Here is a 72,089-nt window from a genome sequence, read left to right as displayed (position 1 = left end):
GGGGGTGTCTGGATAGCCGAACTATCATCATCGGCCGGACTCCAAGACTATGAAGATACAAGATTGAAGACTTCGTCCCGTGTCCAGATGGGACTTTCCTTGGCGTGGAAGGCAAGCTTGGCAATACGGATATGTAGATCTCCTACCATTGTAACCGACTCTGTGTAACCCTAGCCCTCTCCGGTGTCTATATAAACCGGATGGCTTTAGTCCATAGGACGAACAACAATCATACCATAGGCTAGCTTCTAGGGTTTAGCCTCCTTGATCTCGTGGTAGATCTGCTCTTGTAATACCCACATCATCAATATCAATCAAGCAGGACGTAGGGTTTTACCTCCATCAAGAGGGCCCGAACCTGGGTAAAACATCGTGTCCCTTGTCTCCTGTTACCATCCGCCTAGACGCACAGTTCGAGACCCCCTACCCGAGATCTGCTGGTTTTGACACCGACATTGGTGCTTTCATTGAGAGTTCCTCTGTGCCGTCGCAATCAGGAGGGATGCCTTTTCCCATCTTTAAAGACGGCGCCGTCGTCAAGGGAGCTTTGGCCACCGGCCAAACTATCCGGCTAGGCGGTTTTCTTATGACCGCCTGTTCGGCCACTGCTCCAATAATGACCTCTCAGGTCATCAAAAGCGATCTTCACGTCAACTCGGAATTTGCCGAGCAGCTAGACCCGATGGAGCTCTTCTCCGTAAATGAGCTCTTGGATCGCATCGCCGCCCTGGGAGTCGCCACAGACTACGATCAGATTGGGCTTAAAACCGATCAGAGAGAAATTAACTCTCCCCAGGCTACCCACCACGTTGTTGTGGTAGAAGAACAACGCGGCGACTCTTCTTCTATGTTAAAAACCAGTTATGTCCGGATTCCCGCGGAGGGACGGACGTTAATCAAGTACTAAACCTAAAGTCAGGCATCGGACCAGATTTGTTGGACAACATCCAGCAATCCATGCTTCCAAATCCGGAAACTTCTCAGCCTTTGAGCCTTAGAGGGGGCGAGGTTCCGAATTTAATTCCGCCCGCCCACCCAAACATAAGCGATCTGTCTCAAATACGGCAAGAGCCCGATGAAACAGTACATCATTACTGGGCCAGATTCCTCCTGGTTATGGACAGGATAAAGGACTGCCGTGAGGAAAGCGCAATCTCAATTTTCTGCAACAATTGCACGGACAAGGGAATAATGAACGCCATAAGTCGTCGTGAAGTTACATGCTTCGCCGACCTAGCGACCATAGTACAAAAATACTATGCGATGGAGAGTGCCTGGAAAACCGAAACCAGGTTTTGGGACAATCCGGCCCTGAACACAACCCTAGTTCGAAATAAAAGGGTGCGTCATACTCAAGCACCTGGGTTAAAAACCAAAAAGCAAAAACCCCCTAAAGGGCACGAAACCGTACTGGAGGGATGGCTCAACGGACCCTGTAAAATCCATAGTACAGAAGGCCCCACTCCAACACATAGCCTTCGAGCATGTTGGATACTACGGCAGGTGGCCAAAAGTGGCGAAGGCTTTCTAGCCCCGGGTAACCAGCCCAACAGTACCAGTACGGTATTAACAGTCTTCGAGACTTTCGCATCAAATAACATGCGGAAACGAACAATTCGCAGCCTCGCCGAAGTCTACCAAGTAGCAACAACAAATCCATGGAGCGACACGGCTATCACCTTCAATGCCAGCAACGAACCTAAATTCCGAACAGCCCGAGCACCAGCCGCATTGGTCCTCAGTCTGATAGTGGACGGCTTTCGTCTTACCAAGGTACTCATGGATGGCGGCAGCGGATTAAACCTCATCTACGAGGAAACCCTCCAAAAAATGGAAATTGACTGGAGCCGCATTGAGCGAAGCAGCACAACCTTTAGAGGAATAATCCCTAGTCGGGAAGTACGCTGCACAGGAAAAATCACACTAGATGTAGTGTTCGGCTCGCCAGACAATTACAGGTCCGAGGAAGTCACGTTCCAAGTGGCCCCATTCGGTAGCGGATATCACGCCTTGTTAGGGCGAGAGGCATTCACAATCTTCCAAGCTATACCCCATTACGGGTACATGAAGCTTAAAATGCCCGGGCCCAATGGAATCATCACTCTTGTCAGTGATCCAGATATAGCACTCCGCGCTGAAAATAAGACAGCCGCACTGGCCCTAGAGGCATTATCCGAAGCCCTAGCGGCAGAGGAACTCACTGCGCTGCGCTCCACGGTGGATAGGGACGATGTGATACTCGATAAGAGGTCTAAATCCACCTCTTTTAAACCAGTAGACGAAATAGTCAAATTCCAGGTCCATCCAACGGACCCCACAAAGACGACCTCCATTAGGGCACAATTAAACCCTGATGTAGAAGCCACACTATGAGAATTCCTTCGGGAAAATTGGGACATTTTTGCCTGGCACCCTTCAGATATGCCAGGAATCCCACGCAGGCTGGCAGAACACAGCCTAAATATCCTAAAAGGATTCAAGCTAGTCAAACAGGCTCTTCGGCGATTTTTTGAACCCAAAAGACAGGCAATGGGAGAGGAGCTAGCCAAACTCCTAGAAGCCGGATTCATCAGAGATATAAAACATCCGGACTGGTTAGCAAACCTGGTAATGGTACCAAAAAAGGACAAATCCTAGCGCCTTTGTGTCGATTTCAAAGACCTTAACAAGGCCTGTCCAAAGGATCCTTTCCCCCTCCCCCGCATCGACCAAATCATCGATGCTACCACAGGGCACGATTCATTGTGCTTCCTCGACGCATACTCCGGATACCATCAAATCAAGATGGCGGAAAAAGACCAGGCCGCAATGACATTCATTACTCCATACAGACCATTCTGCTTCAACACAATGCCCTTCGGACTCAAAAACACCGGCGCAACATATCAGCGCATGATTCAGACATGTCTGGCTACCCAGATAGGTAAAACAGTGGAGGCATATGTAGACGATGTGGTCGTTAAGACCAAACACATCAAAACTCTAGTAGACAATTTGAGGCTTACATTCGACAACCTCCGAGCATACGATATTAAGCTCAACCCGGAAAAATGTGTTTTTGGCGTACCAGCCGGAAAGCTCTTGGGCTTCATTGTATCCGGTAGAGGAATTGAAGCAAACCCAGCCAAGATCCGAGCTCTGTCACAATTGGATATCCCAAAAGACCTCAAACAAATACAAAAAACTAACTGGATGCGTGGCGGCTCTAAGCCGCTTCATCTCCCGTTTGGGAGAAAAGGCGATGCCCCTCTATCGCCTCCTGCGGCTCACCAAACACTTTGAATGGACGGATGCTGCCACGGCCGGACTCGAAGAAATTAAGGCCATATTGGCAACAAATCCGGTCCTGGCCGCACCCAACCTGGGCGAACCTATGTTATTATATATCGCGGCAACACATCAAGTTGTCAGCGCCGTACTCGTCGTCGAACGAGAAACGGAAGGGCACAAATTCCCTCTTCAAAAACCTGTGTACTATGTATCCACTGTCTTAACTCCATGCAAGTCCCGGTACCCACATTATCAAAAGATAGCGTATGCGGTGTTCATGGCATCCCGGAAGCTGCGACACTACTTTCAAGAGTGTTCCATAACGGTGGCCTCTGAAGTACCTCTCAACGATATTATAAACAATCGCGATGCGACGGGCAGGATTGCAAAATGGGACATCGAGCTCTTACCATTTGACATAACCTACAAACCACGACGAGCTATAAAGTCACAAGTTTTGGCTGACTTCATCGCCGAATAGACCGAAGCCGAACTCCCTAAAGAGTACGGTGCATACTCCAATTGAATCATGCATTTCGACGGCTCCAAAATGTTGGCTGGCTTGCGTGCTGGCGTCGTCTTGACGTCCCCAACTGGAGACACAGTCCAATACGTACTTCAAATAATGTACACGGACTCCAACAACGCAGCCGAATACGAGGCCCTTCTACATGGTCTCCAGATGGCAATCTCCATGGGTATTCAACGCCTAGAGGTGCGCGGGGATTCAAACCTCGCAATATCCCAAGTAAATGGAGACTTTGACGCCAAGGATCCGAAAATGGCAGCCTACCTTAATGCCGTCCTAAAAATGTTAGCTCAGTTCGAAGGACTCGAATTCCACCATGTAGCCCGGGATAATAACCAGGCAGCAGACGTGTTGGCACGCATCGGCGCAAAACGCGATGCCGTCCCTCCAAACATCTTCCTGGAGCGGTTCTTTAAGCCATCCGTATTATGGGAAGAGGAGTCCGGAAATAACAACCCGGAACCAACTGCACCACCCAACACGGAACATGCTGACATAATCGGTGGCTCAGTCAATGAAATAGCACCTTCAGCCCACGAAATAATGGCAGTAATTGCCCCGTGGACGGAACCATTCCTAGCCTACTTAATCAGGCAGGAACTTCCCGAAGACCAAAATGAGGCCCGCTGCATAGTTCGGCGATCTAAAGCCTACAAGGTCCATGAGGGAGAACTTTATAAGAAAAGCACAACCGGAGTCCTTCAAAGGTGTATCTCCGAAGAGGAAGGGCGAAATCTCCTGGCTGAAATTCACGCCGGACTCGGCGGGCACCACGCCGCAGCCCGGGCCCTTGTAGGCAAGTCCTTCCGTACAGGATTTTATTGGCCGACAGCCCGGGCAGATGCTCAGGACTTAGTCCAACGATGCGTCGGCTGCTAGCTCTTTGCTAATCAAAGCCACATGCCACCCACCGCCCTCAAAACTATACCCATCACTTGGCCGTTCGCGGTCTGGGGGCTTGACATGGTTGGACCCCTTAAAGGGGGAACCCACAAGCAAAAATACTTATTGGTCATGGTGGACAAATTCACCAAATGGATAGAGGCCAAGCCGGTTAAAAAGGCAGAATCCGGACCTGTGATAGACTTCATATCCGGGGTAGTACACCGCTTTGGCGTCCCCCACAGCATCATCACTGATAACGGCACAAATTTCACGGCCAACGAGGTTAAACTCTAGTGCAAAAACATGGGCATCAAGCTCGACTACGCTTCAGTCTATCACCCTCAAACTAACGATCAAGTGGAACGAGCAAATGGTCTAATCATGAGCGGCATTAAACCCAGATTAGTGCGGTCCCTCACGGAATCTAACATGCACTGGGTAGAGGAGCTCGACTCTGTACTTTGGGGGCTGCGGACCACGCCAAACCGCACTACCGGATTCACACCATTTTTTATGGTATACGGCGCTGAGGCAGTTTTGCCCTGCGATATAATTCATGACTCACCTCGCGTGCGCATGTACGAAGAAAGAGAAGCCGAGTTGGATCGGCAGGACAGTTTGGACGCCTTAGAGGAGGAGCGCGACGTGGCAAAATCCCGTTCCGCATTCTATCAGCAGCAGGCTCGAAGATATCGAAGCAGAGAAGTACGGGCCAAAACTTACAATGTTGGCGAGCTAGTTCTACGCCTGCCGGACAAGAAAAAGGACAAACTTAAGCCCAAATGGGAAGGTCTCTTCATCATCGACCAAGTCCTTACTGGCGGTGCATACCGTCTACGCAACACATCTAACAACCGACTCGAGCCAAACCCATGGAACGCAGCCCGTCTCCGAAGATTCTACGCCTAGCGCCGGACTCAGAGTTCGTTTCCTTCCTCCGTCCACCTTTCATATTTTTTCGCTGTCTTTGTTTTCCCTCCTTTTTCCTCCCTCTTTCAGTACAAGCCTCTTGAGGGCCAATCTGCGCTTTGTTCGCACTCACTTGATGTGCTACTCGCACTCATTATACCTGGGGGCTTCTTTAACAGAAGCTTATTTATATGGGCTTCATGCCCAACACATGTGTAATACTTCCGCATGTACCTTTTACTCACCATTATATGCATCGATATGACTTAAGTTTTGGCCAAGCTGGGTTGCCTGGCTCCTGTGCTTACCCCTACGTTCTCGATTGTTCGGCTAGGAGGTAAAGGGAGCACCTCTGCGATTGTTACTGCCGGGTCAGCAGGATGTGTACCTCAGACTGGGTGAAGCCGAAGGCTAGCGTTCTTAAGGGAATATTCGGTCGGTGACCTGAAAGATGATTTATTACTTATTTATTTATCTTCTCCTAGATGCTTTTTCTGCTCTTTTCGCAGTCTGGACATGCACTTTAGGGCATGCCTCCCAGGGAAAGGAACCCCTAACGGAACTATTCTCCCTGGAAGATGTTTCTTACTAACCATGTAATATAACATAGCTAGTTGGGCACTTGTCTGATAAAGCACTTATGACCCCTACGCCTTGTCTTCATGCATGCCCCGGTTTTTGTATAACCGTAAGGGTATTCGGACACACTCCGGACTGTTGGGTCCCGAGGTTGAAGCGAAAAGGTCCGCAAAGACAAACGATCTACAATCTGGCTAGAAGGCATTTTACATGTCATTTTAAATTACATCGTCAAACTGACTGATTGTACTCCTCTTCAATCCCATCTAACAGGCTATCTAATTTACAGTCCCGTTGGGAATATTTCGTGGCCAACTCTACTTGGCCGTACATCAGGCTCATAGGTATCTCCTTCCCATCGGGCCCCACAGGTCCGACCTCGGCCATGTGGTTTGGATCAGCCTTCGTGTATCGCGTCTTCACCATGGCCCAGGCCTCCCTGGTGCCTTGACGGCAGGCCGATATCTTCCACAGACGGAAACGCTGCCGTACTCCATGAAGCTTCTCAGCAAGCCCTCCAAGACCCTCGGGTAGGGAGACGGAAGGCCATAAGGCCTGAACAACGCCGCTCATCGCCTGCCGAACACATTTGTGTAGTTGCAGCAGCTCGGGAAGAGGGTCTCCCATGGAACCAGGCATCTCCTGTTGGAAATATGCCCTAGAGGCAATAATAAAAGCATTATTATTATATTTCCTTGTTCATGATAATTGTCTTTTATTCATGCTATAATTGTATTATCCGGAAATCGTAATACACGTGTGAATACATAGACCACAATACGTCCCTAGTAAGCCTCTAGTTGACTAGCTCGTTGGTCAACAGATAGTCGTGGTTTCCTGACTATGGACATTAGATGTCGTTGACAACGGGATCACATCATTAGGAGAATGATGTGATGGACAAGACCCATTCCTAAGCATATCACAAGATCGTGTAGTTCGTTTTGCTAGAGCTTTTCCAATGTCAAGTATCTCTTCCTTAGACCATGAGATCGTGTAACCCCCGGATACCGTAGGAGTGCTTTGGGTGTACCAAACGTCACAACGTAACTGGGTGACTATAAAGGTGCACTACATGTATCTCCGAAAGTGTCTGTTGGGTTGACATGGATCGAGACTGGGATTTGTCACTCCGTATGACGGAGAGGTATCACTGGGCCCACTCGGTAGTGCATCATCATAATGAGCTCAAGGTGACCAAGTGTCTGGTCACGGGATCATGCATTACGGTGCGAGTAAAGTGACTTGCCAGTAACAAGATTGAACGAGGTATTGGGATACCAACGATCGAGTCTCGGGCAAGTAACATACCGTGTGACAAAGGGAATTGCATACGGGGTTGATTGAATCCTCGACATCGTGGTTCATCCGATGACATCATCGAGGAGCATGTGGGAGCCAACATGGGTATCCAGATCCCGCTGTTGCTTATTGACCGGAGAGCCGTCTCGGTCATGTCTGCATGTCTCCTGAACCCGTAGGGTCTACACACTTAAGGTTTGGTGACGCTAGGGTTATTAGGAAGACTTGTATGTGATTACCGAATGTTGTTCGGAGTCCCGGATGAGATCCCGGACGTCACGAGGAGTTCCAGAATGGTCCAGAGGTAAAGATTTATATATGGGAAGTTGTCATGCGGACACCGGAAAGTTTCGGGGGCATATCGGTATTGTACCGGGGCCACCGGAAGGGTTCCGGGGGTCCACCGGGAGGGGCCACCCCTCTCGGAGGGCCTCATGGGCCACATGGGGCAGGGAACCAGCCCCTGGAGGGCTGGGCGCACCCCCCCTTGGGCCCATGCGCCTAGGGTTGGGGGGGGGGAACCCTAAAGGGGGCGCACCCCCTTTGCTTGGGGGGCAAGCCCCCTCCCTGGCCGCCCCCCTCTAGATCTCATCTAAAGGGGGCCAGCCCCCTTCCCCCTTCCCCTATAAATAGAGGGGCGAGGGGAGGGCTTAACACCTGATCCAAGGCGCAGCCCCTCCCCTCCCCAACACCTCTCCTCCTCTGTTGAGCGCTTGGCGAAGCCCTGTCGGAGCACTGCCTCTCCACCAGCATCACGCCGTCGTGCTACTGCTGGAGCCTTCTTCCTCAACCTCTCTTTCCCCCTTCCTGGATCAAGAAGGAGGAGACGTCGTCCGTACCGTACATGTGTTGAACACGGAGGTGCTGTCCGTTCAGCACTTGGTCATCGGTGATTTGAATCACGGCGAGTACGACTCCATCATCACCGTTCCCTTGAACGCTTCCGCACGCGATCTACAAGTGGTATGTAGATGCAATCTCTCTCCCATGACTCGTTGCTTAGATGAACTCATAGATGGATCTTGGTGAAACCGTAGGAAAAATTTTATTTTCTGCAACGTTCCCCAACAGTGGCATCATGAGCTAGGTCTATGCGTAGTTCTCTATTGCACGAGTAGAACACAATTTTGTTGTGGGCGTAGATCTTGTCAACTTGCTTGCCGCTACTAGTCTTTTCTTTCTTCAGCGGTATTGTGGGATGAAGCGGCCCGGACCGACCTTACACGTACGCTTACGTGAGACAGGTTCCACCGACTGACATGCACTAGTTGCATAAGGTGGCTAGCGGGTGTCTGTCTCTCCTACTTTAGTTGGAGCGAATTCAATGAAAAGGGTCCTTATGAAGGGTAAATAGAAGTTGACAAAATCACGTTGTGGTTATTCGTAGGTAAGAAAACATTCTTGCTAGAACCCAATTGCAGCCACGTAAAAGATGCAACAACAATTAGAGGACGTCTAACTTGTTTTTGCAGCAATTGACATGTGATGTGATATGGCCAGAAGTTGTGATGAATGATGAATGATATATTGTGATGTATGAGATCATTTTCTTGTAATAGGAATCACGACTTGCATGTCGATGAGTATGACAACCGGCAGGAGCCATAGGAGTTGTCTTTATTTTTTGTATGACCTGCGTGTCATTGAAGAACGCCATGTAAATTACTTTACTTTAGTGCTAAACGCGTTAGCCATAGAAGTAGAAGTAGTCGTTGGCGTGACAACTTCATGAAGACACGATGATGGAGATCATGATGATGGAGATCATGGTGTCATGTCGGTGACGAAGATGATCATGGAGCTCCGAAGATGGAGATCGAAGGAGCTATATGATATTGGCCATATCATGTCACTACTTTATATAATTGCATGTGATGTTTATTATGTTTATGCATCTTGTTTACTTAGAACGGCGGTAGTAAATAAGATGATCCCTTATAATAATTTCAAGAAGGTGTTCCCCCTAACTGTGCACCGTTGCTAAAGTTCGTCGTTTCGAAGCACCACGTGATGATCGGGTGTGATAGATCCTTACGTTCACATACAACGGGTGTAAGACAGATTTACACATGCAGAACACTTAGGGTTAACTTGACGAGCCTAGCATGTACAGACATGGCCTCGGAACACAGAGACCGAAAGGTCGAACATGAGTCGTATAGAAGATACGATCAACATGGAGATGTTCACCGATGATGACTAGTCCGTCTCACGTGATGATCGGACACGGCCTAGTCGACTCGGATCGTGTAACTCTTAGATGACTAGAGGGATGTCTAATCTAAGTGGGAGTTCATTAAATAATTTGATTAGATGAACTTAATTATCATGAACTTAGTCTAAAACTTTTGCAAAATATGTCTTGTAGATCAAATGGCCAACGCTCATGTCAACATGAACTTCAACGCGTTCCTAGAGAAAACCAAGCTGAAAGATGATGGCAGCAACTATTCAGACTGGGTCCCGAACCTGAGGATCATCCTCATAGCAGCCAAGAAAGATTATGTCCTAGATCCACCGCTAGGTGAAGCACCCATCCCAGAGAACCAAGACGTTATGAACACTTGGCAATCACGTGCTGATGATTACTCCCTTGTTCAGTGCGGCATGCTTTACAGCTTGAACCGGGGCTCCAAAAACGTTTTGAGAAGCACGGAGCATATGAGATGTTCGAGGAGCTGAAAATGGTTTTCCAAGCTCATGCCCGGGTCGAGAGATATGAAGTCTCCGACAAGTTCTATAGTTGTAAGATGGAGGAAAACTGTTCTGTCAGTGAGCACATACTCAAAATGTCTGGGTTGCACAACCGCCTGTCCCAGTTGGAGATCAACCTCCCGGAAGAGGTGGTCATTGACAGAATCCTTCAGTCGCTCTCACCGAGCTACAAGAGCTTTGTGTTGAACTACAATATGCAGGGGATGGTGAAGACCATTCCTGAAGTATTCTCAATGCTGAAGTCAGCAGAGGTTGAAATCAAGAAAGAACATCAAGTGTTGATGGTCAATAAGACCACTAAGTTCAAGAAGGGCAAGGGTAAGAAGAACTTCAAGAAGGACGGCAAGATGTTGCCGCGCCCGGTAAGCCAGTTGCCGGGAAGAAGTCAAAGAATGGACCCAAGCCTAAGACTGAGTGCTTTTATTGCAAGGGGAAGGGTCACTGGAAGCGGAACTGCCCCAAATACTTAGCGGACAAGAAGGCCGGCAACACTAAAGGTATATTTTATATACATGTAATTGATGTGTACCTTACCAGTACTCGTAGTAACTCCTGGGTATTTGATACCGGTGCCGTTGCTCACATTTGTAACTCACAGCAGGAGCTGCGGAATAAGCGGAGACTGGCGAAGGACGAGGTGACGATGCGCGTCGGGAATGGTTCCAAGGTCGATGTGATTGCCGTCGGCACGCTACCTCTACATTTACCTACGGGATTAGTTTTAAACCTCAATAATTGTTATTTAGTGCCAAGTTTGAGCATGAACATTGTATCTGGATCTCGTTTGATACGAGATGGCTACTCATTTAAATCCGAGAATAATGGTTGTTCTATTTATATGAGAGATATGTTTTATGGTCATGCCCTGATGGTCAATGGTTTATTCTTAATGAATCTCGAACATAATGTTACACATATTCATAGCGTGAATACCAAAAGATGTAAAGTTGATAACGATAGTCCCACATACTTGTGGCACTGTCGCCTTGGTCACATTGGTGTCAAGCGCATGAAGAAGCTCCATGCTGATGGACTTTTAGAGTCTCTCGATTATGAATCATTTGACACATGCAAACCATGCCTCATGGGTAAAATGACCAAGGCTCCGTTCTCCGGAACAATGGAGCGAGCAACCAACTTTTTGGAAATCATACATACCGATGTGTGCGGGCCAATGAGCGTTGAGGCTCACGGAGGATATCGTTATGTTCTCACTCTCACTGATGACTTGAGTAGATATGGGTATGTCTACTTGATGAAACACAAGTCAGAGACCTTTGAAAAGTTCAAGGAATTTCAGAATGAAGTAGAGAATCAACGTGACCGAAAGATAAAATTCTTATGATCGGATCGTGGAGGAGAATATTTAAGTCACGAATTTGGTACACACTTAAGAAAATGTGGAATCGTTTCACAACTCATGCCGCCTGGAACACCTCAGCGTAACGGTGTGTCCAAACATCGTAATCGCACTCTATTGGATATGGTGCGATCTATGATGTCTCTTACCGATTTACCGCTATCATTTTGGGGATACCCTCTAGAGACAGCTACATTCACTTTAAATAGGGCACCGTCTAAATCCGTTGAGACGACATCGTATGAATTATGGTTTGGGAAGAAACCTAAGCTGTCGTTTCTAAAAGTTTGGGGATGCGATGCTTATGTCAAGAAACTTCAACCTGAAAAGCTCGAACCCAAGTCGGAAAAATGCGTCTTCATAGGATACCCTAAGGAAACCATTGGGTATACCTTCTACTTAAGATCCGAGGGCAAGATCTTTGTTGCCAAGAACGGATCCTTTCTGGAAAAAGAGTTTCTCTCGAAAGGAGTAAGTGGGAGGAAAGTAGAACTCGATGAAGTACTACCTCTTGAACCGGAAAGTAGTGCAGCTTAGGAAAACGTTCCTGTGGTGCCTACACCAACTGGAGAGGAAATTAATGATGATGATCAAGGAACTTCTGATCAAGTTGCTACTGAACTTCGTAGGTCCACAAGGACATGTTCCACACTAGAGTGGTATGGCAACCCTGTCCTGGAAATCATGTTGTTAGACAACGGTGAACCTTCGAACTATGAAGAAGCGATGGCGGGCCTAGATTCCAACAAATGGCTAGAAGCCATGAAATCCGAGATAGAATCCATGTATGAAAACAAAGTATGGACTTTGACTGACTTGCCCGATGATCGGCGAGCGATAGAAAACAAATGGATCTTTAAGAAGAAGACAGACGCAGATGGTAATGTCACCATCTATAAAGCTCGACTTGTCGCTAAGGGTTATCGGCAAGTTCAAGGGATTGACTACGATGAGACTTTCTCTCCTGTAGCAAAGCTTAAGTCCGTCCGAATCATGTTAGCAATAGCCGCATACTATGATTATGAGATATGGCAGATGGACGTCAAAACGGCATTCCTTAACGGGCATCTTAAGGAAGAACTGTATATGATGCAGCCGGAGGGTTTTGTCGATCCTAAGAATGCTAACAAAGTGTGCAAGCTCCAGCGATCCATTTATGGGCTGGTGCAAGCATCTCGGAGTTGGAACATTCGCTTTGATGAGATGATCAAAGCGTTTGGGTTTATGCAGACTTATAGAGAAGCCTGCGTTTACAAGAAAGTGAGTGGGAGCTCTGTAGCATTTCTCATATTATATGTAGATGACATACTTTTGATGGGAAATGATATAGAATTCTTGGACAACATTAAAGGCCTACTTGAATAAGTGTTTTTCAATGAAGGACCTTGGAGAAGCTGCATATATATTAGGCATCAAGATCTATAGGGATAGATCGAGACGCCTCATAGGTCTTTCACAAAGCACATACCTTGACAAGATTTTGAAGAAGTTCAAAATGGATCAGTCCAAGAAAGGGTTCTTGCCTGTACTGCAAGGTGTGAGATTGAGCTCGGCTCAATGCCCGACCACGGCAAAAGATAAAGAAGAGATGAGCGTCATCCCCTATGTCTCAGCCATAGGATCTATTATGTATGCCATGCTGTGTACCAGACCTAATGTAAACCTTGCCGTAAGTTTGGTAGGAAGGTACCAAAGTAATCTCGGCAAGGAACACTGGACAACGGTCAAGAATATCCTAGAGTACCTAAAAAGGACAAAGGACATGTTTCTCGTTTATGGAGGTGACGAAGAGCTCGTCGTAAAGGGTTACGTCGACGCTAGCTTCGACACAGATCTGGATGACTCTAAGTCACAAACCGGATACGTGTATATGTTGAATGGTGGAGCAGTAAGCTTGTGCAGCTGCAAGCAGAGCGTCGTGGCGGGATCTACATGTGAAGCGGAGTACATGGCAGCCTCGGAGGCAGCGCATGAAGCAATTTGGGTGAAGGAGTTCATCACCGACCTAGGAGTCATACCCAATGCGTCGGGGCCGATCAAACTCTTCTGTGACAACACTAGAGCTATTGCCCTTGCCAAGGAGCCCATGTTTCACAAGAAGACCAGGCACATCAAGTGTCGCTTCAACTCCATCCGTGAAAATGTTCAAGATGGAGACATAGATATTTGCAAAGTACATACGGATCTGAATGTCGCAGATCCGTTGACTAAACCTCTCTCGCGAGCAAAACATGATCAACACCAAAACTCTATGGGTGTTCGATTCATCACAATGTAACTAGATTATTAACACTAGTGCAAGTGGGAGACTGTTGGAAATATGCCCTAGAGGCAATAATAAAAGCATTATTATTATATTTCCTTGTTCATGATAATTGTCTTTTATTCATGCTATAATTGTATTATCCGGAAATCGTAATACACGTGTGAATACATAGACCACAATACGTCCCTAGTAAGCCTCTAGTTGACTAGCTCGTTGGTCAACAGATAGTCATGGTTTCCTGACTATGGAAATTAGATGTCGTTGACAACGGGATCACATCATTAGGAGAATGATGTGATGGACAAGACCCATTCCTAAGCATAGCACAAGATCGTGTAGTTTGTTTTGCTAGAGCTTTTCCAATGTCAAGTATCTCTTCCTTAGACCATGAGATCGTGTAACTCCCGGATACCGTAGGAGTGCTTTGGGTGTACCAAACGTCACAACGTAACTGGGTGACTATAAAGGTGCACTACAGGTATCTCCAAAAGTGTCTGTTGGGTTGACACGGATCGAGACTGGGATTTGTCACTCCGTATGACGGAGAGGTATCAGTGGGCCCACTCGGTAGTGCATCATCATAATGAGCTCAAGGTGACCAAGTGTCTGGTCACGGGATCATGCATTACGGTACGAGTAAAGTGACTTGCCGGTAACGAGAGTGAACGAGGTATTGGGATACCGACGATCGAGTCTCGGGCAAGTAACATACCGTCTGACAACGGGAATTGCATACGGGGTTGATTGAATCCTCGACATCGTGGTTCATCCGATGACATCATCGAGGAGCATGTGGGAGCCAACATGGGTATCCAGATCCCGCTGTTGGTTATTGACCGGAGAGCCGTCTCGGTCATGTGTGCGTGTCTCCCGAACCCGTATGGTCTACACACTTAAGGTTCGGTGACGCTAGGGTTATTAGGAAGACTTGTATGTGATTACCGAATGTTGTTCGGAGTCCCGGATGAGATCCCGGACGTCACGAGGAGTTCCGGAATGGTCCGGAGGTAAAGATTTATATATGGGAAGTTGTCATGCGGACACCGAAAAGTTTCGGGGGCATATCGGTATTGTACCGGGGCCACCGGAAGGGTTCCGGGGGTCCACCGGGAGGGGCCACCCCTCTCGGAGGGCCTCATGGGCCGCATGGGGCAGGGAACCAGCCCCTAGAGGGCTGGGCGCCCCCCCCTTGGGCCCATGCGCCTAGGGTTGGGTGGGAACCCTAAAGGGGGCGCACCCCCTTTGCTTGGGGGGCAAGCCCCCTACCTGGCTGCCGCCCCCCCCCCTCTAGATCTCATCTAGAGGGGGCCGGCCCCATTCCCCCTTCCCCTATAAATAGAGGGGCGAGGGGAGGGCTGAACACCTGATCCAAGGCGCAGCCCCTCCCCTCCCCAACACCTCTCCTCCTCCGTTGAGCGCTTGGCGAAGCCCTGTCGGAGTACTGCCTCTCCACCATCATCACGCCGTCATGCTGCTGCTGGAGCCTTCTTCCTCAACCTCTCTTCCCCCCTTGCTAGATCAAGAAGGAGGAGACGTTGTCCGTATCATACGTGTGTTGAACGCGGAGGTGCTGTCCGTTCAGCACTTGGTCATCGGTGATTTGAATCACGGCGAGTACGACTCCATCATCACCGTTCCCTTGAACGCTTCCGCGCGCGATCTACAAGTGGTATGTAGATGCAATCTCTCTCCCATGACTCGTTGCTTAGATGAACTCATAAATGGATCTTGGTGAAACCGTAGGAATTTTTTTATTTTCTGCAACGTTCCCCAACATCTCCTCCGCCGGACGACCCGTGAGCACACCTACAGACACATTTCTGTCAATCGACTTCCTCGCCGAACTCTTCTTTTCAAAAGAGTTTGCTCAAGCACTTACTATAAATGCCGCGACGAAGCCACCGATTCTCCTTTACGGATTTAGACAGCTGGACCCGAACATCTTTTAGTTCTTCGGCCAGCTGGGTGTTGGCATCTTGGAGTTTGTTCCTCTCCTGCTGCACCCTCATAAGCACCTTCTCGCCGGCCTTCAGCTGGCGCAGCAGATGTTGCTTGTCCGGATCTAGTCCGGCACCCTCTGCAATATTATTGTCAGACTATACACACACGCCGCACTTCATAAACTACTTCTCCTTTCGAAATATGAATTACCAGAGGGGGTCTCTGTGGCTCCCCCAGCAGCGGCTAGTGCGGCCTCAAGTTGGGCCTTGCATTCTTGAAGCTCCTGGGACAGGTGGGTATTCTTCTCCGTAAGATCCTGCATAACAAATGATCCTTAAATCAGTTAGTTTAACTATTTTAAGTCTCGGGGGCTACTGGCATATATAACTATTAAAATTCCTCACTCGTATGTCTTTCACATACTTCTCTGTGGCGCTGGTTAAACCATCTTGAGCAGCACGGAGGTGCGCGTCTCCCGCATTAAAGGCATTCAATGCCTCTGGGGAGAAACACGCGTCACGAAGAACTGTCCGACGGCGCCTGTGATTCATGGCGCTCTCCACCTCAGACCTGGTGGCGGACAACCTGTCGGCATCCTCCATTGAAGGAGCATCCGGCTCGCGCCTTGCGCTCGCCTCTCCCTCCGGACCAGGCGTTGGAGCTTGGCTGGCGGAGGCTTGGTTGGCAACCTCTCCGGGCTCAGTCCGGCGAGCGCCCTTTCTCCTGGAAGAATCATGAGCATTAATATACCTCCTAGGAGTGTTTCCCTTAAAAGACAAAGTGCGCCATACCTTTGCGGCGAAGTTTCGATTCGCGCCGCACTCCTCTTCCGCCTGCTGGGCTGCACTGACCCTGGTTGGACAGTCGCCGCGGGCTCGGCTTCCCGCCGTAAAGGCACCTCCTGCGAAGCACCGTTGGTACACGGTGGTCAGAAATAAGCATTAAAAAGTAACGGTGTCAGGACTTCGATCGTACTCACCTGGGAAGCCGGAGATAAACCGGGGTAGTCAGCCGTAATGGCGACTAGAGCATTGTCTATGCTGAGCTGGTGGAACACCCCGTCAATCAGTTCCACCATTATGTCCGAATCCTCTCCAGAGGCCGGATCAAGGGATCTTCCCGGATCCTCGGATTGCGGAGTCGGGCTTTCTATGCCCTCCACATCCCGGCGCAGTTCCTGCGTCGAAATCATAAAGTAAGACACTTATCTTTGAAAGCACGGATCGGATATATAAACATCCGCTTACCCAGCTCCGAGGGTTATTCATGGAGAATCCATTCAATGGACTCGTGTGGTGGAAGTCCTCCTTCTCCCCCTTGTACAAGCCGGACAGGATCTTCACCAGATCGGCGGCCGATCCCGGCCCTTTGCGGCCATGACGGGTGGCGTCATTCTCCCCGTTGAAATCCCACATGGGGTGGCCCCTATATTGGAGCGGCTGCACCCCTCGCATAATGCATGTGGCCATTACTCCAATCATGGTTAATCCGGAATGGGCCAGTAACCGTATCCGGCCCATCAGATATTGGACGCTCCTATCATCTTCCCGTTGAGGGCTCCGCGGGCGCCAACTTAGGCGTTTCTTCAAGGGAGCGTTGCTAAACTCCTAGAGGCCGATCCGAACTGGATCCGGCAGCGGGGCGTCTTCCATATAGAACCACTCCGAAGGCTAGTCTTCAGACGCCTTCTTCGGGGTTCCGGATAGATATCCGGTCCCGGCGATGCGCCATATTTCGGCTCCGCCCACTTGATATATCGACCCCTCGTGAGAACGGGGTACGAGGCAAAACAGTCTCTTCCACAATGCAAAATGGGGCTCGATGCCCAAGAATAGCTCGCAAAGAGCTACAAAGCTCGCGATGTGTAAAATGGAGGCAGGTGTAAGATGGTGAAGTTGGAGTCCATAGAACTCCAGGAGCCCCCGGAGAAACGGATGTATGGGAAATCCGAGTCCCCTTATTAAGTAGGGGACGAAGCATACCCGCTCTCCTTTGGAGGGATTGGGGACGCTCTCCGCCTACTTCCCACCTGTCGGTGTCAAAACCGGCGGATCTCGGGCAGGGGGTCCCGAACTGTGCGTCTAGGCGGATGGTAACAGGAGACAAGGGACACAATGTTTTACCTAGGTTCGGGTCCTCTTGATGGAGGTAAAACCCTACGTCCTGCTTGATTGATATTGATGATGTGGGTATTACAAGAGTAGATCTACCACGAGATCAAGAAGGCTAAACCCTAGAAGCTAGCCTATGGTATGATTGTTGTTCGTCCTATGGACTAAAGCCATCCGGTTTATATAGACACCGGAGAGGGCTAGGGTTACACAGAGTCGGTTACAATGGTAGGAGATCTACACATCCGTATTGCCAAGCTTGCCTTCCACGCCAAGGAAAGTCCCATCCGGACACGGGACGAAGTCTTCAATCTTGTATCTTCATAGTCTTGGAGTCCGGCCGATGATGATAGTTCGGCTATCCGGACACCCCCTAGTCCAGGACTCCCTCAGTAGCCCCTGAACCAGGCTTCAATGACGACGAGTCCAGCGCGCATATTGTCTTCGGCGTTGCAAGGCGGGTTCCTTCTCCGAATAATTTATAGAAGATTGTGAACACCAGGATAGTGTCCGGCTCTGCAAAATAAATTCCACATACCACCGTAGAGAGAATAATATTTACACAAGTTCAATCTGCTGACGTATTTTGTGGCGTGACGTCACACCACTACCAAGCCTTTACTCGAATTGTTTTTATTGTACCACCTCAGCGCGTTTAGCGAAGCGGTTTCCTTGGCACGTCTTGTCGAAGCAGAGATCGTGTTCCCCTTATTCCGGGATTCTCATTAATACGGACGTGGGTAACCCAACCGCGCCCGTTGCCACGCCCCCTCCATCGAAGGCGGGTTCCAAACGGTCACGGGGACGGCTCTTGGTATTCTCCCTCTTTATAATGAGACCAAGGCCCGTTCTTTTTCTTCAACCCTCAATCGAATCCGCCCCTCGCCCCGAGTTCCAACACCCAAGGCTCCAGATTCGGGTACTTTCGACCTTCGACAATGTCCGGCTCCGACCTACGGGGCCGGTGGATGCCCTCCTCTGTCACGGAAGAGGACGTGCTCAAGCTGAGAGACGCCAGGTACTTAACCTATGAGATTTCGCATAGGTTGCCTGCCCAAGGGCAAGTTATTCATACTCCCGAGCCCGGCGAGAGTGTCGTGTTCGTGTCTCACCTCCGTCGGGGTTTAGGCTTCCCAATGGATCCCTTCGTGAGGGGGCTCATGTTTTACTATGGGCTGGAATTTCACGACTTGGCTCTGGAGTCCATCCTCCACATCTCATCATTCATTGTCGTCTGCGAAGCCTTCCTCTGCACTACCCCTCACTTCGGCTTGTGGCTCAAAACCTTCAACGTGGAGCCGAAGATGATTGCGGGGCATCAGGCAGAGTGCGGTGGGGCGGTTATAAACAAGAGGGCCGATGCTCCATGGCCCGAGGGCTCTTTTCAGGAGGAGCTCGGTTTGTGGCAACAGGAGTGGTTCTATATCACCGCTCCCAAGGGCAGCAGGCAAAGGCCGCCGCCCGTCTTTCGCCCGGGCCCTCCACAATGGCTGACGTCATGGGTCAACAAAGGGCTTGACTGGGGGCCGTCCAAAGACGTACCCTTGTTGCAGGGCCGGATTCGAGACCTCCAGGAAGGGGAGATCAATCTGGTCGTAGTGACACAGGTTATGGTAATTCGGCGCCTTCTGCCCTACAAACGTTGCCCCCTCCGCCTGTGGGAATTTAATCCCGAGGGATCACGAGCTCTCCAACACTTCATGGGTTTGACACCCGTGGAGATGTACGAACTGTTCTTCGGATCACAAGAGATGCGTCCGGACTTGACCGAGGATGCTGGCCTAAGCTGCAATCGCCCGGATACCCAAGTAAGTAGCCCTGTGTCCGGACACATTGTCCATTTATTTATCATGGGTTTGCCTTTTAACCAGCTATCCCTTGAACAAGAGTGGATAGCGCAAGCAAAATTGATACGGTGTCCGGCCCCCCTCCCTGAGACCACACCGGATCCCGTGTTAATTAAAATGTTGGAGGTTGCACCTTCGGAGGAGGGCAAAGGGGGGCACATGGAAACTACCACCTCTGCCAAGAAGGCTTGCAGTGAGGGGGGAAATGAGGGTCCCTCCCTCCAGGGGGAGAAGAGGACCGCTTCCGAAGACCCGGAGGCCAAGGCCTCAAAGCGGGGAAGGAAATCACCGGAAGGTCCCATGCCGGGAAGAGCCCCGGCCGCACAATCTCCCCAAAGGAATCAGCCCTCCAGCGAGCTGTAAGTAAAAAGGGGGGTTTTGTAATAGGGGACATCCCTACTTTATTTCTAAGGTTAACCGAAGTTTTCACCTTGTAGTTCGGATCTCAGCCCTTCACAGCAGAGCTCATCTTCGGGGGACCTTCGTCCGGAGATGATGGAGAGCGAAACGCCTACATCTGCCGCCCCGTCGGGTGGGCGGACGACCCTGAGGTGTCGTCACGGAGGGTCTCCCCGAGTCCGGCGGGGCCGGGGAGTTCGGCACCCACTGGAGTACGGCCGGTGGAGTTGCAGGATTTGCTCGAGAGGGCGTCTATCTAAGAAGATCACTGCACATTAATGAGTATGGTGATTGAAAGGATCTCATCCGCCGAGAGCGGGTTGTATGAGGCCGTCGGAAGCTTGCTGACGTGGTTTGAGGTACGCAAAAAATGACATACCTTTTGACAGTTTTGCACATGGAGTGCGCCCTGTATAGATAGTAGCCCCTGAGACTTGGTATGCTGTCGAAAGTGACAGCGTGCTGAGGATCATAATCTCAGTTATAGAATGTCGCCTTTCCTATGCAGGTGGTGGAACGATCGGTGGCTAGCCGGACTGATGGAGCTGCCAAGCTGAAGCGGCAACTCGACGTTGCGGATGCGGACATCGCGCTGGTCAATAAACGACTTGACGAGTCACAAGGTAAGTGGTTGCTCCGCGGTCACCGAGTAAGGGAGCTGATGCCCGTTCCTTACAATTTGTATGCTTGATGCAGATGGTGCCGCTGCTGTGGAAGACCTTCGAGCAGAGCTTGCTCGAGCCAAGGAGCAAGCCAGGAAAAGTGATGCGGCTGCCTCGAAGGCAGCGGAAGAGCTAAAAGCCGAAAAGGCTGTTCACTGCCGAAGCAGGGAGGAGATGGCCGGAATGGCCGTGAAATTAAAAGATGCTACCGACTGCTATGAGGTTGTTGAAAGAGAACGCCGAGCGGAGCAAGAGGACCTGAAGAAAGCCGTTGCCGAAGCCAAGGATGCCCGTAGTGCGATGCATGCTATGAAGGAGGAACTGCGTCAGGCCGGAGACATTGCGGCTGGAAAGCCCTTTCTGCTGCGTAGGAAGTTCACGGATCCGAAGTATGCTCAGTTGGGCCAATTGTGTGGTGCGGAGGATCCTTATCTGGATTTGGCGGCGAGTGCGGCAGACGCAGTCGTGCACTTCCGAAGCCAGAAGGATCACAAAATGGAAGAGCTTTTCTGGTCTCAATTCCATAGTTCGGAGCGTCCACTTCCGTTGACTGATCGGTTGGCGAGTGGGCTGAGCTGAATAGGTTGTCCGGACTTGCCATGACGGATGTGGTGGCTCATCTATGGCCAGAAAGGCCCAAGCCGGAGAGTTATTTTGGCTTGTTGCAGCAATTCCTTGGGGCGGTGCCGCATATCGAGGCGATGAAGCGGTCGGCATGCATAGAGGGTGCACGGATGGCTCTTGCCCGTGTTAAGACATACTGGGCGGAGATGGATGCCACCGCTGTTGCATCCCGGGGTTCGGACAAAAGCCGATTACCCGCCGAGCACTATTTTGAGGAAGTCCTGCAGGGCGCTCGTTTAATAGAGTTGCAGTGCTCGAAAGATGTTATGTTCAAATGACGTGTATGATTTGTGAGATCATGTTTATAATGTAATAGCTTTTTATACTTGTGCGTTCAAGTATTGAACTATCTCCTGTGCGGCCGTATATGTATGTATAACCTGAAAGATGGCAGTCTTTGGCTTCAGCCCCCACGCACATGGTGCGGGGGTGTTTGCAAAAGAAAAGCGCTTTTTCACACTTAATCCAACGTCTTGGTCCTTTGAAGGAGGTGATAGCATAGCAAAGTAGGCAACCGGACTATAATGCTTTATCACTTTCACTTAGCCATAGGAGCTCGAAGGTGGGGCTAGATATAGCCCCTAGAGGCACCGCGCTCTCCGAACTCGGGGCGCGTATGTGCCTGACCGGGAAGCGGTCCTTCGTCAAAGCGGAGGAATTCTAAACATTCCAGTAGTCGATCGAGTGGTTGACCAGTCTCTCGCTATATCATGACAGTCAGTTTTCGGCTTTCTCTACTGAGGTGCTCGCCCGGCCGAACCGGGGCACAATCGCAGTAGTTCTCCTGGTGCCGCGTTAGCCGATGGAGCGGAACGTAAGGCAGCAAAACACAGGAGCCGGGCAAACCCAACATTTGACCAAAGACATGATTCGGAGCTGATGCATATAAGGCCTAACTCGAGACGCCGAACACTCCCTGAGGTATTCGGTCTTTATGATACCGGGCAGAACAATGCCCTAAGCCCCTAGTGTCCAGGTACGGGCGAGAACTTCTGACGCGGCCGATGCCAAAACGCCAGCCTCCTCCTCGGTTATGGTAAGAAACCGGGGGATGTGTATCAACAAGAGACAGTAAGAAAGGTTTACGCAGGGTCTTAATCTGAAAAGAATCCTTGTAACGGGTCCCTGCTGCACGTCTGCGCCTGTGTCTCCGTTGTGCTGTATCCTGGACGGGTGTAGCACGCGCTTCATCTGTAAAGGAGAAGAACTTAGTTTGGAAAAATATTGTGCAAAAGGTGTAGTTAAAATAAAGTATGATGAATTTGAGCTTTATTGGCTCTCATTGTTTATACGCGCAGCCCCTTGTAAAGGGGTATGCGGCGGTGAAGCCCCTTGTTTATTTATGCCGGACTCGCCTAACCGTGTCCAAGGTCTGAATGACCTGTTTTTAGGGCTTTGACCAGCAAGGTCGGATTAGTGTGCGGCTGTCAACGCAGTCTCACGTTTTCCGTGGTCGAGGAACACTCAGATCCTTATGCAGTATGCGGACCAGGCATTTTAAGCGTAAGAGACGTGTAATGCGGTATTGCGTTAAAGCGGGCGAATGCTTCGCGTCCCAGTAGTGCTTGATAGCTACTTTTGAATGGGGCGATATGGAAAATGAGCTTTTCGCGACAGAGGTTGTCGGATGAACCGAACACGACCTCTAGTAGTACAGAGCCTGTACATTTGGCATAAAGGCCAGGCGTCACTCCTTTGAAGGAAGTGCTGCTATGGTGAATTTCTATAGGGTCTATCCCCATTCTGCGGACGGTGTCCTGGTATAGCAGGTGCCGCACTATGTTTCTGTGTTATCACATGAAGTGAGTTCACTGTTTTGACTTCTAGTGGGAAAGTCTTCTGTTTTCCGGCGTGCTGCTTGTGGGGTTCGTCGTCGTCTTCGCTTGGTGTGTCGAGCCCCTTGTGTTCGGCGTTAAGTCGGCCGGACTGCTTGAAGACCCAACAATCTCTGTGGGTATGGTTTGCAGGCTTCCCGGGGGTACTATGTATTTGACATATCCTATCCAAGATTTTGTTTAGGTTGGATAGCTCATCACTGTTGTCCTTGAGAGGCAGTGTTTTATTATTCGGCCGAGAGCTTTTGAATCCGGCGTTGACCGCCGTGCTATTTGGGCCATTTTCCTTATTCCGGCGCTGATCTTTTCTGCGTCGTGATTTCCCATTTCCATCCCTGACCTCGGATGTACTCGGGTCGCTGGTGCTGCATCTTGCCAGCCAGCTATCTTCCCCCGCGCAAAAGCGGGTCATGAGGCTTGTTAGCGCGGCCATTGTTCTTGGTTTTTCCTGGCCGAGGTGTCTGGCGAGCCATTCGTCTCGGACGTTATGCTTAAAGGCTGCTAAGGCTTCGGCGTCCGGACAGTCGACTATTTGGTTCTTTTTGGTGAGGAACCTATTCCAGAATTTGCGTGCTGACTCTCCGGGCTGTTGAGTTATGTGACTTAGATCGTCTGCATCCGGAGGGCGGACATAAGTCCCCTGAAAATTTGCTCGAAACGCATCCTCGAGCTCTTCCCAACTTCCAATGGTATTTTCCGGGAGGCTTTTGAGCCAATGCCGAGCTGGCCCTTTGAGCTTGAGGGGTAGGTATTTTATGGCATGGAGGTCGTCTCCTCTGGCCATATGTATGTGTAGGATATAATCCTCAATCCAGACTCCGGGGTCTGTTGTTCCGTCATATGCCTCTATGTTTACGGGTTTGAATCCCGCTGGAAATTCATGATCCAGTACCTCATCGGTGAAACATAGTGGGTGTGCGGCGCCCCTGTATTTAGGTGTGTCGTTGTCTTCAAACACTCGGCGGGTTGTGTTGCTCCCTGGAGTCTTCTTTTTTGGCCCATAGATGGACCTGACCGGGACATCCTTTTTGCGAGGATCCTTATGTGGATCGTGTGCCGGCTTGTGTGCGGCGCCGCTTGCCGCTCTTAGCCTGTCATCTGGTCGTCTATCCGTCCAGGCGGCCTCTTTCTTTTTTGACTGTGGGGGCTCTACGGCCTCCTCATCAAATTCGGGAAGCAGCTTGCGCTTCGGGTAGCTCTTTGCCTGGTGACTATCGCCATATTTATCTGCGGTATTGAGTACTTTGCTCCGTCTCATTTTGAGTGCGTCCTCCGCTGTTTTGAGCTTCCTCTTTTGCTTCTTCAAACTTCTTGCAGTGGCGACGAGCCTTTTATGAAGGTTCTTATGCTCTGGTGATGTGTCCGGCGTGAGATCGTCTGGACTGTTGTTTTCGCCGGGGATGGGTTGCTTGTCCAATTCATCCTGTTCGGATGGTTGCTTGGTGGCATGTTCGTCGTCCACTGCTTCGCCCTGCTCTAAGGCCGGGTCAGTATGGGTGCCGTTGTTATCAAGGCAGGACTTCGGGCGGCGCTTGCGTCGCCGTTTTGGTTGTTTGTCGGGGGAGTTGTCCTTCGCCACGTCCCGTTGTTCCTTGTTATCGCTTCCTTTTGGCATATCCACCATGTATACATCGTGAGTTGAGGTGGCTTTCCAGTGCCGAGTAGGCGCTGGTTCTTGGTCGTCTCCGGCATCGTCGTCCATACCGTCGATGTCTTCGGAGCCGAAGTCTAGCATGTCGGTTAGATTGTCGACAGTGGCTACTAAGTGGGTGGTGGGTGGGCTTTGAATTTCTTCGTCGTCCGCATCCCAACCGTCCTGACTGCAGTCCGGCCAGGGCTCTCCTGATAATGAGAGATACTTTAGCAAACTCAAGATGTCGCCGAAAGGTGAGTGTTGAAAGATGTCCGCAGCGGTGAACTCCATGATCGGCGCCCAATCGAATTCGATTGGAGGGGGCGCGGGAGGTTCGGAGTCTGGCGAGGAGTCCGGCGCCTCGGAGTCACGAGCTTCATGAGGGACAAGGTCAGTGTTCGGCTCCATCGCCGTAGAGGTTGCAGCCCCCGAGGCGGTGTCTAGCCACCCGTCCTCGATCTACGCAGCCGGCTCCGAATTGAGGATCGGAGCGGACTTGTGTGCGGCCTCCAGGGCACTGTCCGGCTGCAAAGCTAAATCATGCCCATCGTGACAGTGCGGCGCGCTCGGCTGTGGCTCGAATCCATCGAAGATCAAGTCTCTGCGGATGTCAGCCGTGAAGTTCAAACTTCCAAATCTGACCTGACGGCCAGGGGCATAGCTTTCGATCTGCTCCAGATGGCCAAGTGAATTGGCCCGCAGTGCAAAGCCGCCAAATACGAAGATCTGTCTGGGGAGAAAGGTCTCACCCTGGACTGCGTCGTTGTTAATGATCGAAGAAGCCATCGAGCCTATTGGTGACGACACAGAGGAACTCTCAATGAAAGCACCAATGTCGGTGTTAAAACCGGCGGATCTCGGGTAGGGGGTCCCGAACTGTGCGTCTAGGCGGATGGTAACAGGAGACAAGGGACACGATGTTTTACCCAGGTTCGGGCCCTCTTGATGGAGGTAAAACCCTACGTCCTGCTTGATTGATATTGATGATGTGGGTATTACAAGAGTAGATCTACCACGAGATCAAGGAGGCTAAACCCTAGAAGCTAGCCTATGGTATGATTGTTGTTCGTCCTATGGACTAAAGCCATCCGGTTTATATAGACACCGGAGAGGGCTAGGGTTACACAGAGTCGGTTACAATGGTAGGAGATCTACACATCCGTATTGCCAAGCTTGCCTTCCATGCCAAGGAAAGTCCCATCCGGACACGGGACGAAGTCTTCAATCTTGTATCTTCATAGTCTTGGAGTCCGGCCGATGATGATACTTCGGCTATCCGGACACCCCCTAGTCTAGGACTCCAAGACCCTGTGTAACCCTAGGGTTACACAGGGTCTTGGAAGAGCTTGACCCTACTTAGTGCTGAAGCAGATCTTCAAGACGATGGCTTCAATGAAAGATTCCAGTTTGACTCCACTCCTCCACGGACCGCTGTCCTACGTCGCACTCCATCTCTTGAAGACTCTGAATATTCTTCCTCCGCGACAACTGTTAATGCCAGAGTGATCGATGACGAAGATGATGCTACTTCACCACCTCCTACAACTGCACGCATCGACACTGCACCAAGTTCGTCTGCACCGCCAACCAACGACGATAACCCTGCTGCTTCACCTACTCATGAGGACGAGTAGATGCTCTATGTCTTCAAACCTTTTTGGTCCTTACTGACAAAAGGGGGAGAAGCGTATGAGTTGACAGTCTTCAAGCGGGTTCATCTGGGCGGTTGCATTATATTTTGCCTTGTGCTTACAACTCTTGCTTTTTAAAACATTTGGTTCCTTGAGTTGTAACACCTAAACTTGATGGTCGCCTGCTACTTATTTGCTTTACTGTGATGCGATGATAAATTCCGCATGTGCGATGATAACTTCCGCACTTAGATCATCCTGCAGACGTCCATTTTTCATTATGCATGTCATCCTATTTGCTATATCATTTCATGCATGATGAATTATCTTCATAAGTTGAAGTGGATCTCCACAAGTACAACCTGCCATGTGCATTTGCATTCCAAAAGCAAAATTACTTATATGCACATCTTCAGGGGGAGCCCTTGCTACTTATGAAGACAATTTCCTATCCTTTACAATTTCACATACTTTATCCCCGTTGAAAACTTCAACCAGTTTGTCATCAATCACCAAAAAGGGGGAGATTGTAAGTGCATCTAGTGCCACCCCTAGTTAGTTTTGGAGTATTGACGACAAAGTTGGTTGAGGGACTAATGCGTTTGTGAGAATTGCAGGATAATGCAGGTAGTGTCCCTCATTGATTCAGTTTACCTACCGGAGATGACCCCTAAAAATGTATGAAGACATTGAAGACAATGGTGGTATGAGAAGATATTCATATTGAAGACTATGACATGAGAAGACATTGCGTGAAGACTATAGAGCGCGAAGACTGTGTGGTTTCGTTGTTTCCTTTTCTTCTTTGTTGAGTCATAGGAACCACCGTCTGTTAAGTGGGGTCCAAGTGAACTAAGTCAGAGTGACTGAAGTGATGCTCAACCCAAATCATATGTCTTCGAGCGAAGACAATGAGAGCAAATCTTATCCAGAGCTGGATGAGTCAGCTTTGCTTGTAGCCCAAGTAAAGTTGCCGCGTGTGTTTGAAATCTGACCGTTGGAACACGTGTCAGTTCCTTAGTGACCCAGGGTCATTTCGGACAAATCAGGTCGGGTTGCCTTGTGGCTATAAATAGCCCACCCCCTACACCATAAATTGGTGGCTGCTCAGAGTTAGTGCACGGCTTTTATCGTTTGAGAGCAACCCACCTCGAAGCATTTGAGAGAGAGAAATCCTTGCGAGGACAAAGCCCAAACACCCAGAGCCAAAGAGTGTTAGGCATCACTGAAGTCTTTCTGTCTGTGTGACCTGAAGACTTATTACACTTGAGGACTGTGAATCCTCCAGCCGGTTAGGCGTCGCGTTCTGAGCATCCAAGAGTCATTGTGGATTGCCGGGTGAACGAAGTCTGTGAAGGTTCGGAAGTCTACCTTGAAGACTTACCAGAGTGATTGGGCGAGGACTAAGTGTCCTTAGCTCAAGGGGAATAAGGTGAAGACACGGTCTTCTGAGTTGAATCTCAGCCTCCCTAACCAGACGTACAGTTGTCACAGCAACTGGAACTGGTCCAACAAATCTTGTGTCTTCGACAAGTGACTGGTTCTATCTCTTCCCTCCTTTACTTTGAGTTTGTCTTCGTGAAGTCATTGCTTATCTGTCTTATCTGATTGACCTCATTGCTTGACTACTATTGTTGATTGGCTTCATACTATCTTCCATCCTGATCCTACTACCTAGCTGCTATTAGTCTTCGTACGTTAACACTATTGCATACTTGCCTATGGCTTGCTTGTTGTAGTTTATCTTTCGCTGCATATTAATTAGGTCATTTCTATTGTTTGTCTTCGAAACTACCATGTTTTGAAGACTTTGATAAAAATCGCCTATTCACCCCCCCCCCCAGTCGATAACTAGCACTTTCAGATACTGACATGCAAAATATATGACTAGTGGTACCAATCCGCTACAATCGTGCCCAAGTGTGGTACTTCCATGCAATTAACTCGAAACAACTGGTAAGAGCATCTCCAGCCGCGCCCCAACAACCCCCTCCCAAGGCCCTTTTTATCGTCGACGCTAAAAAATGGCCCAGTCGCGCCCCCAAAAGCCCACTTTTTGCCGGTTAGGGCCGAATTTGGTGCCGGTGGACCCAGGCCAAACTCGACGCATTGGGGGCGCCGGGGGAAACAATTTTGGCGCCAAAGCCCGGTGGACCCACCGAGCCAGCGACCAGCCATGTTTCGTCCTCCTCATCGTCTCGTTTTCCCGCGGGGAACCAATGCCAGGGCTGCTGCCGGTCAGCCTTCCATTAATTCCTCACGGGCGGCGCAGTGAAGACGCGCTGACACGCACCCCACCCCCTCCCGCCATGCGTACACACGTCTGCCACCCGCTCGCCGCCACCGGCCGCTTTAAAAACCGCCCCCTCCCTTGCCGGTGGATGCACACTCCTTCGCCCGCAGTCCCTCTCTCGCCGCCGACGCCCCCATCTCATCTCTCTCTCCCCGTAGTCTACAACCGTCAATGGGAGAGCGATTCCCCGGCGATGGAGAGGCGGCCAACGGATTCGGCCGCCACCACCTGCTCGAGTGGGAGGCCTACCTCCTCCACGAGGCGAACTACCCGGCGTCGCCTGACATGCGCGTGCCAGGCTCGTGGAGGCTCAGTGCCTGAGGCGTACCTGTCCCCCCACCACCGAGCGACGACCGCCGCCCCGCCGAGATCGAGCGCGTTCGGGCGTCTCTGCCGGAGGAGGTGCGGGACCTTTTGAAGTACGCCACCAGCAACCACGCTCTCTGGACGGCGTACTCCCAATGCTGCCACGAGGAGCAGCTCGCGTCCACCACCAACACATCGGTGAGGGGCCGTTACAACACCGACGGGTGCCGCCTGTGGTGGGGCGCCCCCGGATGCATGCTCCACGCCGTCCTCGAGTACCTCAAGGGCGGCAACGAGCCGCCGCTCGAGTACCCGGCGGCCCCGGCCACGGCCCCCCTAGGAGCGACAACTCTTGGCTGCCAAGGCGCATGGAAGGTGGGTCCTCTTCCTCTTCCTCCCGCTCCTCCAACGTTGAGGACGAGCCCGCGGAGAAGCCGCTCGGGCGGCGCACCCGCGGCGGTGCCCTCATCATCATCGAGGGCGGCCGTGCCCCCCCTGCTCCCTCGTCCGCCTCATCAAGCCAAAGACCGAGACGGGGTCGTCATCGTGAAGAAGGAACACGAGGACATGGCCCCGCCGAGGAGACTGCCCTCAAGTGGGCGTGGGAGGACTATGTCCAGCTAGAGATGGAGCGCGAGCGCCGCGCCCTTGAGGAGATCGCCGCTCGGCGCCGCGGTCGCGACGAGGGCGGCGTCATCGTCCTCGACGACAGCGACGACGAGGCACCGCCCCCAACCAAACCCGTCCGCCAAGGTGGCCCAGGGCAGGGTTGTAGCAAGGACGGCGGGGACTACAACGCCTTCTGCAAGCTCTTTGGGGCGTAGGCTCAAGGTGGCGCGGCGGGTGGCAACGACGTAGTAGTAGTAGTCACTACTTTTTTCTTATCTTTTCAATATGTACGGAAAACAATGGAACGCCTAAATTTCACCCAATTTTGCTTCGTGTTTAGCCGAATTTTGGCCGAGTATGGTTTTAAAAAACGACGTCTGGGGTGACTGGAAAACCCACTGCCCCCAAGCCGAATTTATTACCGGTTTGCCCTCAAGTGGCGCTATTTCAAGCCCTTGGGGGGCCGAACGGCTGGAGATGCCCTCAATTGGAAGCAACACTGTCCCAATGGCCATGTTGATCTTCGTGAATAAGGAGCAGCTGCAAGGACTGTGAAGTATATCTATGTCATGTTTGCACAACCCAACTCCTACCACTTCCAGCTTCAAAGAATTGAAAGATGGCGAGTATTCTGTATTGATTTCGCTGTCACAGGTGAAAGGTGACACGAAAGGTAGTAATGGGGCATCCAATTGGTCGACCACACAAAACAACCACGCATACATCCCAAACAGACCACTGATAGATGCACACAAAAAAAGACCGCTGATAGCATAGATGTTCAGAGAAACCCTTCATGCTCCTTATATTGTGCATTTCAGTTTTGAAGCTAACAATTGGAGGAATTGTATTTGTATGGTTACAGACTAGCGATGAGGCCCAAGCTTTCAACTCAACTGAGCTCCATGAAAAACTATGTGTTGAGCATTGATAACTGCAGTTAAATCGCTGCTAGCTGGATCAGAAAGTTGGGTACATATGAACCCTTTTCCGAACTTGGCAAAAATCATACCCCTAAGTTCTAAAAATTGCAAAAATAAAATAAAGTGTTTGACCGTAGAGAATGGTAGGATGTTACCCTTGTTATCCTTTTTTGTAGATATTTACATCTTTTGCATAATATTTCCGTCATATTTGGACACATCAGAAAATATGAATCTGATTAAGTTAAAAAAACGGGTTCATAACTTCATATGTACCCATGTCCCAAATAGCATTTTCAGTAATAATTGCTCCAAAGTCCAATCACATAGCATGCTACTGGGAATTGAAACAAGAGCTGGCTTGCAGTTTCATTGGTATCACTGTCCTTGGCTCCTTGCTAACCTCTCCTGAAGAAATTGTTTCTTTGTCCAGACTATGCCTTTGCTGGGTTAATAAGCTTATTATCATGGGTATTTCATCCCTTCACACCTTTGATGCCCTTAATCTTCCTGTCATTCTGCAAAACCTTACGTAAAAAATCTTACAGTATATACCCATCATGTCAAATCTCATCTCCAAATGACAGTATCTTCTGGACCTGTTAGATGTGTCGCCATATATACTCATGTCAAATCTCATCTCCAAATGACAGTATCTTCTGGACCTGTTAGATGTGTCGCCATATATACTCATGTCAAATCTCATCTCTAAATGACGAAATGTTCTGGACCTGTTAGACATGTGTCGCCAATTTACTCAGCAATTTGTAAGATGTCTGGTGCATTATGTCAAAGAGTCCATGAAGGATGAAAAATCCTCAGTTATCTGACGGAGGCTTGACATAGGGCAAAACTGTATATATAGTCTGGATTATGATGCAGGCAAGCACTACTGCAGCAGCTAATGCACCCAAAGCTAACCACGGGTTTCGGAAGTGATTTAACCACAGCCATGCTATCCATCTATTCAGGCGACTCTGGTAGTGGGCCTCCAACGCCCAACATATATATTTTAAGTAGTATTTCAAATCAAACCCGAATGTCGCTTGTTTGGTGAGTCTACTGAATAGAGTTGACACCTCTTCATCGCTATCCATCATATGCACGATGATGCCTCTCTGAACAAATAGTGTGGCATCAGTAGGCGTAGCGACGACCTGAGACATGAAAGTGACATAAGCACTGATGTCATTGCCATACCTGGGGTCTGTTTGCTCTAGTGCTAAAAGGTTCTTGAAAAGAGACTCACTGGACTCACCAACTGGCAAACAAGGAATCTCCATAACTCCGTTGATGAACCTTATGTCCAACAGAGAATGCCTACTTTGTCCGTCATACTCCCTACGTATGAACTGAACCCCCACTTCATGGTACTCTTCTGCTCGACGCCAACGCTTCCAAAGCTTACCTGATTCCAAGCACTCCATCAGCTCTAGGTTTTTGTCAGGGTCAACTGATTTACCTGACATATTCCATCGACGTAGAAGACCGTGAAAATAACTTCTCTTCTGCTGATACTGAAGCTCCTCATCGAATTTCTGACTAGGTCTCAAGTACGTGTGACATAGGTGGAGCAGATGATGGAAATGTTTGGATCTATCATTCTCTTGTATAGCTATTGGATAATGACACAAGAGGACCTTTACAAATTCAGCAGCTTTTCTTCAAAGCGATCCAACTCCTGTACTTTCACCTGATACTAATTCGTAAATACTCTCCATAACGAAAAAGGGTATCTGGTTCTCCAGCAAACAGAGCATGTCGTGCCATGCAGGACCACTCAACCAATCCCCAGCACCGTAACTGTTCCCAATGCTTGTCCGCTGGTTTGCATCCTCCTCTCTGGTATTTCTTCCTGTTTCCTGAATAATTTCCACATTAATCTGTTCCAGCTCTTCTACCGTCACGTTTCCATTGACTTCTGTTTGGTTAGGTCCCTGGTTCAAAATTCTGGAATGTGATACCCCGGTGCCAACATTTTCATCAATACTCACAAGTATGAAGCACCCATCCAGCAAAAGCATCTGCACAAACCTTTTCCTTTCCATTATTATCAGCTCCGACTAGCATTTCCTTGCTTGCTTCTCTAGTTTGGCTATTGCTTTAATGTAATCATTCAGAGCTTTATTACGGTTCAGTTTTAGTACCCTGTCTAAATGTTCCCATATTTTCTTCTCCATATATTGAAAGTGATGGCCTCCATGGTGATACGGGCCAAATGATATAACAATGGGTTCGTAGGACACACAGTCAACCTCTCGAATGTGTTCTGGGACTCTTTGGATTGGGCACATGTTGGTGCCATAACCACCCGCATCACATTGTGACCAGAAAGATTCTATTTCCCTCATCATGGAACTGGCCATCTTATCCATGTCTATACATTTGAATCTTGATGTTTGACAGACAGTCATTTGTTGCTAGGTTATTCAGGATGCAGATCGACCTTGTTAGATGTCAGCAGATGGCATGCAATATTTTCAGCAGCAGCAAATAACCTCTGCAGGAGAGAAATTCAAATTACTGAGCAGTGAAAATGTGATTTACAATAATAAATTTCAATTTCGCAGCTACAATTGCTTGGTCAAAATACACCGGCAGGGGAAGATTGCAAGACAAGCCTCGCATTGTTCACAAAATTGGACATAAGGTAGCATACTAATATATGAACCTAAGCCTAGATCGTCAGCTCCAACGTACCTGTGATTACTTCGCTTTAGAAGATGCGTCTTGGACCAAAATTACCACACTAAACCAGAGATCCACACTCACAAAATTAAAGAGGAGTGGAACTCATGGAAAGAGAGAGATCGGCGGATCTGGTGGCAAGAGGGGAAAATAGGGAAGATGCATCTAGATCTGACTGTTTCTTTTATCAAAACCAGCCAAATTGTTTACTAAATGGATCAGAATATCCAAGCGGCTACCTTTCTCCTCTTCGCCAATGCTATCTGGCCCCGCTTCCGTTCAGATCCGACATCTATGGTAACACACAATGGTGCGTCTTGGCTCTCGCTCACGGCGGCGCCGGGGACAACGGACCGAAGCCCTGAAGCCCGGACCTAGGTGCTCAAGCACTGGTGTTGGCGAGAAAATCGGCTATTTGCCACTTTCAATATCGGGCTTCGCAAAACTGCCACTCTCAACATTGGCTTCGCAAAAATGCCACCCAGTTCGTATGCACTTTGATTACCATGCCATTTTTTCTTTTTTCATTGCTTTTATTTTTATTTTCTATTTTCTGGCACCTGAAAGGACCGAAGTACCCCTGTAGCTATCTTCACGTACTTTGGCATCAGATCAGCACTTGAAGCGGACGAGTGCGTGCTGCCCGCCGTGAATACCGTGCTTGCCGCATCCCTGGTCGCCAGGACTTCTTGGGTCAATCGCTGGACGCTGCCCCCATCTCCTGGGTCGCGACGCCGCTGATTGCCTCAACACCGCGTGCCGCCAATCTCCTCGGCGTCGTGCGCCGTCGATCTCCTCGGCTTCGTGTGCTGCCCATCACCCAGTACCGCAGTGGCGACATGGAACCCAATCTTTCTGGACGGTATTACGTTTTACCTTTCCCTTGGTTTGTTCGTTTGACTCCAGTTCAACAAAGCTCCTCATGTGACGTATGGAATCTGTGGGAAGCACATTCATCATCCCTGATCTACTCCCTGTTGATAACCATTGATGTATAAATCCGAATGATGATATACCATCTTATTGAGAAGAATTTACAACAGGAGTAGCGCTCATAATGTAAGCATTAATTAAACAAAGGTAGTTTATTCATTGTTATCCTGGTGGCAGTGATAGGCTGTCAATTTACAACAGAAGCAGTGTTCATAATGTAAACTTAATTACGAAGGGAAGTAGTAAATTATGTTTGAGGAACTAGAGGATGATTACAAATAGTAGAAATCTGATCACTAACTCAGTCTTGTGTTCATGTTTTCCTAATTGTCTGGAATATGCATGATTCGGAGGTCGCGCTTGGTAGCAGTACTAGTACTGATAATCCATATTTACTGGTTGAGGCTTCTTCAACTGTACAACCAACACCACCTATCATAGAAGTTGACTGGGATAACTTACAAATAGTAGAGACACATGATGATGAAGGTAGAGTTGAACTAGTGAGTGAGGATCAACTATGTGAGATTTTGGGCTTGAAGGATGACGAGGAAGAGAAAAAGAGTAAGACTGAACCAAAGCGTCATAGAATGGTTGAGCAGGGGACCGATAATGAAGGTGCTGCCATTCCTGTTAGTGATGCAATACCAAATGAAGTAGTGATTACATATGATAAGGACCAGCCAAAAATGGACCTTGGCACTATGTATCCATCAATGAAGGAATTCAGGTTAGCTGTAAGACAATTTGCCATCAATGAAGAGTTTGATCTAGGCACGGAGAAGTCAGATAAGAAGAGATTTAGAGGGTTCTGCAAGTCAAGTGAAGATTGCCCTTGGAGAATTGTTGGCAGCCTACAGGATGACAAATGTACTATAAAGGTGAAATATGGATAAGTGTCTAACCTCCATTTATTAATTATAAATTACGTACATGCGTATGTCTGTCCTATTTTACTATCTAACATCCATTCCTTCTAAAACTGTATATGTGCAGGTCACGGTCTGAGTTGATCAACATGATTGTATTTCAAGCAGCAGGGTGAAGACCATAACACCATCTCAGAACTGGGTTGCTAGCAAGGCTGTGAGTATTCTTAGAGATTCACCCAGTATGGGTGCTAAGGAATTACGGAAAAAATTGCATGAAAAACACTCTGTCGCAATTTCATATGACACGGTTTGGAGGGGAAAAGAAAAAGCTCTCGCTGAGGTTTATGGTAAATGGGAAGAGAGTTTTGAGATGCTGTACAGATGGAAGGCTGAGGTACTCAAGAGGTCACCTGGAAGTTTTGTGGAGATTGAAGTACTGGAAATAGATGGTAATGTGTACTTTCATCGGTTTTTTTGTGCACTTAAATCATGCATTGATGGTTTTCTGGAAGGATGTAGGCCACATCTAAGTATAGATTCTACTGCATTGAATGGAAGGTGGAATGGCCATTTAGCCTCGGCTACAGCAGTTGATGGTCACAATTGGATGTATCCACTTGCTTTTGGGTTCATAGCATCTGAGACGGAAAACAATTGGACTTGGTTTATGAATCAGCTTAAGAAGGCAATAGGAGATCCTCCACTTCTTGCAGTGTGCACAGATGCGTGCAAAGGCTTGGAGAATGCGGTGAAGAATGTGTTCCCGAATGCTGAACAAAGGGAATGTTTTTACCATCTTATGAAGAATTTTGTGAAAAGGTTCCATGGGTTTGGAAGGATGTATCCGGCAGCAAGGGCTTATAGGGAAGAGGTGTTCACAGAACATATGGCAAAAATTATTAAAGAATCAAATGAAGTATGGAACTGGCTAAGTCAATACCATACTCTCAAGTGGATGAGGTGTGTCTTCAATCCAGATATCAAGTGTGACTACATCAATAATAACGTAGCAGAAGTTTTTAACAATTGGATCCGGGACATTAAGGACTTACCTGTTGCTGAACTAGCTGACAAGATTAGAGAGATGATCATGCTTTTGTGGAGGAAGAGGAGAAGGATTGGAGAAAGACTTCTATCTGGACGGATACTGCCGGCAATTATGGTTCAACTGAGGGCAAATACAAGAGGTTTGGGGCATTTGAAAGTTGTGGAATCTGCCAATTGGAGTGCAGAGGTGTGGGACAATAGCAAGAATTGTGAAAGGCATATTGTGAAGCTAAATCAGCAAACATGTACTTGTCTTGAATGGCAGCACACTGGTAAGCCTTGTCAACATGTCTTGGCATTTGTGACCTCACAAAAGAGAGTAGACCTTGAGCAGTTTGTGCACGAGTACTACTCCGTGGACAGATTCAAGGCGGCTTACGGGAGAGAGATTCAGCCAATGACAGATAAATCACAGTGGCCACGAGTGGAGCTGCCATTTGCCGTGGGAGCACCACTTGCAAAAAGAAACAAAGGAAGGAACAGAAAATTGAGGATCAAAGGGTGTCTTGAAGGTGGCCACAAGAAGAAAGGCGCCAATGATGGTGTCAATGACGGCTCCAATGATGGTAGCACTGCTCCAACGAATTCTAAGGGGAAGAAAATGATTAGAGGCCCAGTGACTTGCAAGAAATGTGGTGAAAAGGGTCATAGGCAAGCTAGTTACAAGTGCCCACTGAATGGAACCAAAAAGAGGCAAGTGTTTTTTCTTTCTATATATCAAAGCTTAAATTATCACCTCATGGTAAAATATATCTTTATCTAATTTGCAGGAAGAGGAAGCCTAGAAAGAACGTTACAAAAGCTAGGCCAACTGAACCTAGCACTCCGCAAAGGCCAACTAGAGAACAAATACTACAAGACAGCCCAGGCATGGTCACTAGAAGGTAATCAAGAACGACAAATATCTCTGTGTTGAATAATATAAAAATGAGAAGCAAAATATTCATCTCATTGTGATAACACATATATGTGCAGCCGCCTTGCTTTCTTGCTGGGAGAGGGTACTTCTTCACAAGGCACAACAACTACTCCAGAGAGGATGCCCACTGCAGCTCTAGCAAAGAAGTTGACTCCAAAGAGGAAGCTACAGATTGGATGAATGATCTCTATGCAATTGATGTTACAGTTATTTGAGATGTGAACTCACAAGTAGTTTTCTTCTATGTGAACTCAGTTTCTCCAATTTCCGTGAGCCGTGAGCTATATTTTTTGAGCTGTGAACTCATTTCAGTTTTATCTATGAATTGTTGTTTTATTTTGTGAGATGTGAACTCGGTTCAGATTAATCTATGATGTAGGCAAAGGCCATCAGTAAGTTAATAAACTGATACATTGCCAAGGATGGTCAAAGTCAGTGAGCTTCTGTTGTATTTCTTCTTTTCTTGTTTTTTCAACAGTGTGCACTCACTCAGTTACTCTCTGAAACATCTAGTGGATCTGTGTGGCATACTTATCTGGCTTCTTCTCTAGAACAGAGGAGCGAGGACGCACTGCTTTTCCCCTTGTACTATGAGACACTAGAAGAACTACTAGCACTAGCTAGCTTCTCCTTATGATTTGTTCGTGTGCCTCTTGATTTTCTGATCTACTAACTTCTCCCGTGCATTAATCTCTGAATCATGGTTGTAGTGTTTACATGTATCTCCTTTGCCAATATACTAAAATTTGAGGTCCACATGTTTTTGCCACTACACGCTACAATTCCATTTCCTGTGCTTGAACAAGCTACAACAAGTGCAGCAGAACGGGTTGCAGCAAGTAGCTTATAGACTGAAATTTGTGGCATTTCTTTCTTGTATTGTTGCTCAGTTGATCGAGGCCATGAAACTAAACGTGACATGCTATTCTTAATGTAATTTCCAAATTGCAATCCAAGAACAAGTAAATGCGTACATCAAACATGACTTACAGGTTGCTTGCATTCTACATTTTCAGCACCTGCACACGCGTTCGTCTCCTCCTCACGGACCATCAAAAGGGCCTCCAGTTGATGTTGCCATGGTGCTGGTGTTCAGGGACACGAAGTCGCTGGCGCACCTCTCTAGCATGCCGTGCGGCGAGCTCCGCCAGCACGCAGGCGAGGGCGAGCTACGGTTGCTCGCGCAGGGCCTGGGCGGCGAGCTACGGCGGCTCGCGCAGGCATCAGAGAGGCGAGGATGAGCTATGCCCGCTCGTGCAGACTTGGACGAGCACCGTCGACGAGCTACGAGAGCTCGAGCAGGCATAAGCGAGGCGACGGCGAGCTCCGCCGGCGCGCGCAGGCTTGGGCTACCAACGGCCGGCTGCGGCGAGCTGCGGTTGTTGGCGCAGGCGTGGGGGAGCCAGGGCGGTGAGCTGCTGTGGCTCGCACTGGCATAAGTAAGCTACGGCGGCGGGCTATGGCGGAGACAAGGACGAGCACCTCAGAGGTCAGAGCAATCTGACCCAACCACACACGCATCAGATAAGGTTGAAAGAGCCTAGGGGTATTTTGGTCCTTTCAGATGCCAGAAAATGGGAAAAGAAAAAGAAAAGCAATGGAAAAGAGGAAATGGCATGATAATCAAAATGCACACGGGCTGGATGGCATTTTTGCGAAGCCAATGTTGAGAGTGGCAGTTTTGCGAAGCCCAATATTGAGGGCGGCGTCATCGTCCTCGAGGACAGCAACGACGAGGCACCGCCCCCAACCAAACCCGTCCGCCAAGGCGGCCCAGGGCAGGGTTGTAGCAAGGACGGCGGCGACTACAACGCCTTCTGCAAGCTCTTTGGGGTGTAGGCTCAAGGTGGCGCGGCGGGTGGCAACGACGTAGTAGTAGTAGTCACTACTTTTTTCTTATCTTTTCAATATGTACGAAAAACAATGGAACGCCTAAATTTCACCCAATTTTGCTTCGTGTTTAGCCGAATTTTGGCCGAGTATGGTTTTAAAAAACGGCGTCTGGGGTGACTGGAAAACCCACTGCCCCCAAGCCGAATTTATTGCCGGTTTGCCCTCAAGTGGCGCTATTTCAAGCCCTTGGGGGGCCGAACGGCTGGAGATGCCCTCAATTGGAAGCAACACTGTCCCAATGGCCATGTTGATCTTCGTGAATAAGGAGCAGCTGCAAGGACTGTGAAGTATATCTATGTCATGTTTGCACAACCCAACTCCTACCACTTCCAGCTTCAAAGAATTGAAAGATGGCGAGTATTCTGTACTGATTTCGCTGTCACAGGTGAAAGGTGACACGAAAGGTAGTAATGGGGCATCCAATTGGTCGACCACACAAAACAACCACGCATACATCCCAAACAGACCACTGATAGATGCACACAAAAAAAGACCGCTGATAGCATAGATGTTCAGAGAAACCCTTCATGCTCCTTATATTGTGCATTTCAGTTTTGAAGCTAACAATTGGAGGAATTGTATTTGTATGGTTACAGACTAGCGATGAGGCCCAAGCTTTCAACTCAACTGAGCTCCATGAAAAACTATGTGTTGAGCATTGATAACTGCAGTTAAATCGCTGCTAGCTGGATCAGAAAGTTGGGTACATATGAACCCTTTTCCGAACTTGGCAAAAATCATACCCCTAAGTTCTAAAAATTGCAAAAATAAAATAAAGTGTTTGACCGTAGAGAATGGTAGGATGTTACCCTTGTTATCCTTTTTTGTAGATATTTACATCTTTTGCATAATATTTCCGTCATATTTGGACACATCAGAAAATATGAATCTGATTAAGTTAAAAAAAAACGGGTTCATAACTTCATATGTACCCATGTCCCAAATAGCATTTTCAGTAATAATTGCTCCAAAGTCCAATCACATAGCATGCTACTGGGAATTGAAACAAGAGCTGGCTTGCAGTTTCATTGGTATCACTGTCCTTGGCTCCTTGCTAACCTCTCCTGAAGAAATTGTTTCTTTGTCCAGACTATGCCTTTGCTGGGTTAATAAGCTTATTATCATGGGTATTTCATCCCTTCACACCTTTGATGCCCTTAATCTTCCTGTCATTCTGCAAAACCTTACGTAAAAAATCTTACAGTATATACCCATCATGTCAAATCTCATCTCCAAATGACAGTATCTTCTGGACCTGTTAGATGTGTCGCCATATATACTCATGTCAAATCTCATCTCCAAATGACAGTATCTTCTGGACCTGTTAGATGTGTCGCCATATATACTCATGTCAAATCTCATCTCTAAATGACGAAATGTTCTGGACCTGTTAGACATGTGTCGCCAATTTACTCAGCAATTTGTAAGATGTCTGGTGCATTATGTCAAAAAGTCCATGAAGGATGAAAAATCCTCAGTTATCTGACGGAGGCTTGACATAGGGCAAAACTGTATATATAGTCTGGATTATGGTGCAGGCAAGCACTACTGCAGCAGCTAATGCACCCAAAGCTAACCACGGGTTTCAGAAGTGATTTAACCACAGCCATGCTATCCATCTATTCAGGCGACTCTGGTAGTGGGCCTCCAACGCCCAACATATATATTTTAAGTAGTATTTCAAATCAAACCCGAATGTCGCTTGTTTGGTGAGTCTACTGAATAGAGTTGACACCTCTTCATCGCTATCCATCATATGCACGATGATGCCTCTCTGAACAAATAGTGTGGCATCAGCAGGCGTAGCGACGACCTGAGACATGAAAGTGACATAAGCACTGATGTCATTGCCATACCTGGGGTCTGTTTGCTCTAGTGCTAAAAGGTTCTTGAAAAGAGACTCACTGGACTCACCAACTGGCAAACAAGGAATCTCCATAACTCCGTTGATGAACCTTATGTCCAACAGAGAATGCCTACTTTGTCCGTCATACTCCCTACGTATGAACTGAACCCCCACTTCATGGTACTCTTCTGCTCGACGCCAACGCTTCCAAAGCTTACCTGATTCCAAGCACTCCATCAGCTCTAGGTTTTTGTCAGGGTCAACTGATTTACTTGACATATTCCATCGACGTAGAAGACCGTGAAAATAACTTCTCTTCTGCTGATACTGAAGCTCCTCATCGAATTTCTGACTAGGTCTCAAGTACGTGTGACATAGGTGGAGCAGATGATGGAAATGTTTGGATCTATCATTCTCTTGTATAGCTATTGGATAATGACGCAAGAGGACCTTTACAAATTCAGCAGCTTTTCTTCAAAGCGATCCAACTCCTGTACTTTCACCTGATACTAATTCGTAAATACTCTCCATAACGAAAAAGGGTATCTGGTTCTCCAGCAAACAGAGCATGTCATGCCATGCAGGACCACTCAACCAATCCCCAGCACCGTAACTGTTCCCAATGCTTGTCCGCTGGTTTGCATCCTCCTCTCTGGTATTTCTTCCTGTTTCCTGAATAATTTCCACATTAATCTGTTCCAGCTCTTCTACCGTCACGTTTCCATCGACTTCTGTTTGGTTAGGTCCCTGGTTCAAAATTCTGGAATGTGATACCCCGGTGCCAACATTTTCATCAATACTCACAAGTATGAAGCACCCATCCAGCAAAAGCATCTGCACAAACCTTTTCCTTTCCATTATTATCAGCTCCGACTAGCATTTCCTTGCTTGCTTCTCTAGTTTGGCTATTGCTTTAATGTAATCATTCAGAGCTTTATTACGGTTCAGTTTTAGTACCCTGTCTAAATGTTCCCATATTTTCTTCTCCATATATTGAAAGTGATGGCCTCCATGGTGATACGGGCCAAATGATATAACAATGGGTTCGTAGGACACACGGTCAACCTCTCGAATGTGTTCTGGGACTCTTTGGATTGGGCACATGTTGGTGCCATAACCACCCGCATCACATTGTGATCAGAAAGATTCTATTTCCCTCATCATGGAACTGGCCATCTTATCCATGTCTATACATTTGAATCTTGATGTTTGACAGACAGTCATTTGTTGCTAGGTTATTCAGGATGCAGATCGACCTTGTTAGATGTCAGCAGATGGCATGCAATATTTTCAGCAGCAGCAAATAACCTCTGCAGGAGAGAAATTCAAATTACTGAGCAGTGAAAATGTGATTTACAATAATAAATTTCAATTTCGCAGCTACAATTGCTTGGTCAAAATACACCGGCAGGGGAAGATTGCAAGACAAGCCTCGCATTGTTCACAAAATTGGACATAAGGTAGCATACTAATATATGAACCTAAGCCTAGATCGTCAGCTCCAACGTACCTGTGATTACTTCGCTTTAGAAGATGCGTCTTGGACCAAAATTACCACACTAAACCAGAGATCCACACTCACAAAATTAAAGAGGAGTGGAACTCATGGAAAGAGAGAGATCGGCGGATCTGGTGGCAAGAGGGGAAAATAGGGAAGATGCATCTAGATCTGACTGTTTCTTTTATCAAAACCAGCCAAATTGTTTACTAAATGGATTAGAATATCCAAGCGGCTACCTTTCTCCTCTTCGCCAATGCTATCTGGCCCCGCTTCCGTTCAGATCCGACATCTATGGTAACACACAATGGTGCGTCTTGGCTCTCGCTCACGGCGGCGCCGGGGACAACGGACCGAAGCCCTGAAGCCCGGACCTAGGTGCTCAAGCACTGGTGTTGGCGAGAAAATCGGCTATTTGCCACTTTCAATATCGGGCTTTGCAAAACTGCCACTCTCAACATTGGCTTCGCAAAAATGCCACCCAGTTCGTATGCACTTTGATTACCATGCCATTTTTTCTTTTTTCATTGCTTTTATTTTTATTTTCTATTTTCTGGCACCTGAAAGGACCGAAGTACCCCTGTAGCTATCTTCACGTACTTTGGCATCAGATCAGCACTTGAAGCGGACGAGTGCGTGCTGCCCGCCGTGAATACCGTGCTTGCCGCATCCCTGGTCGCCAGGACTTCTTGGGTCAATCGCTGGACGCTGCCCCCATCTCCTGGGTCGCGACGCCGCTGATTGCCTCAACGCCGCGTGCCGCCAATCTCCTCGGTGTCGCGCGCCGCCGATCTCCTCGGCTTCGTGTGCTGCCCATCACCCAGTACCGCAGTGGCGACATGGAACCCAATCTTTCTGGATGGTATTACGTTTTACCTTTCCCTTGGTTTGTTCATTTGACTCCAGTTCAACAAAGCTCCTCATGTGACGTATGGAATCTGTGGGAAGCACATTCATCATCCCTGATCTACTCCCTGTTGATAACCATTGATGTATAAATCCGAATGATGATATACCATCTTATTGAGAAGAATTTACAACAGAAGTAGCGCTCATAATGTAAGCATTAGTTAAACAAAGGTAGTTTATTCATTGTTATCCTGGTGGCAGTGATAGGCTGTCAATTTACAACAGAAGCAGTGTTCATAATGTAAACTTAATTACGAAGGGAAGTAGTAAATTATGTTTGAGGAACTAGAGGATGATTGCAAATAGTAGAAATCTGATCACTAACTCAGTCTTGTGTTCATGTTTTCCTAATTGTCTGGAATAGGCATGATTCGGAGGTCGCGCTTGGTAGCAGTACTAGTACTGATAATCCATATTTACTGGTTGAGGCTTCTTCAACTGTACAACCAACACCACCTATCATAGAAGTTGACTGGGATAACTTACAAATAGTAGAGACACATGATGATGAAGGTAGAATTGAACTAGTGAGTGAGGATCAACTATGTGAGATTTTGGGCTTGAAGGATGACGAGGAAGAGAAAAAGAGTAAGACTGAACCAAAGCGTCATAGAATGGTTGAGCAGGGGACCGATAATGAAGGTGCTGCCATTCCTGTTAGTGATGCAATACCAAATGAAGTAGTGATTACATATGATAAGGACCAGCCAAAAATGGACCTTGGCACTATGTATCCATCAATGAAGGAATTCAGGTTAGCTGTAAGACAATTTGCCATCAATGAAGAGTTTGATCTAGGCACGGAGAAGTCAGATAAGAAGAGATTTAGAGGGTTCTGCAAGTCAAGTGAAGATTGCCCTTGGAGAATTGTTGGCAGCCTACAGGATGACAAATGTACTATAAAGGTGAAATATGGATAAGTGTCTAACCTCCATTTATTAATTATAAATTACGTACATGCGTATGTCTGTCCTATTTTACTATCTAACATCCATTCCTTCTAAAACTGTATATGTGCAGGTCACGGTCTTAGTTGATCAACATGATTGTATTTCAAGCAGCAGGGTGAAGACCATAACACCATCTCAGAACTGGGTTGCTAGCAAGGCTGTGAGTATTCTTAGAGATTCACCCAGTATGGGTGCTAAGGAATTACGGAAAAAATTGCATGAAAAACACTCTGTCACAATTTCATATGACACGGTTTGGAGGGGAAAAGAAAAAGCTCTCGCTGAGGTTTATGGTAAATGGGAAGAGAGTTTTGAGATGCTGTACAGATGGAAGGCTGAGGTACTCAAGAGGTCACCTGGAAGTTTTGTGGAGATTGAAGTACTGGAAATAGATGGTAATGTGTACTTTCATCGGTTTTTTTGTGCACTTAAACCATGCATTGATGGTTTTCTGGAAGGATGTAGGCCACATCTAAGTATAGATTCTACTGCATTGAATGGAAGGTGGAATGGCCATTTAGCCTCGGCTACAGCAGTTGATGGTCACAATTGGATGTATCCACTTGCTTTTGGGTTCATAGCATCTGAGACGGAAAACAATTGGACTTGGTTTATGAATCAGCTTAAGAAGGCAATAGGAGATCCTCCACTTCTTGCAGTGTGCACAGATGCGTGCAAAGGCTTGGAGAATGCGGTGAAGAATGTGTTCCCGAATGCTGAACAAAGGGAATGTTTTTACCATCTTATGAAGAATTTTGTGAAAAGGTTCCATGGGTTTGGAAGGATGTATCCGGCAGCAAGGGCTTATAGGGAAGAGGTGTTCACAGAACATATGGCAAAAATTATTAAAGAATCAAATGAAGTATGGAACTGGCTAAGTCAATACCATACTCTCAAGTGGATGAGGTGTGTCTTCAATCCAGATATCAAGTGTGACTACATCAATAATAACGTAGCAGAAGTTTTTAACAATTGGATCCGGGACATTAAGGACTTACCTGTTGCTGAACTAGCTGACAAGATTAGAGAGATGATCATGCTTTTGTGGAGGAAGAGGAGAAGGATTGGAGAAAGACTTCTATCTGGACGGATACTTCCGGCAATTATGGTTCAGCTGAGGGCAAATACAAGAGGTTTGGGGCATTTGAAAGTTGTGGAATCTGCCAATTGGAGTGCAGAGGTGTGGGACAATAGCAAGAATTGTGAAAGGCATATTGTGAAGCTAAATCAGCAAACATGTACTTGTCTTGAATGGCAGCACACTGGTAAGCCTTGTCAACATGTCTTGGCATTTGTGACCTCACAAAAGAGAGTAGACCTTGAGCAGTTTGTGCACGAGTACTACTCTGTGGACAGATTCAAGGCGGCTTACGGGAGAGAGATTCAGCCAATGATAGATAAATCACAGTGGCCACGAGTGGAGCTGCCATTTGCCGTGGGGGCACCACTTGCAAAAAGAAACAAAGGAAGGAACAGAAAATTGAGGATCAAAGGGTGTCTTGAAGGTGGCCACAAGAAGAAAGGCGCCAATGATGGTGTCAATGACGGCTCCAATGATGGTAGCACTGCTCCAACGAATTCTAAGGGGAAGAAAATGATTAGAGGCCCAGTGACTTGCAAGAAATGTGGTGAAAAGGGTCATAGGCAAGCTAGTTACAAGTGCCCACTGAATGGAACCAAAAAGAGGCAAGTGTTTTTTCTTTCTATATATCAAAGCTTAAATTATCACCTCATGGTAAAATATATCTTTATCTAATTTGCAGGAAGAGGAAGCCTAGAAAGAACGTTACAAAAGCTAGGCCAACTGAACCTAGCACTCCGCAAAGGCCAACTAGAGAACAAATACTACAAGACAGCCCAGGCATGGTCACTAGAAGGTAATCAACAACGACAAATATCTCTGTGTTGAATAATATAAAAATGAGAAGCAAAATATTCATCTCATTGTGATAACACATATATGTGCAGCCGCCTTGCTTTCTTGCTGGGAGAGGGTACTTCTTCACAAGGCACAACAACTACTCCAGAGAGGATGCCCACTGCAGCTCCAGCAAAGAAGTTGACTCCAAAGAGGAAGCTACAGATTGGATGAATGATCTCTATGCAATTGATGTTACAGTTATTTGAGATGTGAACTCACAAGTAGTTTTCTTCTATGTGAACTCAGTTTCTCCAATTTCCGTGAGCCGTGAGCTATATTTTTTGAGCTGTGAACTCATTTCAGTTTTATCTATGAATTGTTGTTTTATTTTGTGAGATGTGAACTCGGTTCAGATTAATCTATGATGTAGGCAAAGGCCATCAGTAAGTTAATAAACTGATACATTGCCAAGGATGGTCAAAGTCAGTGAGCTTCTGTTGTATTTCTTCTTTTCTTGTTTTTTCAACAGTGTGCACTCACTCAGTTACTCTCTGAAACATCTAGTGGATCTGTGTGGCATACTTATCTGGCTTCTTCTCTAGAACAGAGGAGCGAGGACGCACTGCTTTTCCCCTTGTACTATGAGACACTAGAAGAACTACTAGCACTAGCTAGCTTCTCCTTATGATTTGTTCGTGTGCCTCTTGATTTTCTGATCTACTAACTTCTCCCGTGCATTAATCTCTGAATCATGGTTGTAGTGTTTACATGTATCTCCTTTGCCAATATACTAAAATTTGAGGTCTACATGTTTTTGCCACTACACGCTACAATTCCATTTCCTGTCCTTGAACAAGCTACAACAAGTGCAGCAGAACGGGTTGCAGCAAGTAGCTTATAGACTGAAATTTGTGGCATTTCTTTCTTGTATTGTTGCTCAGTTGATCGAGGCCATGAAACTAAACGTGACATGCTATTCTTAATGTAATTTCCAAATTGCAATCCAAGAACAAGTAAATGCATACATCAAACATGACTTACAGGTTGCTTGCATTCTACATTTTCAGCACCTGCACACGCGTTCGTCTCCTCCTCACGGACCATCAAAAGGGCCTCCAGTTGATGTTGCCATGGTGCTGGTGTTCAGGGACACGAAGTCGCTGGCGCACCTCTCTAGCATGCCGTGCGGCGAGCTCCGCCAGCACGCAGGCGAGGGCGAGCTGTGGTTGCTCGCGCAGGGCCTGGGCGGCGAGCTACGGCGGCTCGCGCAGGCATCAGAGAGGCGAGGATGAGCTATGCCCGCTCGTGCAGACTTGGACGAGCACCGTCGACGAGCTACGAGAGCTCGAGCAGGCATAAGCGAGGCGACGGCGAGCTCCGCCGGCGCGCGCAGGCTTGGGCTACCAACGGCGGGCTGCGGCGAGCTGCGGTTGTTGGCGCAGGCGTGGGGGAGCCAGGGCGGTGAGCTGCTGTGGCTCGCACTGGCATAAGTAAGCTACGGCGGCGGGCTATGGCGGAGACAAGGACGAGCACCTTAGAGGTCAGAGCAATCCGACCCAACCACACACGCATCAGATAAGGTTGAAACAGCCTAGGGGTATTTTGGTCCTTTCAGATGCCAGAAAATGGGAAAAGAAAAAGAAAAGCAATGAAAAAGAGGAAATGGCATGATAATCAAAATGCACACGGGCTGGATGGCATTTTTGCGAAGCCAATGTTGAGAGTGGCAGTTTTGCGAAGCCCAATATTGAGGGCGGCGTCATTGTCCTCGAGGACAGCGACGACGAGGCACCGCCCCCAACCAAACCCGTCCGCCAAGGCGGCCCAGGGCAGGGTTGTAGCAAGGACGGCGGCGACTACAACGCCTTCTGCAAGCTCTTTGGGGTGTAGGCTCAAGGTGGCGCGGCGGGTGGCAACGACGTAGTAGTAGTAGTCACTACTTTTTTCTTATCTTTTCAATATGTACGAAAAACAATGGAACGCCTAAATTTCACCCAATTTTGCTTCGTGTTTAGCCGAATTTTGGCCGAGTATGGTTTTAAAAAACGGCGTCTGGGGTGACTGGAAAACCCACTGCCCCCAAGCCGAATTTATTGCCGGTTTGCCCTCAAGTGGCACTATTTCAAGCCCTTGGGGGGCCGAACGGCTGGAGATGCCCTCAATTGGAAGCAACACTGTCCCAATGGCCATGTTGATCTTCGTGAATAAGGAGCAGCTGCAAGGACTGTGAAGTATATCTATGTCATGTTTGCACAACCCAACTCCTACCACTTCCAGCTTCAAAGAATTGAAAGATGGCGAGTATTCTGTACTGATTTCGCTGTCACAGGTGAAAGGTGACACGAAAGGTAGTAATGGGGCATCCAATTGGTCGACCACACAAAACAACCACGCATACATCCCAAACAGACCACTGATAGATGCACACAAAAAAAGACCGCTGATAGCATAGATGTTCAGAGAAACCCTTCATGCTCCTTATATTGTGCATTTCAGTTTTGAAGCTAACAATTGGAGGAATTGTATTTGTATGGTTACAGACTAGCGATGAGGCCCAAGCTTTCAACTCAACTGAGCTCCATGAAAAACTATGTGTTGAGCATTGATAACTGCAGTTAAATCGCTGCTAGCTGGATCAGAAAGTTGGGTACATATGAACCCTTTTCCGAACTTGGCAAAAATCATACCCCTAAGTTCTAAAAATTGCAAAAATAAAATAAAGTGTTTGACCGTAGAGAATGGTAGGATGTTACCCTTGTTATCCTTTTTTGTAGATATTTACATCTTTTGCATAATATTTCCGTCATATTTGGACACATCAGAAAATATGAATCTGATTAAGTTAAAAAAAACGGGTTCATAACTTCATATGTACCCATGTCCCAAATAGCATTTTCAGTAATAATTGCTCCAAAGTCCAATCACATAGCATGCTACTGGGAATTGAAACAAGAGCTGGCTTGCAGTTTCATTGGTATCACTGTCCTTGGCTCCTTGCTAACCTCTCCTGAAGAAATTGTTTCTTTGTCCAGACTATGCCTTTGCTGGGTTAATAAGCTTATTATCATGGGTATTTCATCCCTTCACACCTTTGATGCCCTTAATCTTCCTGTCATTCTGCAAAACCTTACGTAAAAAATCTTACAGTATATACCCATCATGTCAAATCTCATCTCCAAATGACAGTATCTTCTGGACCTGTTAGATGTGTCGCCATATATACTCATGTCAAATCTCATCTCCAAATGACAGTATCTTCTGGACCTGTTAGATGTGTCGCCATATATACTCATGTCAAATCTCATCTCTAAATGACGAAATGTTCTGGACCTGTTAGACATGTGTCGCCAATTTACTCAGCAATTTGTAAGATGTCTGGTGCATTATGTCAAAGAGTCCATGAAGGATGAAAAATCCTCAGTTATCTGACGGAGGCTTGACATAGGGCAAAACTGTATATATAGTCTGGATTATGGTGCAGGCAAGCACTACTGCAGCAGCTAATGCACCCAAAGCTAACCACGGGTTTCGGAAGTGATTTAACCACAGCCATGCTATCCATCTATTCAGGCGACTCTGGTAGTGGGCCTCCAACGCCCAACATATATATTTTAAGTAGTATTTCAAATCAAACCCGAATGTCGCTTGTTTGGTGAGTCTACTGAATAGAGTTGACACCTCTTCATCGCTATCCATCATATGCACGATGATGCCTCTCTGAACAAATAGTGTGGCATCAGCAGGCGTAGCGACGACCTGAGACATGAAAGTGACATAAGCACTGATGTCATTGCCATACCTGGGGTCTGTTTGCTCTAGTGCTAAAAGGTTCTTGAAAAGAGACTCACTGGACTCACCAACTGGCAAACAAGGAATCTCCATAACTCCGTTGATGAACCTTATGTCCAACAGAGAATGCCTACTTTGTCCGTCATACTCCCTACGTATGAACTGAACCCCCACTTCATGGTACTCTTCTGCTCGACGCCAACGCTTCCAAAGCTTACCTGATTCCAAGCACTCCATCAGCTCTAGGTTTTTGTCAGGGTCAACTGATTTACCTGACATATTCCATCGACGTAGAAGACCGTGAAAATAACTTCTCTTCTGCTGATACTGAAGCTCCTCATCGAATTTCTGACTAGGTCTCAAGTACGTGTGACATAGGTGGAGCAGATGATGGAAATGTTTGGATCTATCATTCTCTTGTATAGCTATTGGATAATGACGCAAGAGGACCTTTACAAATTCAGCAGCTTTTCTTCAAAGCGATCCAACTCCTGTACTTTCACCTGATACTAATTCGTAAATACTCTCCATAACGAAAAAGGGTATCTGGTTCTCCAGCAAACAGAGCATGTCATGCCATGCAGGACCACTCAACCAATCCCCAGCACCGTAACTGTTCCCAATGCTTGTCCGCTGGTTTGCATCCTCCTCTCTGGTATTTCTTCCTGTTTCCTGAATAATTTCCACATTAATCTGTTCCAGCTCTTCTACCGTCACGTTTCCATCGACTTCTGTTTGGTTAGGTCCCTGGTTCAAAATTCTGGAATGTGATACCCCGGTGCCAACATTTTCATCAATACTCACAAGTATGAAGCACCCATCCAGCAAAAGCATCTGCACAAACCTTTTCCTTTCCATTATTATCAGCTCCGACTAGCATTTCCTTGCTTGCTTCTCTAGTTTGGCTATTGCTTTAATGTAATCATTCAGAGCTTTATTACGGTTCAGTTTTAGTACCCTGTCTAAATGTTCCCATATTTTCTTCTCCATATATTGAAAGTGATGGCCTCCATGGTGATACGGGCCAAATGATATAACAATGGGTTCGTAGGACACACGGTCAACCTCTCGAATGTGTTCTGGGACTCTTTGGATTGGGCACATGTTGGTGCCATAACCACCCGCATCACATTGTGACCAGAAAGATTCTATTTCCCTCATCATGGAACTGGCCATCTTATCCATGTCTATACATTTGAATCTTGATGTTTGACAGACAGTCATTTGTTGCTAGGTTATTCAGGATGCAGATCGACCTTGTTAGATGTCAGCAGATGGCATGCAATATTTTCAGCAGCAGCAAATAACCTCTGCAGGAGAGAAATTCAAATTACTGAGCAGTGAAAATGTGATTTACAATAATAAATTTCAATTTCGCAGCTACAATTGCTTGGTCAAAATACACCGGCAGGGGAAGATTGCAAGACAAGCCTCGCATTGTTCACAAAATTGGACATAAGGTAGCATACTAATATATGAACCTAAGCCTAGATCGTCAGCTCCAACGTACCTGTGATTACTTCGCTTTAGAAGATGCGTCTTGGACCAAAATTACCACACTAAACCAGAGATCCACACTCACAAAATTAAAGAGGAGTGGAACTCATGGAAAGAGAGAGATCGGCGGATCTGGTGGCAAGAGGGGAAAATAGGGAAGATGCATCTAGATCTGACTGTTTCTTTTATCAAAACCAGCCAAATTGTTTACTAAATGGATCAGAATATCCAAGCGGCTACCTTTCTCCTCTTCGCCAATGCTATCTGGCCCCGCTTCCGTTCAGATCCGACATCTATGGTAACACACAATGGTGCGTCTTGGCTCTCGCTCACGGCGGCGCCGGGGACAACGGACCGAAGCCCTGAAGCCCGGACCTAGGTGCTCAAGCACTGGTGTTGGCTGCATGTGAGGCGTTTTGCATTTGGGTTTCAATCCTGGTTTCGTGGGTTTATTTTACTATTCCACCGAAATATATTTTTTACACTTTTTCTAATTTTTGGCCACCTGTTTTTCATTTTGTTTCGGGTTTTTCTTTTGTCGTCTGATGGTGTACAAATCTCAGTGCCATGGTGTGCCTTATTTGGCAAACCCTTATCCGGCGCCTTCGGTTACTTCGCTTCTGACAAATGGGCGCACACTACCCTCCGCGCCAGGCCGGCCTATTAAGACGCAAAAAAGTGGGCGAGGTATGATTCAAACAGGCGATCTCACCTTCAGTGTAAGAGCATGTCTAACAGATTCGATAAAACCGCGTCCCGTAAAATACGTTTACGTGCGGCCTATAATTTTTTTTAGGTACCGCGAGGCCTCCAAAGGAACAGATCTCGTAAACTGCATTAACAAGCCAGCCAGCCCACCGGACGCGGTTATTTAAATAATTTCTTCTTCTTTTCTTCTTTCTTCCATTCGTGTCTCAAGAAGGTTGTGGGTTTACCTTTTTCTTCTAGTTTCGTTTGGCCAGTTTTACGTTTTTTTCTTTTCCAATTTCCCTTTTTTTTTCATTTTCCTTTTCATTCAATAAAATTCGTGAACTAATAATATTGATGAACCTTTTTATTTTCTGTGAACTTTTTTTAGAAACTCATGGACGTTTTTCAAACATGATCAACAATTTTCTCAAAATCGATTAAGTTTTATTTTCTGATTTGTGCATTTTTTTTTAAAACCTATGATTTTTTACAAAATTAATTATTTAAAAAACTATGATTTTTTTTCAAAATAGATGAACATTTTTCCCAAATCAATGCTTTTTTTAAAGAAAAACAAGTTTTTTTTGAAAATCAAAGAACTTTTCAAATGTGTGAACATTTTTTCAAAATGATGAACTCTATTTTAAAATTGATGAAATTTTTTTCAAATTTTTGAACTTTATTTCAAAAATTATGAACTTTTTTTAAATTTGGTACTTTTTCAAAATTGATGAACTTTTAGTCAAAAACTTGTTATGTTTTATGAAATTCATAAACCTATATCAAATTCAGTTTTTGTCTAATTGATGAAGAGTTTTTTTACATATCTGCAATTTCTTAAAATTTATAAACGTTTTTTAGTTCATGAACTTTTTAAATTGATAGTAACCTTTTAAAAAAAACAATGTTTTTTGAAAGTGCTTGCAAGAAAAGAAAGGCTAGCACACAAGCAAGCAGTGGTCAGGCGAGCGATTAGCATGTTTATGGGGCGCTGAAGGCACCAACGAGGAGGTCTCCCTCATTTTACAGTCGCTCACATGTGCATGTTTTGGTTTGTTTGATGTTGGGTTTTTTTGGTTTGCGGGTCACCCACCTGGTCTAGACCCTGGCGTGTGTTGATTTTCTTTTGAGTTATCTGTCATTTTGAGAGGGGCAAGTTAGAGAGGAGGTTCATGGCGATGACCATGACGTTGGTGGGGAAGAGCAGGCATTGGTGCACAATTAGGAAGGCGCCGCGTAGGCTCCGTGACTTCCCTTTATCTTCTTTGATTCATTCTATTTTCAAGGGTCTCCTCGATCAAAATTGATGAACTTTTAGTAAAATATTGGGTCTCCTCGGTGTCCGAGTGTGGCAATGTAGGGCGATGAGGGAGAACAATTATTTTAATAAACATTTTCAAAAAATTTATGAACATATTTTTAAACGTGTGTGCATTTTTCGAATGGCATAAACCATTTAAAAAATCTCATTTCATGAATAATTATTTAATAAAAGCTTTCAAATTTTAAGTAAACTTATTTTGATATATATATATATATATATATATATATATATATATATATATATATATATATATATATATATATAAGGAACAAAAACGAAAGAAACCAACATACGTAATACTACGGACCTGCCCATTACATACTCTCCTTGAGGCAAGGTGTAAGTCTATTTCGCAATAGGCGAGATATGGACGCATCCAGAATAGCGTCCACAAATTATCAACTTTTTTTCGCATCCATAATAACATCCACAAATTATCAACTGCCATCGTGTGGCGTAACCTAAGCCAAAAAGAATATCAGCCCGTTTTCTTAAGCACATGTATAAATATATGGAAATGCTAATGAGCGAACGTTCGCTCGGAAGGCAGTTTCAGCAAACTCCCTCACAACCATTGGATCCAGATCACATGGATGGCAAAAAAATAGTTGGCAATTCTTTCCTATACATAGAAATTTCCCACTCCGTACATCGCATTTCCCTAAAAACGCATGTCAATTTTAGTCATTTTGGCATCACAAGTGGTGCATTCGCTGGCAATTCGCCCCAGCAAACGTTCGCTAGATAAATGCGTCCTAAATATAAGGCCTTGGTTCTCACATTATGGGCCTAGTAAATTTGTATGGCCTTGGATCATCGAGATCTCCATTGGCGGAAAAAAATCGTCGGCCGATAACGTTGGGAGGGATGATGCGTTCATCGGTTTCAGATTTCTCCCGCAACCGTTGGAAAGTACTTTTTCATCATGTCCAAGGTGCATTCATCGGATTCAGATCCCAGATAGCCCGATTGGTTCAAGGGGCTTGAAAAAGTTCAAGGAGGATTCTTGGTGGAGTTCTCATGGCGGCGCAGATGGTTTTTTTTTGTTGCTACAATGATGTTCTCGGTGTGGGTCATTCTCGTCTACAACAACTCACCGATGTTAGAGGTTGTTATTTTTCTGTCTTGCAAAGTCTGTTTTGTAAAACTGCATTTGTATTGTTCTTATCTGAATGAAGCAGTTTATGTTTAAATAAAATAAAATTGTATGGCCTGTGGTCGACACGTTGATGGCCTATGCGCCAAAACTTTTATTGCGTAAGTTAGCACCTCGCACATTTTAATTCATGTCGATGGCCGAACTCATGTCGGGTGGGCAGTTTGGTTTGGCACCCTTCATCACATAGTGTGGACCGATTCCTCCTTTGCTGAACAGTCTACTTAATTTCCAGCATTGTATGATGCTGAGACGGCCTAGTGGACTCTACGAGATATATTTGCCTTCTAGCGCGATAGCCGAACGTGAGCCTGTCACACTGGCGTCTTTTAAATAGCAAGCACCATCCCAGTTTCATTTCACCCAATCAAAGCCTCTTTCTGTAGTGGAGTGAGCGAGCCCAAACCATGGCCTCCAAGGTGTTCGCAATGCTGGCTATCGTTCTTGTCCTCACCCATGGGCATCTCCCTGCTGTGATGGGCCAGACGACACCGCCAGATCGTCCAAAATACTTCGCACGTCAAGATGCTGCGCCAGGTAAGACCTTCAAACTTGAGCACAGTCGTTCTTGCTATGTATTTTCAATCTCATTCTATGGTTCAGAGAGAGAGAGAGAGAGAGAGAGAGAGAGAGAGAGAGAGAGAGAGAGAGAGAGAGAGAGAGAGAGAGAGAGAGAGAGCATGTTCTTCATTTACATGTGTTATTTCTGTAGGTACCAAAATTTGCAATCTTTTTATAGCAACATTGAACGTCAAATTGTCTGAGTTTTTGATAGGAAGTGATTCATTTGTTTCTTTCCACCCTACGCATTGCTTTCATTGCCTTGAAACTAAGGGACATCCAGCCTTTTCTTCTTGCATACTTAGTACGAATACTTGGTCATATGTTGACGATTGCTCCAATTAATTTTTGTTCATGACAAATTGCAGCAGTGGCTGGGAATGGTGCAGCTGCAGGCTCTGGCTTCACTGAGGAGAAGGGATGGTTCTTTCAGCGTCCACTAGCAAGGCCGACACCTCTTCCTCCTTCCTTAAAGCTGTGAAGTAACATGCAGTCCGCTGCAAATTATCCTGCTAGAGTTTGTATGTACTCATTGTAATGAAGCAGAGTACGCAAGGCGAATAAGTAGTCCACTACTGGCTACAAATGGGTTGTGTTCCCCGCTATGGTATCGTTATATGATGTTTTCTGCCAGGACACGCGGATGTGCGTGGGCAAAATAGTGTACTGAATATCTCAGATAATATCAGCGTCTCTGTTCTGAACAACAAACTTACAAAAATATTTCTTTGTGAATATTTACCATGTTTATGTACTCTTTTTTTCTTCCTAGGACTAGGAAAAGAAAGAACAACCCCACGGAAGTAATGCACAACACACCATTTTATCCGTTGACAAACAAGGGCTAACTGATACACCACCTAACTTGGTACACACTACACAGTACACACACTGATGCTTTTACTGTCCAACAAGGTGTAGCAAACTAGAGCGAAAGATCGGCCAGATCAAATGGTCTTGGAACCAACTTGTACAAGGAGTCCCCACTGTTCTTCCTGTGTGCCTCATCAACCTTGCAATGGGGCGGAACACAGTCGTGTTCTCCTCGTGCAAGCCTGCAAAATTTTCCTCCTTCGTCCGGACTCCAGCAGCTCCCAGGGCTGTTGTCTCGATGTCAGCTGGTCCGACAATACGGCTGCCCAACAAATCAGCTGGTCTGATAACATCGTCAGTGTTACAGACATACTATACCATCACAGGAATCATTCACAGGGCTCTACTTGCTCAGTTCATCTCTACATCTCAGATCAGGAATTACAACAGCGAAAAGAGGAGAGCGGTTCGCCCCTTCCGGGGTTATTATACAGTTCCACAATCCACCGGGTGCCTCTCTCAATCCCAGAGGGCACCTGTTTATGCTACAGGCGTAGAGCTTGTTACACTTACATCTCGGCCCCACCTTAAGTCGTGATCCATGCATCCTTCCCGGCATATCCGTATGGACGGCCCGTCAGGTCTGGCTGACTTGCGGGGTCCAGCATCTTCATCTTCTGCTCCTGCCTGGGTGGCTTCGACTGAAGTGGTACCGGTGTTCTTTTCTTCAGTTTTGTGAGGTTCAGAGTTGCTCCAGCGTTGCTCTGCTTTCTCCCGTACTTCAGTTCCGTTTTCTTCAGTTCTGTCCAGTTCAGAGTTGCTCCAGCGTTGCTCTGCCTTTTCTCTTCCTGCTTCAGTCGCTTGGCCAAAGCGTGATCCAGTCTCTTCTCCCAACAGCGTTGCATACGGGCTGTAACAGTCACTGTCAGTGATCTGATGGAAAGTCAAAGGAGTTCTTACATACGAGTCATCTCCTCCTGTTATCCTAGTTACTGGTCGTGTTGTAAGCATGCATATGCTTCAAAAAGTGTGAGTAACTACTACTGCTGGCCTATGAAAGACTTACTATGAAGTGTCTGTTACTGGAGTACTATTCAAGCCTTCGTGACTGATATATCGTCAAAATGGGAATGGCTTGACGGAAACGATACTACTCATTTAGCATGCCATATGCGATAAGTGTAGCAACCTTACAGTGTTAGCACGTAAAAATCCTGAATTCAAAATATGTTCAAATGAATTCAGGCGACAAAATATTGAAATTTCTGCCCGAGGGAGAAAGTACTTGATCTATATAAAGAAAAACTTAGTGCTCCAGTCGACCTACCAGTAACGGATCATCATATTTTTGAGTGGCAGTAACGGATCATGAGTTGACCCAGCAGTCCTGGCCGAACAGACGGGTGTTGGGCCGGCGGTTCCTCCTAGGCCTCGGCTCAACGAGAGGCACATCCCCGTGGCCCGTGCTACTGCTCGACGTCGTTCTCGCTGCCGTGGTTGGGGTGGACGAGGTAGCCGTGCCCGTGCTCGGGGCATCTGTCGTAGTCCTGGTCGTGTTGCTCACCCCAGTAGCCGCGACCGTGCCTGTCGTGGGCGTAGCTGTCGTCGGTGCACAGACAACCAACACGCCTAGCACGGCTGTTATCTTGGAGATCTTGAACTTGAGCTTGAGGTTCTGCCTCAGCGAGGGGACCCATACCACCAAGATGAGGATCCACATCCATGTTCCCGAACACAGCGCGTGTATCACCCTGCACAGTCCATGGCATAGCGCGGACACCAGTTGTTCCCGGGGAGTCGAGGAACCAGTCGGTGCCGGCGCGGGCGTGGTACCTTGGAGGTTCACAGCGCACCGGCGTCGGAGAGCTCTGGATAGCGGCCGGAGTAGCGGGGTGAAGGACCTCCGCCAGAGGGGCACCCAGATTGAGGCGATCATTATTGCCACGAGCAACTTCACTGGAGTGGCGAGGATGGACACCATAGGGACGGCGAGGATCAGAGTGAGCGCGCCCCCGAGGATCGGAGAGGAGATCTCCACTCCGAAGGGTTCCTCGTTCGTCCCACCCCCTATGCTGAACTCCAACTCGTCCTCGGAGCCATCCTCCTCTTCCGCCGCTCCGAGGTTGGCTGCCAGTGTCTGCACCAGGCCTCGCGCCGTTCCGGAGATGGGCAGTGTAACTTGGAATGCGATGCAGAGTAAAACTGGCAAGAGCAGAACGAGGACATCGATCGCCGATATCTTACTGTAGCCCCCGGTGGCGAAGGCGCCAGTGAGGCCGATCACGTCAAGGATCACGGACAACCGCAGCGCGTGCCACCGTAGGCCTCTCGCTGAGGGGAGCTTCCTGTTCACCAGCATCGCGATGATGGATAGGGACGCGAGAAAGACGGTGGCCTTGCAGTACGAGAGCACCAGGCACCCGTAGTAGTTGAATCGGTCATCGGATGGGAAGCTCGCACCGGCATGATACGCGAGAATTGCTGCAAGAATTGCAAGGAGTACCAGAAGCTTGCGCCTCTTCTCCAGCTTCAGTGACATGCCTACCGCCCCCTCGTCGTCGTCGTCGTCATCCTCGTCCTCGTGTCCATCGGTTGATGGATAAGCAAACAACATCTTCAGCCTGCGGGGCACACAAAGTTCCATATTCTCTCTGAACGCCTGCCGCCATCTTGCGCCTGCCAGGAACACTGCTAATAGCAACAAGACACGGAGGGACACCCAAACAACAATCTAGACGGACAGGTCGAAGCTCAGGGCGACATAGGCTCCAATCAGGCTAAACTGGTCCAGGATCATGGCTACCAACAAGACGCGGTAGTACTTGATTCCTAGTGCGCCGAATACATCCCTCGGGTGAATGATCAGGACGATAGCCAGCGAGATGACAAAGGGGTTGTGTTGGGTGCTGCCTGTGTTTTATGAGCAACCGTAACACAGATTTTCCCCGAAGCTACCTCGTGCTCTCTTTTTTTTAATCAAGTTTGGGTAGCAAACCACGTCTTCCACGTGGTGAAGCTACGGGCTACGGCTACCTCGTGCTTATACTCGTGGCGAGTCTTTTAGGGCGAAGAGTACACTGAACTCCTGCGACGCTCGGCTCGGTGTAGTCAGATGTGTAGCCGCCATGTACGTACAAGTATATGCATCCCCACGACTTGTGCATGCACGCGTACTGGACATAAATACTTTTCTGTTAAAAGTGCATGCACGTACCAGAGTTGCTACAAATTCAGTGAAAGGTCGCATGCGATGCGAGCACGCCTCGCATGGCTGAGACGCCGCGTCCGTACGTGGGGTTCCGCGATGCATCCATCGGGCGGCTGGAGGTGTAGCCGTGTAGGCTCGTGCGTGGTGAAGACTAGTCCATGCAGCCGGAGAGATCGAATCGCCGTTCGCCGCTGCAGCCGGTCCCTTCCTCGAGAGCCCTGATCGTGCCGTAGACCGCACTTGCCCACGCGCCATCGCTTCCGGGGCACCCCGGCTGCACGCTGGAGAGGGAGGGGCGGCGCGGCGCGGCATTTTTCTTCGTCGAGTTTCTGCTGTTCTCACGAGGCATGGGATCGAGGGTGGTCGCTGGGTTTTATTCGTGGCTAAAAGAATTGATTTAGTGGATGGATCTGAGAAAATCGAAAATTGGATTTAAACTACGAACCGATCTAACATTTGATTTAGAGGAAATTGATCTCCCCGAAAATGGCGTGCTGCAAAAGTGATGCAAGGTCTTAGTATCAGTGTCATTGAACAAACCGCTCTATCACCATGTAGAAACTATACCTTTGCTAATATCTGTGTTGTATTGTTCTAACCCTCGCATAGGGATACATAGAGAGTATAATACAAGGGAGAGAGATTTGGAATAGAGGACAAATTGTCGTGGGTTAAACCAATCCATCTCTAACTTCTACTACCTTCATCCTGGTTTATTGATCCTTTTTGTATTTTGTGCCAAACTTTGATCTTAGATTTAAAAAAACGCTTCTAATCACCTTACGGATGGCACCTCCCGTGTCCGCCACCATCCTTGCACGCCACGCGCCCTATGGGCCACCACGCTTGTCATGATTTTTTTTTTGAATGGTATGAACATTTTATAAAATTAAGCGAACATTCTTTATGTTTTAATATTAAAAATAATAATCATGAACGTACTTTGAACGTGTTGCATTTTTGTAAATGACATGGACATTTTTTGAATGATATGAAGAATTTTAAAAATTGTGCAGACAACTTTTCACATTTCATGAATATTTTTTTTCATATTTTTTTCTTAAAAGTAACCTAAGTGCAGTAATTTTGAAATATATGTTTTTGTTTATTTTGAGAATATAAACAAAATAATAAATAGAAAATAAAAAGGATCAAAACAATTGAACGTAATACTACTGGGCCGTCCCTTACATACTCTCCTTGATGCGAGACATCAGTCTATGTGAAAAATAAGGCGAGACCGCTGATACAAAGAGATATAGGCACGCCCAGTATCTCGGTGTATTATCATACATGGTGTATTTAATTATGTTCAACATTTGTTTGAAAAATGTTGACACACGTATTTGAAAAATTCATGATGTATTTGAAAAATGTTCAGCATGTACAAAAGATGTGTTACACCTGTATAAAGAAATGTACAACAGTAGTAAAATATTGACATGTATTTAAAAAATCAAAGAAATCCATTGAAAACCGATAAAAAAACTCATAGAAACAAAAAAAATTAAAAAAGGCACAGAAAAGGTTCTAAACCCTTCATACAACCTTCCGAAAACTGCTCTAGAGATTACAATGTTGGTCTAGACCGTTTAGTGAAGCGCCGCTCAAAAAATATTGAAAAGAATAACTTCCGCAAATTATCAACTGCAAGCGTGCGGCACAACCCTAAGCTAAAAAGATTGGAAATCCCTATTGAACGCTCGTTGCGTCACAATGTCGAGCAAACGCACACAGGAGCGAGCGGGATCGCATGTACTGGGCCAACCCAATTACGTGATTCGAATTTAGGAACCTTCTAGTAGTTCTGTCTGATTTTATGTGTTTTGGGAACCTTCGAGAAGGTTCTCTGAACCGGTTCTTGTCCGTTTTTTCCCTTGTGTTTTCTTTTTCGGTTTCTTTTCTTTTCTGTTTTCCTTTGTATTTTCTTTTTTCAAAAAATGTTCAGAAATTTGAAAAATGTTCGCATATTATGTTTTTGTTCACAAATTTAGGAAATTTGGGAAATTTCAGAAAAGGTTCCCATTTAGAAAAATTATTTGCAAATTTTGAAACTTTATTCACAATTTAGAAAAAAATTCGGAAACATGAGAAAATGTTCAGGATTTCTAATTTTGTTCTAGAATATTTCAATTGCTCACGTTTTGAAAATTCGTTCTGACACTCAGAAATCTGTTTACTATTCTTCTTTCTTTTTTGTTTTCTTTTCCTTTTGCTGTTTGTTCCTTTCTTCTTTGTTTCTTTTTTATTTTTTTATTTTTCAAGTTGATATTTTTCTTTTATTTTAATTCAAACCTTTTAAGATTTAAAAAATGTTCTACTTTTTAAAAATATGTTCACAATTTGAAAAAATGTACAGAAATTTTAGAAAATGTTCGTCTACTTCAAACTTTGTTCAGTTCACAAATTTAGAAAATGTTCCTATTTCAAAAAAAAACTTCCTGAATTGCAAAAATTGTTCGCGGTTGCAAATTTTGGTTTGAAATTAAAAAATGTTCGTGTTTGATAAAATGTTCAAGAATTTCAAAAAATGTCCGTGGTTTCAAATTCTGTTAGGTATTTCATGAAGTTCCGTTTTCATATTTTTGTTCACAAATTCAAAAAATGTTCATGGTTTTATTTTGTATGTAATTTCATAAAAAGTTCCATTTTTCAAATATTTGTTCAAAAATTCAAAAAAATAGTGGTCTAAAATTTGTTTGGGATTTCATAATTTGTTCACAACTTCAAAAATGGTTCACGTTTTTCAAAAACATTTTCTGTAGTTTCAATTTTTTTGTGCATGTAGGCCAAAAAAATGTTCCTGTGTACAAAATATGTTCAGAAATGAAAAAAATGGTGGCAATTTTTCAAAATATACACCTTCAAAAAAAATGTACAATTTATTTTAAGAGGTTCACTACAGTGTGTAATTCTGGTTCGAAACAGTAGACAAGTCCGGTTGTACGGTTGTGCTAGTTATTAAAAGTGCGCGTTGGCTTGCTACAAGCAATGCTAGTCAGGTGGAGTGGCTGGGAGCATATAGGTTGCAGGTTCAAGTTTCCATCCCTCGTTCCTTCCCTTTTTTGCTTTCTTTTCTTTCCACCGGTACAACGCGCTGGGCTGGGCCAGTTAGACTGCGCCCCTGTGCGTGGCGACGACATTTTGACGCAAAGCGCGTCCAATAAGACCTTCCAAAAAGATTATCAAACTGTTTGTTAAACCGAAACGTTTACTGCCGGCGAACCGGCCAACTCTTTGCGCCGGTCCAACGCTCGCTCGCCACATCGTGCCCACGTGGGTGGAGCCACGTCCCGTACGTGGGTCCCTTGCACTGAAGCGTCGGTCTTATCCAGTCAGGAGCAATCTCCTTTTCTCCCCCAATTCCTCAACGCACGCCATCTCACTCGTTCCTATGCTCATCAACGGCATGGCTGCCCCTCTCCTCCTACGCTCACAAACGATATGGCTGCTCCTCTCCTCCTCCTCCCTTGCGGCCGACAGTAGCATGCCCGTCGTTCATTGCCGCAATTTTTCCAGCTTGGGATCCCTGTATGTTGGAACTAGTGGTGGTGGAAGCGACAATCGCTGGTCGCCGGTGCTGCAACGACCTCGACCGGTGACACGGCAGTGGCACCACCGGTGCTGAAGAAGACGAGCGGACACCGCGGTGCTACATCGGGCACGAGCAGATGCTGGAAGGGTGGCCCCCATTTTGTTGGAACCGGCCATGGAGGGTGCTGGGGCGGGCGGTGGCGGTTTGCTACCGGTGACCATGGCCATGGCTGATGCTGGAACCGGCCATGGCTGATGCTGGAACCGGCCACGACAATGCTGGAACCGACATTTGTGGATGCTACAACCAGTCATCGAATTGCTGGGACCATCTATAACGGGATGCTGGAACGGGCGATGGCGGATCCTACAACCATTGGTCCATGAAGCTGCAACCGGCGCCGCGCGATGCTACCTCTGTGACGCCGCGGTGCTACATCGACGCCGGTGATTTTGCTGGAACCATCAGGCATTTTTATTTTTGCTTCAACCAGCCCTTGTTTTTGCTGGAACCATCAGCCATTTTTGCTGGAACATGCGATTTCCATGGATGCGAGTATGGAAACATTTTTTCTTCGTTGGGATCGACAAGCAATTTTTGATACAATCATTGAGCAGTTTTGCTTCCACCAGCATATGTTTTTGTTGGAGCCCATGTTTTCCAGAGATGTTAGCATTTCTTTTTTCGAGCTCTTTTTATGGTTGCTAGAACGGCGGTCCCGGGGGAAAGGGGGGAGGAGGTTTGATGCAAGCCGGCGAGCAGTGGCGACCCGGTCAGCAACGGCAACCATGGGGACCGTGAGCTAGAGGCGCGGCACTGCCGCCGGTGAGGAGCGGCGTCGCGGCGGGGATCAATCCGTAGATTACCTATCAACGGCCATGAGATTCAGAGGTAGAGGGAAGGCGCAGGCCACGAGGTGAGCTGGGCGAATCGACTTTTGCTGGCAAAATCTGACGGCCGCGCAGTTTGCGTCGTACGGCTGGGATGCGACCGGCCCAAAGTTTGGGCTGGCGCGCCGGCGCCTATCATCCCCCTCCTAAATATACGGACTCGGTCCTCACATTTTGAGCCTGGTAAATATGTATGGCCCTGTGCTCGACACATCGATTGCCTATGCGATAGAAGTTTGGTTGCGTGTTTACCTATTTGCCGCTTACTGCCGCAAAGAGCGGCCGTATCGCACAGGTGAGGGGGGGGGGGGGGGGGGGGGGACGACCCGTTACCTTTTCCAGCTTTTCTGATATTGTTTTATCGGTATTTTTTGCTGTTTCTTTTAATCGGTTTTCCTCTGTTTTTGTTTTCCTTTTTCCAAAACTTTTTCTATTCGGAAAAGATAAAAAATCCCCATAAAGTCGCATTTAAAAAAAATGAGATTCCCAATATTCTATAAATTTTAAAACATATTCTTGTTTTCGAAATTTGTTCAAACTTTCAACATAACTCGTGTTATATAAAATGTTTTAGAAATTTGAGAAAATGTCCATGTCTTTTATTGTTCGGATTACAGAAACTTGTTCGCATTTTAAAATTTTCTTCATAAATTCAAAGATTGTTTCGTTTTCAAAATTTGTATGTAATTTTCCAAAAAAGTTTATATTTTCTAAAAATGTTGCAAATTTTAGAAACTTTAGCAAGTTTGAAATTTGTTCGCTTTTTCGAAAATTATGCTATCTCATTATAAAAGCAGGTGCTACAATAACATCATGCTACAATATCGGCTCACCACAAAACTTCGTTTCACTATTGACGTGTTTGGTTGCCTGCATACACCTCGACCAGGCCCGCGCGAGAAGGATCCAGCCTGTTTGGTAGCCCGCATACACTATTGGGCCCGCATTGCGCGCTTCTTAAAGCACCTCTGGGCCTGGCTCGCTGGGAACGCTCAGATCCGCAGTTTCTTTGGAGCCAGGCCGAGCGGAAGCGCAGCGAGCGGGCCCTGCACGAGGAGAAACGAGAGGGATGCGAGGTGTTTACGTGGTGTGTTCTTCAACCTCCAGTAAGCTCCTCTCTAATCTCCTCTCTTCCTTGCCCCTCTAATCTACACAATGATGCTTCGATTCGTGGTAAGCTCTACATGAAAAAGATGCACATCGATGCTATGGTTCCATTCAGGCAATCGGTTTGTAGTTTCTCGACCATACATGCTCAACTTCTTGTTCCCGTTTGGAGCTATTTTGAACGAATTTGTCAGATTCGTCGCGCACGATCGATTGTTTGAAATTTCCTTTGACCAGCAGCCTAATCTCGCAGTTCCTCACAACATTCGTGTTCTAAGTTTTTGGTTTCGACCATCATAGCTTCATCTCTCTTTGAACAGCAGTCTACTGCACTAACGCCGCCATGTCGAGCTCCTCTGTCCTCTGCTCAGAGCCCTCCTATTCGTCCCTCTCAATGCCGAAGCCCTTCCCCTTGATCTCCTTGTTTGCGTGCTACTACACTAGAGTCGTTTTCGGGATCGCTCATCTCGGCCTACTCCCTGTCGTCCTCCTACTGCACTGACGCTGCAATGACGCGCACACTGCTTTCTTGTGTCCTCTGCCTCCGCGCACACTATAGTTCGCCGCGCCGCCGACGGGGTCGATCATCTTCGCCTCCTCTATGTCGCCCTATTATACTGGAGTCGTTTCCGGCGTCGATAATCTCGGCCTCCTCTCTCGTCCACTGCACTGACGATACGATGGCGCGAGCACTGCATTCTCCTCCTCTTTCCACTGTCTTTGCGCGAGCACCGCAACTAGTTCGCCGACGGTGTCGCTCGCCGTGCCGCCGATGGGGTCGCTCGTCCACGACTCCATGCTCGTCATGTCGGACACGGCGCCACGGGCATTATCCACCGCAGTCGCCATGGTCCGGCGCACACTGCATTTCTTCTCCCCCTTCCTTTGCTAGCTCTTAACCCTGTGTGCTAAGTACAAGTGTTAGCTCTTAATTATACCCCATACGGGCAACCAAACAACATGTAGTTACATGCGCCAAGACAATGCAAGCAACCAACCAACGTGCCAAAGTTGATCTTCTAATGTAGGAAGTCCATATGCAGGAAACCAAACAACTTGCAGATTTCGCATATGATGCTATTTTTCTAGAGCCAGGCTGAGTGGAGAAGTGTATGCAATGCAGGTACTGTAGCACAAGGCAACCAAACACGCCCTATAGTGCTTGTTTCTCCCATCTCTACTATGCTCGGTTCTCCTGCTCGCTACGGCCACATGATCGCTTTGCTGGCATTGCTAACGGGCATGCCCGGTCACGTGCCCACTACTAGGGAAATGCCTATACACAGGAGCTTATTAGTAGCGCTTGTTATGGGTCCAGCGCTACTGCCACTTAGTAGTAGCGCTGTTGACAACACGCGCTACAGGTACTAGAGTAGTAGTAGCAATGGGCCCCCTGGCAGCGCTACTGCTAAGTGGTCCCATGGCCACCGGCAGGGGCTACACGTAGTAGTAGCGGCTGGCTGGAACTAGCGCTACTGCTAGAGATATAGCAGTAGCGCTGGTCCACCAGCCAGCGCAACTACTAATGACACCTTATCCTCTCTCCCACCGGCCCGATCGATCACTCTCCCTCCCACACTCTCTCATCTCTCGTCCAACCCCCGCGCGCTGCCACCGCCCGCCGCCGTCGTCCTCCCGCCGCCGCCGCCCGGTATGTCTCCCTCCCCCCTTCTCCTTCCATCCCTCTCTTCTCCCTTCCTCCCTCCGACCTTGCCTCTCCCTCCATCCCCTGCCCTTCTCCCTCCATGCTCCCTCCCTTCATCCCTCGCCCTTCTCCCTCCCAGCCCTCTCCCTCTGGCCCTCTCCCTCCCTCTGATCCCTCCTGCATTGCATAGATAGATGGATAGATAGATGAATGGATAGATAGATAGATAGATAGATAGATGGCTAGAACAATGTTTTTTTTGATATATTGCGTAGATAGACAAAGGGATGGATAGATGGATGGATGGATATATAGATAGATGGATGGATGGATCGATGTTAGGGTTAGAACTAGGGGATTTCAGTAAATGTATAGGTCTTTTCATTTTTTAGGGTTAGAACAAGGTTTTACCAATTTTTAGAGTTGGAACTAGGTTTAGACAAATGGATGGAAACAAGGGCAGTACAAATTATTAGGGTTAGAACTAGGTTTTATAAGTTTAGGAGAAAGTTTTAGACATAGGGTTTCACTAAGTCCTAGGATGATGACAATAACGTTTTTTGTTTATATTTTGTTTTTGCAGAAATAAAGGAGCCCATATCGTCACCGCCGTCATCCCCGCCACAGGCCCCCTCCGACATCGAGGTGAGACTAGCCAAATCTCCATGTCAATATGAGTCCTATAAGATATTTTGAAATGTTTTTGTTCATATTTTCAACCATTGAAATGCAAACCATCAAGTTTGAATGCGAATAGGATATGTCCTCCGAGTGACCTATGTTTTGCCAGAGTGTTGATTAATTTCGTTCCGGTAAATTTCAGGCGCTCGATATGTCCTTTTTTAGCAAAGGTCATGCTGGATTTTTCCGTGAATTTTGGCATGACTTGTGCTAGAATATGTAGGAAATATCGAGTGGCCTGGATTTTCTAGAAAGATAATTAAACGACATTTCAGGTTGACTTTAAGTCTATCGAGGCTCCATACATGACAATCAAAAAATGAGTGAGGGAGAAAGTCTGCACCATATATGAGAGAGGGAGAAACTCGACTGTTGTCGTGGGGTCGTTTCTCCTTCTTCTCCTTGTGCTAGACCTTTGTTAGGCACTAAGGGAAGGAGGAGTAACGACCATCATCGATGGTCAAAAAATCCGTGAGGGAGTGTGTCCACCATATATGAGAGAACGAAGAAGAATGCCAACTGTTGTCGTGGGGGTCGCTTCTCTTTTGTTCCCGTGTGCTAGACGTTTTGTTTTAATGCACTCGGGGACGAAGGGAGGAGCGACCATCACCAACGGTCGAATATATACACAACGTGAGCTAAGAGTTTTCAAAAAAAAGACTCGACGGACTGATAGTCAAACCGTGTTGAATAATAATGATCTAATTTAGTTTTTGTAGTACATATATTGAATTTTAGATGTTCAATCTTTGAATTATGAACATAGGAAATGTCGTCGAACGAAAGTCCCGGGGAGTGCTCCTGGTGCGGCGACAACCGGGGTTTCCGCGACAGGCCTCACTTGGTAGAAGGTCGGCGCTTCAACATGCATTAAGCTCGAGGAGGCATTCGATTATGAAATGGTACGCTATGACGCAAAGTGTTATTTTCGTAATTAAGGTCGACTTCTACTATTTCAACGTGTAATTTTTGTCTTTTACAATTCGACTAGCTTATCCCATGCCATGCAAGACGCTATGTCTTGGAGAGGATGGGTTTTGAAGATCATGAGAGGAATGAAACAAAGAAAATTCACCTAAGGACCCATCATGATATGGATTTTGAGGTAAATCTATACAATTCTGAAAGCGTATCCAATTTGGGTTGCCCGGATTGGGAAGCACTTTGCAAGATGTATGATTTTCAAGAGGGTATGTTTGTCACCATGGATCTTGGTGATCCTGACACCGAGGTAGACAATTTGGACATTTAGGTCCTTGTTGATACACTTCCAATTCTACCACTATGTGAGTTTCTCAAGCATAGTCATTAAGTAATTTATATTGTTTATTTTAAAATAGTTGACATCTTATTTTGATTGTGAGTTTCAAAGAATGTGCGGAAGATGATAGACAGAACCTACTACACGGATGGCTTTGAGTTAACTTATCAGGAGAAAAATCATCTGGTCGCATTTTGTACTAATCTTAAGAATTACAATGTCTATTATCAAACTCCTCCACATTATGGTCAATATGTGCCACTAGTGGACATGTTGAACTAAGCTAACATCAATGGAGATCTCATGGTAAGGTTTTTTAGTATTACGATATCTGTGCATCTTTTGCATAAATTCTTCTAAAACTGAACTACATTGCTAACTACAAAGTTATTACTATGTTTTTCAACAGATAATCCCGCAGGGGTGTGTGCCTCATCTGATGTTTCCGAAAGGTCGCCTTGATGTTTTGAATATACAGTCAGGTCATCCTACGAATCACTCCTGTTCATATCGGACTTCTAAAAGCAATGAAGACATGACAATCAAAGATTGGAACAAATGTATGGCCACTCGTAAGGAGGTACTTGGAAGCAACATTAGGCGAAGTGCAAGAGTTGGAGACAGGATAATCTCGAGTCAGGGCCTATCTTGTTTTATGCTATTTTACCTAAGAGAAGGTAGTAGGTTCTAGCTAATACTCATGATCATGTGCGATCATGTGCTAAGAACAACTAAGTAGGATTGGTTAGATGACTATGATGATGATGTGGTATCGAGTAGAAGTTGTATGATCGATGATGATGAGCAGGACTTGTTATTATGATACCAATGATGAGTTATTTATTATTATGATCGATGATGCATGATGCTAAGTTGTTATATGAGCATGATGAGTTATTATATAGATCAGTAGGTGAAATGAACATGGAATAGATTCAAGTGGAGGCAGCATGTGGTGCACATCGAAAGTACTACTAATCCAAACTAGATCAAGTTTGGATTAGTAGTACTTTCGACATGCACCACATGTTGCCTCCACTTGAATCTACTCCACGTTCATTTCACCCATTGTTATATATAATAACTAATCATGGTCATAAAATCATATGATGAAAGTACTGTATATAAAACCACAACATAAATAAGCTGTAGTTTCAAAAATACAGAAAAAGTTAGCAGCAGCGCTTTCCAGAAGAAACACTACTGCTACTTCCTATTATCTATAGCGCTTTACCAGATAAAGCGCTATTGCTAACTTGGTATAGCAGTAGCGCTGGCATTCCAGCGCTACTGCTAATGTTAGCTGTAGCGCCTTAGTGGTAGCGCTTGTACAAGCGCTACTGCTAGCTACAAAACAAGCGCTACTACTAGGGTTTTCCCTAATAGTGGCCCTACGCGATGGAGCAACATCTTGTCGGAGAATACGTCGTATAGGAGGTCTTGCCTAAGCTAGCACCTTGCACATGTTATTTTGTGCCTTTTTAGCAGAAGGAACTTTCATTAATCAATCAAAATAATTCCTTTCAGAATTGACTACGCTAGCTATCTCATCAAGAAAGTTTCGAAGCCAACAACCAGTTTGTTGTTGTGCCAGTCCCATACAAACATGGGTGTGGATAGCAACATTAGTATGTTGACTGATCTTAACTAGACTAATGTTCCTCTCATGAGCCAGATCATTCTGATCACAGTCCTCTGACAAACAACATACTTTGAATTTTACATCCAACAGAACTTGTTTATGGATGAGATAGATAAAAACAATGCTGCTAAACAATTCATATTTTCCTCAAAAAGTGCAGTAATGATAGTTCTTGTCTATTTGGTTCTTTCAGAATGTGAAAGGCAACAAAGCAAAACATGCTCAGAAATAATTAAATGTACATTAGTATTGTCATAAAAAACAATGAATTATTGAAGATCACACACATACAGTAATTAGTCAAGTTTGCCATCGGCAACAAACATGCCATAGGATATCACATATGCCTCTACTGGGTCTCTGTTAATGCAGAGTTCTTATCCTTGGCCAACTATTAGAGTTGCTAACTCAAATTTCCTATACAGTAGCAAATGTAGTATACATGATCGCTATAAGATTCCCCACTTTACACATTTCAGAATGGTGCTAACTTGTTGAAGATATAGCAAAATAAAATCCAATAAATATTAATTGAAAATTTTGACTAGAGAATGGTTTAAAAGTTTGTTATATATAACTTGCATGAATATAGTGTATATGTAGTCGTGTACCATTTAATATCTTGGTTAGAATCTCTAAAGTGTATGCTCTAAGTAATATCTTGATAGCGCTAGTTTCCGGTTAGGTATAAAATAGAAAAAACGAGAGCATATAAGATATTTAAGAGGAGTTGTCACCAAATTATTTCGCCTGCTTGTTTACTAGAAAGTTTTTTTTGCTTCAAATGTGTCTTACATGCTGAAGTGGATTCCGTACTTTGTTACCGGACTTGTGTGTGCTTTATTTAAGAGGCTAGCAAGGGCGCCTCCAGAATGATGTCGGTGTGCTGATGACATTGTTGCAGACCCGGGACAGTTTCGGACATGGAGTTTATGAGCTCGAGCTCACATGATGTCACGCCCAATATGCGACCCTATCCAAAAGGAACTTGAAGGTCCCATCAAGGATAGACCCGCATATTGAAACGCTTTTGCAAGGTGGATATCATTACATCAACATTACATAATAGATGGGGATACATACATAAGGCATACAATGCCACACGAATATAACAATACATCACATAAGAGCATCATCCGACTACAGATGAAACACAAACAGAAACTCAAATGACATCCACCCTGCTAGCCCAGGCTACCGACCTGGAACCTATCCCCTGATCGAAGAAGAAGTAGAAGAAGAACTCCAAAACAAGCAAACATCGCTCTCGCGTCATGATCATCGCATAACCTGTACCTGCAACTGTTGTTGTAGTAATCTGTGAGCCACGAGGACTCAGCAATCCCATTACCATGGGTATCAAGACTAGCAAAGCTTAATGGGTAAGGAAGGGGTAAAGTGGTGAGGTTGCAGCAGCGACTAAGCATATATGGTGGCTAACATACGCAAATAAGAGCGAGAAGAGAGCAAGCGGAACGGTCGTGAAGCTAGCAATGATCAAGAAGTGATCCTGAACTCCTACTTACATCAAACATAACCCAAAAACCGTGTTCACTTCCCGGACTCCACCGAAAAGGGACCATCACGGCTACACACGCAGTTGATGTGTTCTAATTCGGATCTGGTGTCAAGTTATCTACAACCGGACATTAACAAATTCCCATCTGCCCATAACCGGGGGCACGGCTTTCGAAAGTTTATACCCTGCAGGGGTGTCCCAACTTAGCCCATGACAAGCTCTCGCAATCAACGAAGGATATACCTTCTCCCAGGAAGACCCGATCAGACTCGGAATCCCGGTTTACAAGACATTTCGACAATGGTAAAACAAGACCAGCAAAGCCGCCCGATGTGCCGACAAATCCCGATAGGAGCTGCACATATCTCGTTCTCAGGGCACACCGGATAGGTCAGCCTACGAGTAAAACCAGCCCTCGAGTTGCCCCGCAGTCTGCCCGTTTCGGACCAACACTCGAAGGAGCACTGGCCCGGGGGGGCTAAAATAAAGATGACCCTCGGGCTCCGGAAACCCAAGGGAAAAAGGGCTAGGTGAGGCAAATGGTAAAACCAAGGTTGGGCCTTGCTGGAGGAGTTTTATTCAAAGCGAACTGTCAAGGGGGTCCCATAAATCACCCAACCGCGTAAGGAACGCAAAATCCGGGAACATAACACCGGTATGACGGAAACTAGGGCGGCAAGAGTGGAACAAAACACCAGGCATAAGGCCGAGTCTTCCACCCTTTAC

The 72,089-nt window shown here is 46.7% G+C and overlaps 2 long non-coding RNA genes across 4 annotated transcripts; both read right to left on the bottom strand.

The window, feature by feature from the left end:
- Positions 1–30,491: 30,491 nt before the first annotated feature.
- LOC123047133 (uncharacterized) lies at positions 30,492–38,578 on the bottom strand. 2 transcript variants are annotated; one of them, XR_006422802.1, is made up of 3 exons: positions 38,079–38,578; positions 33,330–34,291; positions 30,492–33,129 (listed from the first exon to the last, which is right to left on the bottom strand). It is a non-coding gene; the product is annotated as an uncharacterized lncRNA (long non-coding RNA). The 2 variants fall into 2 exon arrangements; XR_006422803.1 differs by having other exon boundaries at positions 33,557–34,291.
- A 1,191-nt stretch (positions 38,579–39,769) lies between these two features.
- Positions 39,770–47,583, bottom strand: LOC123047132 (uncharacterized). 2 transcript variants are annotated; one of them, XR_006422800.1, is made up of 3 exons: positions 47,087–47,583; positions 42,338–43,299; positions 39,770–42,137 (listed from the first exon to the last, which is right to left on the bottom strand). It is a non-coding gene; the product is annotated as an uncharacterized lncRNA (long non-coding RNA). The 2 variants fall into 2 exon arrangements; XR_006422801.1 differs by having other exon boundaries at positions 42,565–43,299.
- Between the last annotated feature and the right edge of the window lie 24,506 nt (positions 47,584–72,089).

This window comes from Triticum aestivum, chromosome 2B (assembly GCF_018294505.1).
Source record: "Triticum aestivum cultivar Chinese Spring chromosome 2B, IWGSC CS RefSeq v2.1, whole genome shotgun sequence".
Lineage (NCBI taxonomy): Eukaryota > Viridiplantae > Streptophyta > Magnoliopsida > Poales > Poaceae > Triticum > Triticum aestivum.
This window is presented reverse-complemented; position numbering and strand designations above follow the sequence as displayed.